The following is a 69,971-nucleotide window of genomic DNA, read 5'->3' as shown; positions in this document are numbered from 1 at the left end:
GAAGGTGTCACCTCAAGACACCTTTTGAGGTGAGGAGGAAGGTGAGGGACAGAGACTGGCTCGGTCATGGGTGAGTCAGACACAACTGTAGGTCTGGCGTGTTGCAGGCTCACGGGTGCATGCAGACTCGAGTCTGGAAACGTTTGCTTGCAGCTTCCCAGTGCAGCTCCCAAGCGCAGGGAGGAATACTCTGTGGACTTAAGTGGCGGCTCTGCCCCTAGCCAGACTTCCTTCTCAAGACGCACTGGATGCCATCTTCATCTCTTTTGCTCTCTAAGGCACCTATTGAATCAGCTCATTCCCACCCTCAACAACTTCCCCTTAGGATATACATGTAGCTCAGTTGATACAGTGTTTTGCTTCTCCTGCACGAGGCCCTGGGTCCCATCCCCACCACTGCCTGAACTTGGATGTGGGAAAAAAAAAAAAAACCAGCATAGTGGTGCATGCCTGAAACCTCAGCCCTTGTAGGCAAGAGGATTGCATCACAAATGGTGAGTTTTTGGGACAGCCTGGGCTACCTAGGATCGTATCTCAGGAGACAGACCTGTTCTTTCTGTAAATGAGAACCAACCCAATAAGGTCACAGGTCCCCTTTGGGTAGTTTGTTCTTCGTTGCTATTGAGTATAGGTGGGACTTGGACCCGATGGCACTTCCATACCCACAGAGGAGAAAACACACTCTCCCTAGACGTGCACGGAACCATGAGTATCAGACAATGTATGATTCTAGTCTAGAAACGGTGATCCCAGTTCTGATAATAATGTTAGCTGGGCACGGTGGTGCACACCTTTAACCCTAACGCAAGGAAGGCAGAGACCGGTGGATTTCTGTGCCTGTGAGGCCTGTCTGGGCTTATATAGTGAGTTCCAGGATAGCCAGAGCGACACAGTGAAACCCTGTCTCGAAAACAAACAAACAAACCTCAAACATTTTTGCCAGCTGCTGCAGGTCTTTTCAAAACTTTGGATCTAATGTCTGGGTGACTCCACCAAATGGAAAACACACTCTTGTTCTCCACGGCTGCTTGACTCAGTTTACTTTTTTGTTGTTGTGATAAAGTACTGACCAGAAGCAACTCAGAGAGGAAACAGTTTATTTGGCTTACATACTCCGATTGATCACAGTCTGTCCTTGAGGGAAGTCAGGGCAGGAACCTAGGGACAGGAACTGAAGCAAAGAACATGGAGAAGTGCTACTTACTCTCCTCGTGGCTTGATACTTTGTTTCCTTACACCACCCAAGACTTCCTGCCCAAGGGTGGCACCATCCACAATGAGCTGAGCCTTCCCACATCAACCATCAATCAAGAGAATGCCCCACAGACGTGCTCATAGACCTGTTCCATGAAGGCAAATCCTCAACTGAGGTTGTCTTCTCCAGGAAATCTCCTAACACTAGTCTGTGTCAAGTTGACTACCTATGTACAGACCGATAATTCTCACTTTGAGATTTGAAAACTCATCTCAGTGAGCTTGGGTTTCTCACCTAATCCCCAGGTGACCCTTGGTATCATATTTAAAATTCTCCTTCTAGGCCTCTACCCTGCAGAGTCTGATTCAGTGGGTTTCTGGAAGGACCGACAAACCTGCCTCATGCCAGTTCAGTCCTAAGGACAGGAGTATCTTTGCCTTTCAGGATCTTTCAACAGAGCTGGTGACCTAGCAAACACTCAATACATGAGCCTGCGGGGACATTAGATATTTAAACCATAATCCCAAAACTAATACCATCTCATCTCACAACACAAACTACATTCAGTCTGTCTCCAAGAGTCCCTGAAGTCTTAGTAATCCCGGCATTATCTGAAGTTCAAATGCAAACTCAGGAACTTAAGGCAGACTCTTAGCTATGAGCCCCAAGAGAACCAAAAAGAACGTTACATGCTTCCAATATATAGTAACACAGAGCAGGCATTTCTCATGTGTCAGCTAGATGCCTGGTAAGTGCTCTCTTCTTAAGGAAATCTTTTTTAATTAATAAAAAATAAAATAATAAAATAAGTCTTTTTATTGAATGTATATGAATGCACTGTAGCTGTCTTCAGACACACTAGAAGAGGGCATCGGATCTCATTACAGATGGTTGTGAGCCACCATGTGGTTGCTGGAATTTGAACTCAGGACCTCTGTAAGAGCAGTCGGTGCTCTTAACCACTGAGACATCTCTCCAACACAAAAGACGTCTTTTAATACATATACTCTTTTACAGTCCTAGTCTGGGATAAGAGGAGTCTGGGCACAGCTGAGATGCCCTCAAGCCTTCTTTCCCAGTGTCCCAGTATCCCAGTACAAAGCATCTAGCTCTTTTTTTTTTATTTCTTTGCTTATTTGTTTTTCTAAGATAAGGTGTCCCCTATGTAGTTCTGACTGTCCCTGGAATTCACTCTGTAGACCAGGCTGGCGTCAAACTCAGAGATCCTCCTGCCTCTGCCTCCTGAGTGCTGGGATTAAAGACGTGCACCACCACCATCTGGCATGTCTAGCTCTTTTTAATGATGTCTATCTCTTCAGAAGCAACTACCTTAGCCCCAACTTTACACTGTTTTTTTCTGTCTAAACTACAAGTTTTAAAAGTCTTTCTGCCCTATTTGTCACCATAAACTTGACTAAAAGCAGCTAGCCATAACTGCGCCATGGTCTGAATGCTGAGCTCTGTCAGATACGTGAGTTAACCCAGCATCTTTACACTCAGCCTCATTCAAAGTCTCGGGGCTTGTGTGGGTCAAATATAGAAAAGTTATTTTTCAGTTGTTATATGAATTGCCTGTTGCAGGATCACAAAGTGACTGTGTTATTTACTGGAAATAAAACAAAACCTGTTTCCTGTGGTGGTGCGGCTCAGCCCTTTAGCACACACCTTTAATCCCAAACAATGAAGGTCAAGTTAGTTTGCAGAAGGAAGCACCCATGCGTGAAAGTGATGTCTAATTGAGTGGCAGACAAAAGGACAAATCAGAGAGAGACTTGATAGAATAGGATATGCCCAATGAGAGAGAGAGAGAGAGAGAGAGAGAGAGAGAGAGAGAGAGAGGAGTTTGAGCTAGAACAGCTAAGTTGAACCAGCCACAAGATTTCAGAAAGAGCTAGAAAGGGTAAAATTGTTCAGCATTAAGTCTCAAAACATTCTAGGCCTAGATAAAATTGTACAGAGACTAGAGGCTTCCAAGAAGACCTAGGTTAGCAAACGGAGGCAGTAAGTCTCAGAAAGGATCATTACCACAAGAAAATAAAATTAGTTCTAAAATGGCCTTTACTCTAGTTCACAACAGAGACCTCATTCCTGTCTGAAACCTTATGAGCCTGGCCCTGCCTTGTTCCCGTCTGGGTTTCTGAGCTTCACCAGGACTGTTCACTAAGCTCTGCTGATAGCAGCCTAGGCTTTCTTTAGCCTACATCTCTGACCTCTCCTGAATTCTTCCTGCAAATCAGTTCCACAGGTTTAAGAACCACACTTAATCTAAAGCACAAATCCACTCTCCTTTGGGATTAATTTTCTGTTATTTTTTCTCATACTGACATGAATAACTTAAGGGAGGAAGGATTTCATTTTGAAGGTGATTTCAGAGATTTTCGTTTGGGTTTGATTTTGGTTTTTTTGGTTTTTTGTTTTTTTCTCTTTCTTTTTTTCGGAGCTGGGGACCGAACCCAGGGCCTTGCGTTTGCTAGGCAAGCGCTCTACCACTGAGCTAAATCCCCAACCCCTGTTTTTTTTTTTTTTTAAGACAGAGTTTCTCTGTGTAGCCCTGGCTGTCTCTAGAATTCACTCTGTAGACCAGGCTGGCCTTGAACTCAGAGATCTGCCTGCCTCTGCCTCCCAAGTACTGGGGTTAAAGGCATGCACCTTTACGCCCAGCCAATTTCAGAAATTTTAGTTCATTTTCCTTTGACTCTGTTAGTTCTGGGCCTGGGATAAAGCAGAATATCATGGAGGAAAAAGCAAGTGGAGAAGGCAGTTTACCTCAGAGCAGACTGGAAGCAGGGAGCCACAGGACAGATGGAAAGATGGACCAGGTTTGACCTTGAAAGTCACACCCAAAAGAAATCTACTTACTTAACTAGGCTCCACCTCCTCAGATTTTCAGAACCTTCTAAAATAGTGCCAATGGATACCAAACCCTCAACAAAAGAGCCCATACTCTCAAAAGAGAGTACCTTATATATTCAAGCTGGGTTTATTAAATGTAACCTGCTGTCTGTCTGTTTTGAGGCAGGGCCTCACCGTGCAGAGCTGGCTGGCCTGGAACTCACAGAGATCTGCCTGCCCTCACCTCCTGAGTGCTGAGATTAAAGGTGTGCACTGCCACACTTGGATATTTTTGTTATTAATTATGTGTGTACATGTATGTCTGTGTGGTATGTGCAGTTGAGTGCAGGTGCCCAGGGAGGCTGAGGGATAGTGTTGTTGGATCCCTAGGAGCTAGAATTACAGTGGTTACGAGACAATATGTGAGTGGACGCTGGAAATTAAATATGATCTCTTGTAAGAGCATCAAGTGCTCTTAACTTGAGAGCATTTCTCCAGGCCCTCATCTGTCTTGTTCTATTATGTCCTATCCTGTCCAGTGAGGAGAAGAGACCTTGGTGTCCATGGGGAATTAGTTATCTGCTCAGATATTAAAATCCAGGGAAGCCCAGTCTTTGCTTATAAGGCACTACACACATCCTCCTGGATACCAAACCACTCTGGATGACTGATTATACCTAGTCAATGTTATGTAAAAGGTTGTCGCACAGTACTGTGGTGGGGGTGATGCTGCACAAGTGTGTACGTACAGTTTTTATTTGAAACTACAGCTGCGGGGTTGGGGATTTAGCTCAGTGGTAGAGCACTTGCCTAGCGAGCGCAAGGCCCTGGGTTCGGTCCCCAGCTCTGAAAAAAAAAAAAAAAAAAAAAAAGAAACTACAGCTGCAGAACCCGTGGATACTAACTAGGCTGATTAGGAACCCCAGCTGTGCCTCTCATTAGTAAGTATCTTAGACCCTCCCTCTAGAAGCCTCAGAAGGGTTCTAACTAGAGTTCTTAGGAGGCATTTGAGACACAAGACTTGTCACTTTAGAATAAGAATCCTTGGGTTGAAGAGGATGGCTCAGGAGTTAAGAGCACCACCTGCTCTTCCAGAGGTCCTGAGTTCAATTCCCAGCAACCACGTCGTGGCTCACAACCATCTGTAATGAGATCTGATGCCCTCTTCTGGCATGCAGGCGTACATGCAGATAGAGCACGCACATACATATACACAAAATAAATAAAGCCTAAAGGAGACAGAGGATCCTCAGAGTAGTGAAAGTGAGGCAGGGTTTGTTTGTTTGTTTGCTTGCTTGCTTGTTTTTAACTTACAAAGTCTGGGACCAGCCTGAAGAAGTGGGTGGGAAGAAGCTGGCTAATATGACAATGTGGGGCAAAACAGTGGCTTGTATATTCCTGGTTGCACTTCTCTGCCCCCTGAATTCCTCACTGGCTGAGTCTTCGAGGACGTGCAATCTTTCCTGTTTCTAGCATTGCCCCTCTCTAAATCGCCTATCCTACTGGTTCAGGACACAAAACTTTATCTCACGTATGCCCTAGGTTTCCAGAGTCCCTCCTTCCAGATATGTGGCCAGGGTCTTGTAGCAGAGGACCCTGCTTGTAACTTTTCAAACCCAGGATGAGCTGAGAGTATCTAGCCAGTTAGGGAAGACAGGGGCCCAGGGCTATTAGTGATTTGTGATTCGTTAATGAGCTTTCAATGCACCTCCCACGAGGAATGGACCACAATGAATTATTTTTTTACAGAGGCACATAAAATAATTAATTTAAAAGAACCTAAAGCTGGACATGGTGGCACTTGCCTGTAATCCCAGCTCTTGGGAGGTGGAGTAAGAAGATCAGGAGCCAAGGCCACCCTTGGCTCATAGTGAGTTGGAGGTCAGCCTGGACTACGTGAGGCTCCATTGAGTCGGGGAAGAAGCCACTAGTGATAGTGTCTCCTGATCCTCTGGCCATCTTGCTTTTTCTTCCTCTATATTTTCAGACTTCCTTAGGAGTCTGGCGGAATGGTCCTGTGTGGGTATTTAGCCTGATTCCTACATACTATAGAGGGGAAAACTGAGGACCCAAGAGAAGAAGGGACTTGCCTGGGGCCATGTGTTAAAGCCAGGACTCAAACTCAGCTCTTCAGGTCCTCAGCCCAAGCACCTCTTCTTCCTTGGTGATCACTGCACAGACTGAAAGGGATAGGGAAATTCAGGCTGGAAAGAGGGAAGAGGTGTGGGTAGAGACCCGAATGTCAGCGTAGAGGAATTATACTTATCTCCCACAAAGTGCAAGCCAATCGTGCATGCTGGTCCAGCTCCTTGAACTTCCCAGTCCTTTCCAGGACCACTGACACTTGATCGGCAGACTCCGGTGCAAGCCAGATTCCATGAATTAACAGAGGTTCCCCATTATGTGCCCATGTCTTACAAGAACAGGGGGCCAAGTGACACATGTCTTTACTTCTTATTGATGAAAAGTTCTAAACTCAGGGAAATCGACTGTTCCCGCTCTGGTCTGACAGAACTTCTTGGGATGCTAAAAATATCTGGACAGCCTACGATGGTAGCGGATTCTACGTGAGCCTTCTTGTTACTGTTTCAAGGGGGTTTTTTTGGTGTTGTTGCTCTTTGTTTGATTTTTTTAAGATTTTTTACTTTATTTTTAAATGTGTCTACATGTGTGCATGCATGTTTGCATTCATACATGTTCACACAGGTCTTTGGAGGCCAGAGCTGTAGAACCCATCTACAGCTGGAGTTACGTGCAGTTGTAAACTTCCCCCAACATGGGTGATGGGAACTGAACTCTGGTTTTCTACAAAGAGCAATGGATGCTCTAACCATGGAGCCTTCTCTCCATCCCTTTGTTTATGCTTTGAGACAGGATCTCACAATGTAGCAAGCCTGGCCTCAGACTTCTGCCTCAGCCTCCTCCATGATGGTTTACAGATTTACACCACCCAGTCCTGTTCATGACGGGGCCCAGTGCCATGAGGAAGAGAGTATGATGTGGGATTGAGCACTGGACTAAGAGTCCGGAAGGCCCCAAGTTACTCAGGGAGAAGTCACTTCCTCTGTCTGGCCTTCACTTCCTGCTGCAAAGCGGTGCAATGGTCAGAGGCTCTTCCAACCTTCCCTGGGCAATCCTGACCTCAAGCGCACAGAAGCGCAGAATTCCGCAAACTCTGTCCCATCTCACCCTCCCCGTGCCCAGCCTTCCACGTGGGCTGTCTACAACCTCTGTGCCCATCTCTTCAGTGCTCCCTTCTTCAAACTCCGTATCACACTTGGGGTGAGCGGTTGCAGGAATTTGCGCAGACACTGTTCTGTACGTATTCTATTCCCTTTGTGGTGAGCACCCCCTTGCTTGTGCTCTTGCTGGATTTCTCTCAGGTCTTAGGTGAGAACTCACTTCTTGCAGGAAGACTGCCCCGTCTCCCAAATCCCAACGAGACATCTGTCTAATAATACTCTTTGTCCTGGTACCTACGGCTCCCTGCAATTTTTTTTCCTAACAAAACACATCTTTTCCAATGTTCACTGTAACTATACGGTTGTATGCCAAAACCTCCAGAGCAGTGCTACCCAACAGCACCCTCTGCAATGGTGCAGGGGATGGACAGACTTCCAGTTACTATCCAACAGCACCCTCTGCAATGGTGCAGGGGATGGACAGACTTCCAGGTACTATCCAACAGCACCCTCTGCAATGGTGCAGGGGATGGACAGACTTCCAGGTACTACCCAACAGCACCCTCTGCAATGGTGCAGGGGATGGACAGATTTGCAGGCTTATGTGGTATTCAGAAACTGAAGACCAGACAGGAGAAATGACTTCTCAGTGAATTAAGCTAGGGGTTTCCTGACTCCTAGTCTAATAATACTCTTTTCTACGCCATACCAGGCCCTCTTCCTCATGGCACTGGTCACTCTTCAAGAACTCAAAGCCACATGCACACTGGTACACACCTGTAACCTCAAGTCACACGTAGGGGCAGCTATCATCCTGGCTATACCTCACAATGAAATGAGCCTAATGCTATGAGGGAACTGTGTGTGTGTGTGTGTGTGTGTGTGTGTGTGTGCACGTGTGTGTGTGCATGTGTGTGTATGTGTGTGTGTGTGCATGTGTGTGTATGTGTGTGTGCATGTGTGTGTATGTGTGTGTGCGTGTGTGTGTGCGTATGTGTGTGCATGTGTGTGTGTGCGTGTGTGTATGTGTGTATAGGACATGTGTAAACATGTGTGTACATGTATGTAGAGACCAGCAGTGAACCTCACGTGTTACTCCTTAGGTGACAAGCGTTCTGGTTTTTGAGGCTGGTTCTCTCACTGGCCTCAGGCTCAGCTAGACTGGCTGACCCACAAATCCCAGAAATCCTGTCTCTGCCTCCCCAGCAATGTGTGTGTACCACACCAGACTTCTTAATTTGGGTGCTGGGGCTCAAAATCAGGTCATTATGCTATGCAGTTATGCAGTGAGCACTTTGCCCACTGAGCTATCTCCTTGGCTCCTCGACTATTGCTTTTATTTAAGTTTAATCAGTTTACATTTGCTCCACCATGTGTGGATGATGGTCACTCAATCCTGAACTCAGAATAATCAAGAAAGTCTCTCTCACCCAGGTGACCTCATCCTATCCTCCCAGGCATTTATGGGGCAGTTATGGTAGTGAATAGCGGTGGGCGACCTTATGTATACAGTCAGTGGTTTACAAAGGATGTCTGCAAAGCATCTTTTGGCTTCCGGTACAGTTGTGGGACTCCGTTTCCCACTTTGTAGTGTGTGTGAGGGTGAATGAAATGGAGAGGGGTAACACGTGCATGCGTTAGTATTCATTGTTGGGACAAAAGACTGACAAGCAGCATCTGGAGGAAGGGTTTATGTTGAGGGAACACAGTCCACTCTGGGTAGGAAGGCCCCGCAGTGTGTGAGTGGCTCTGGGCTGTGGCGGCAGGTGCGTTGGCTGCTTGCTCACAACTACTGGATCAGGAAGCAGAGACAGTGGGAAATTGTGCTTGAACAACCTTCTCCTGATCCCCCTTTTCATTTGGTTTGGAACCCCAGCCCCTGAACAGTACTGTCCACATTCAAGATGGCTCCTCCCTCTTTTGGAAAACCTCTCTGGAAAAGGCCACCCAGGCACACCCACAGGCGTATCTCCTCAGGACTTCTAGACCCAGTGAAGTCAATCGTGGAGAATAACCATCACACAAGGCTCAGGAGGAAGTGGAGGGTTCAGACTGCAGCTGGCAGGTTCAGAGTGGGCCAGGGTCTCCCCGTGACTCGACATCCAAATGAGACTTAGCATTTGGGAAGGAGCGAGAAACTTTTCTTTCTCTGGAAAGGATACTTGGGAACAGATGAGGCGTGAACAAGGCAAGAGGACGTGAGCAGGATGCCTGGAGATCTCCTCAAGGCCATGCACACTGGAATCCCCCACTTTGGACAAAAGAGGAAATGTGTTTCTCCAGGACACCCCAGCGGGGCAGCCCAGGTGGTCTCTGCCCTTGTACCTGCCTTTGCTTTATTCCCAGCCCAGCTCAGGAACCAGCAGGCACTCAGTTCTTCTCCAGAGCCCCCTCCCCTTCCTGGAATCTACCACAAGTGACAGGCAGCCTGGGGAGCAACAGGTGGAGGCTGGCAAAGGGCCCTCTGCTCTGCCAGAGGGCGAGATGGGGCCTCAGCTCGGCCTTGTGGGGCTGCCTGGTGGCTGGCTTCTCCATCATGGGGGAATTCCCCTCCTGCCTCAGAGTCAGCTCCGCCCAGCCCTTCTTCCTGCAGAAGCTCAGAAAGCCCAGCAGCCTTCACAGGGACACAGGGACGCATGGCCACACTCACTGGGCACATCTTCAGATCGCCTCGTGCTTCCTCCGGTGAGTGACCTGGGCTGAAGGTAGGTGTGACAGCCCAGGAGCATCACATGGTGATGCCAGGGCTACCAGACCTCCCCAGCTGTGTGTCAATAACTGCTTGGCCTCCTCTTCTCTGCTAGCTGGGGTCTTTTGCTCTCCAGCCTAGCTTGGTGGGTCCACCTAGGGCCTCGAATTCTGTGCCTCTGCTCTCCGCTGAGCCTCCTTTGCCCTCTGACCTCTCTCTCTCTCTTCCTTGTACTTGTTCTGACCAATCTTCTCTCCAAATGTCTGCAACTTTTCCCAAGAAAAGAGAGACTTCCTTCTGTACCATTCCTCTTTCTGAGGGGCAAGGGAGACTCTCTCTCTCTCTCTCTCTCTCTCTCTCTCTCTCTCTCACATGTTTTCTACGTGTGAGAGGGCATGTTTGCATCTGTGTCAGGCTCACAGGGGTGGGTACATATCCGTCCATGGGAATGTTTATGTTTGTGGAGGGTCTGAGTATCTGTCTCTGTGTGAATGTGAATTTTGAGGGGGACGGTGTGGGATGAGCTGGGGAATTTGGAAGTCTAAACCCAGACAAGAAAGGATAGGTGGAAACCCATCTCCCTCCCTGGGGAGGGGGGGCACAATAGCTGTTGAGCCCTCCTCAGCACTGGAATGGAGGAGCCCCTCTCCTGTCTCCAGACTCCTTTGCTCTGAGGCCCACTGCCTCCTTTTGACGGTGAACCTTTCACCGAGAACTTGAGGCCCTGGGAGTGGGCCAAGGACTGGCAGACGGTGGTGACTTCTTTTCTGATCACGAGCAGTCCAGTTTTTCCAAAACTGGTCAGAGGGCCAGCCTAGGGAAGTCCCTGGCTAAGGGAGGTAGGGGCCGGAGGCTGGGTCTGACATTTGACAGTGACCTCTGGGCTGGATAATGAGGGAGGAATGTGTCGAGATCTTAGAAGACATGAGAAGGTATGGGGTGGATCAAGAGAACTGCTCTTGGGGCCTGGTAGGGCTTCCCAGGATTGGGAAATGTTCTGGTCCTGTGGTCTGCCTCCCTTAGGAGCTAATCTCATCCCACTTCCAGAGAAGATGACGAGGAGCAAGCTAGGATCTCAGTCTAAAGCCAACTTGATACCCTGACCTGGAGTCAGGCGGGCCAGGGAGAGAGAAGCTGGGAGAAGGAGAGACCCAGGACTCCTTGAGATGGTGGGAGGGGCCTGGCTGGGCCAGTATGTGACGAGCTGGGAATTTCCCTGGTGTCATTGTCCTTTATTCTCTTCCAGTACTGTCCTAGAAACCAGAGAATAACAGGCAGGTTAGGGACACAGGAGAAAGAGGAGAACGAGGCTGAAGAAGAAGCCAGCCAGAGGCCGGCTCCTCAGACAGCTCTCAGACAGATCCAGGCAAAGTGAGGCCCAGCTGTAGGCCCGAGATCCCCTTCAGGAAAGGAAGAGCCACACTCCTAGTTGCCCCAGACCATAATTACCATGCTTCTTATCGCTAGGGTCATTTCTCTCTGTGTGTGCTACAAACCATCACTGCTATTGTCTTCATAGCCTTGCATAGAAAGCTAGATTACAGACCAGGAATGAGTGGCAGGGCCAGAATCAAAGCCCAGACTTCTGGACCCACAGGGGAGGAGGTTTCCTGGGAAGAGGGCGAGTTGTGAATGCAAATGATTTCATTCTCCTTGAGAGGATGACTGAGGGGATACAGAGATGGCTCAGTAGGTAAAGAGGCTTGTTGCTAAGTCTGACAACCTGAGTTTAATCCCTGGGACTCATGTAGTAGGAGAGAAAGGACTCCTACAAACTGTCCTCTGAGTGCTCCATACGTGTGCTGTGGCATGTGCTGGGGAGACACATACACAATATATACTTGTAATAAATACCTACATATATACATACATAAATACATGTAAAAGATACTGAATGAACACACACAAAAAATTGTGTCCTTCATAGCCTATGAAGATATATAGAATTAAATATGCCTTTTTAGGCTAAGGGGAGCTGGGACTACAGACTCAGTTCAGTTAGTGACTTTTTTGTTGTTGTTGTTGTTTGTTTGTGCCTGATTTGATGGGGAGGGGTTGCTTTGATACAGAGTCTCATGTAGTCCATGCTGGCCCTGGATTCTTGGTCCTCCTACCTCTGCCTCCATAGAACTGGAGATTGGAGCAGTCATCACTATTTCCAGCTGACGTGCCGTCTTTTCCGTTCTTTTCTTTTTCCTTCTGGCTGGGTCTCTGAGGTACGAGGGATCGAATCCAGACTCTCCAGCAGGGTAGGCCGGGACCCTCTGTAATCACCGCCAGCACTCTCTCAAGTCCTATTTCAGTCAGGGTCACATGTTTGCCATTCCTTATCTCAGTTAACTATCACCCAAATCTCTCTTTTTGATAAGCACACACCCAAGAGCAGAAAGTACCTAGAATCCACGAAGGGTTTTATATTCTGAGGCTGCCCCAGGCTATGGATCCAGGAAGAGATCCAGGATTGCTAAGTACTCCCACCCCAGCCTCTCAGGCCCACTCTCCCCCAACCAAGGCTCCTCGGCTTCCGTTCTAAGACAATAAGACTCGTATTTCTTTGGTTCAAAGTTCTGTTTCTAGCCTGGGAATGAACCTTAGCTCAGTAGACAGAGCGCTCGCCTATCACACATGAATATGCTGGGCCCTCAGGAGAGTAGAAAAGAGATGTGGGGCTGCCTCCCAGAACCCAGGACCAGGAGTCATGAAAACCAGAAACTGAATGTCTTCCTTGCTATACAATGATTTTGGGGCCAACCTGGGCTACATGAAACCATGGTTCAAAAAGGTAAAGAAGGGGTAACAGGACAGCTCGGTCAGGAAGGTGGAGGACTTGAGCTTGGCCCCCAGAGCCCAGGTAAGAAGAAGCTGAGTGCAGTGAGGCACACTTGTAGTCTCTGCACGGGGGATGAGCAGATCCCCAGGGCTTCCTGGCACCAGCCTAGTCTAACTGGTGAGTCACGGGTCCTAGTAAGAGACCTTGTCTTTAAAGTGAAGGGCTCCAGAGCAATGACAGCCAGGTTGACCTCTGGTCCCACACACCTGTGTGCTCCCCATACACATGCACACACACACCACACACACACACACACACACACACACACACACACACACACACACAGGCAAACAGCTGTGTTTCCCATCAGTTGGGGTGTGTATCAAAAAAGAAATGCGTGGGAGCCCAGGCACTGGCATCAGTATTAATCTAAAATTCAGGGTCATACCTGCCAGGAAATACGAGGCTTGCACTGGCCCTAAATGTTGTTCCATCCACAAACGACTGCCGTCTGTCTTTCTTCCCTCTTGTTCATATTTCAGTAGCAAGTTTCATTATTTATTTTGAATAGGGATAGGAGTTTGATAATTTTTAAAGACCATTTTGAGGCTGGCATCCTGAGTTCTGTGTCCTGTTAGCTGGTGAGATGCTGTGGTATCATGCATGAGAACCTGGCCTGGCTCTCTGTATGAACTTCTGAAAGCATTCGTCTACCTGATCTCCACAGATTGGATGGGAGATGAATTGTGTAAAAATGCAGGCCTAGCACACAGTCCATGTTCTCTCTCTCTCTCTCTCTCTCTCTCTCTCTCTCTCTCTGTGTGTGTGTGTGTGCGCGCGCGCGCGTGCGCGCGTGTGCGCTAGTGTGTCTTGTTCTGATTATGTGCTCATATGTGTGGGAGGGTACACACATGCCTAGAGTCCAAAAGAGGACATCATGTACCCTGATTTATCACGATCTGCCTTCTTCCTTTGAAACAGGGTCTCTTACTGAACTTGAAGCTAGGCCAGTTAAGCCACAGCAATCCTCCTGCCTCTACCCTCCCCCACCCCAACACCACACACACACACACACACACACACACACACACACAGAGCCCCACCTGGCTTTTTATGTGAGTGCTGCCTATTCACACCAGATTCTCACGCTTGTGCAGCAGGGTTCTCGAGCTCTCCACTCATTTCCCGGCCCCCTTCATGTTATCTTTTAATGCTTTAATAGCACAGCGCATGCCCCCCCCCACTTCCTCCTTCTGCTATGTGATTATGCACAGTCTTTTCAAGGTATGTTTTTAGAAGTGTGCACTTGGCTCCTTTTTGGAGCCTCCCTGGTTGAGGCGGCAGAGGAGGGAGTGGCAGAAAGAATGAGGAGCTGTCTGCTTCAACACAAAGCAAAACAAAGCACAGGCAGTGTGGCTCTCCTCCCAGGTGGGGCTTTTCTGAGGATGCTTGTTGACACTCTAGAGGATTAAGTGGTTACCACCTACCTGAGTCACTCAGCTCCAAACTTGGAAACTCCCTTCCAGGCTACTGGCTGATAGAGGATGGTAGGCTAGGGCCACCTGCCTCTCACCACATCCAAGTCCCAAGTCGAGGGGAGGGAATCAGAGAAGACAAGGTTGTTGGGTTTAGCAGTGAAATCTATCAATTCATGGAACCCACATCTGGCATCACTGTTGTTTTTCAGACGCCTACTGTGTGCTGAGGCTCTGTCTTTATCATATTCGTCTTCACAAACACTTGAGAGGGAGGTACAATTATCCTCATTTTTCTTTTCTTCAGAGCTTCAGAGCTAACTAAGAAAGGTGTGGCGGTAAAGCTGGAGAGAGTTCACCTCGCGCCCCGGAGGCCTTGGGTTCAATCTCCTGTACTACAGAAACAGGGCAGTGGTGGTGCATGTCTGTAATTCCAGCCCGTGGGAGGTAGGGGCAGGGGAATCAGGAGTTCAAAGTCAACCTACATAGCAAATTTGAGGCCAGGGAAGGAGAAAAAGAGAGACCCATCTTGACATTGTAGAGACGATACAGCACTACGGACAGAAGGCAGACAGGACCGTGAAGCAAGGCCCTGGGTTCTGGTTTTGGTTGTGTCAGTCAGTGTGTGTGGCCTTGAGCAGTGCTGACGTTCTTGGCATCTCAGATGGCACAGCGTTCTGGAGTGAAACAAGGCTTACAGGAACAAGAAGGGCAATGACCTTGAATGGATGACTGGAACTGATAAGAAAGTTCTGTGTGTGATTGTGAGAACTTATCATCTCCTCACTTGAGGCTCATGCAGGAGGATGGAAGTCTAGAGCAGTTTGGGCTACACGGTGAGACCCCACCTGCCGACCCACCCACCTCAAGAGAACCATCCACTTGCAGGTATCGGTGTTCTCCTCCCTTCTTGTGGGTCCTAGGGATTGAACTCAGGTCCTCAGGCTGGTCAGCAAGCATCTTTACCTAACTCTGCCTCATCTCACTGGGCCCTGGGTAATGCTTTATTGGCGGGGATGGTTGGTGGTGATGGTGGTTTTTTTTGAGACATGGTCTTACTGTGTAGCTGTGGCTGGCTTTGAACTTACCATGTAGACCAGGCTAGCCTCAAATTCACAGTGGTCCTTTTGCCGCTGCCTCCAGAGTGCCAGGATTAAATCATGGGCATTTAGGAGAAGGAAATGCCCAACTTTCTGAGGTCAAATATCTTACAAAACCAGTGGGAAAGGTATGTAATCAGAATGGAAATTATTGGAGACTTCTTTTTTTAAAAGAAAATCTCAGTGCTGGGTAGTAGATTAGAGAGAAGGGCTGGGAAGATTAGGAAGTGAACATTCAAGGAAGAGGTGAATTGGGAGGCATGGGGGAAGAGACAGAGAGACATAGACCTTTGGGGAGTTGATACGAAAGACCAGGAATCCACTTTCCCCTGCAGCCTGCCCCGAGGGTGATTGTGCAGCCTCTCTTCCTCCAGTTGGTCTTCCTCCAATCAGGGTTAAGGTCTGTGCACACGTCTTTCCATAATGTGACCTAGAATGTTGTTTTGAAAATCTGCCCACTCCTTTGAGGTCACTGGGACACAGGTGGCACTGAACGGAGGGTCCCTGGGAAGACATATACTTAAGTAGGTGCCTGCTCACCTCCAAGTTGATAGTCTCTCTATGTAAAATGAGGGCATGTATGAAATAGTCCCCTAGATCCTCATTGCCAGTACTGAAGGTGAAGACCTGTCAGTGTTTTCAACAATTCCACTGACAGGAAATGTTTCAGTTTTCCTGCCCCCCTCCCCCTCCCCGTTTAAAGAGATGTCCTTTATTCCAAGGCTTTCCAACTTTTAAAATCATATGTGTTCACATCTGTGGAGTCCAGAGGTCAATGTCAGGTGGATTTCTTAAATGCTTCCCACTATACTTCACTAGCCAGGGTCAATCGTTTACACACACACACACACACACACACACACGCGCGCGCGCGTGTGTGTGTGTGTGTGTGTGTGTGTGTGTGTGTGTGTGATTCTTTCTGGTGGTGGTGGGGTGGACGGGGGTGAGGTCTCTGAAGTACCGTGACAGCAGATCCTGCAGCTGGATACTAGAACAGACCCTCACCCTTGCTTCGCTAGCGATAGTTTAGTGCCTTCCCGCTGAGAAGTCCTCACCTTGCCCTGAAGCCCCCTAGGTTTAATCCCTCAGCTGCTCCACCCAGAGGAGCCGCTGCGGCTGTTTACATCGCAGACCCCGCCCGGGCACCCAGCGCGCAGCGCCATTGGACAGATGGCCCGTCGGTCTCCGGGGACTTTCCCAGGGGCGTGGCGTGGCCCTGGCATTTCCTGGTACTGGCCGGAGCTTAGGTTTGGCGAGTCTGGCGTCGGGCCCTGAAGCGCTCTCGTCCTAGGGTGAGCGGGGCCGCTGGGGGGATGGGCGGACGGGAGGAGACCGGGGCTTGCGCGGGGCGCGTGGCCTAGTGGCGGGAGTCCCGGCACAGTGAGTTGTCGCCGTCGCAAGGCTTAGGGGGACTCCCGGCCGGAGGAGCCAGCCAGGTGCGCATGCGCACCTCTTACGGCGAGCGCTTGAGACCTGCTTGCGGACTCCAGCGAGCAAAGTTATGGGTAGCGGTGTGCAGACGTCGTAATGACGAAAATCATCACCATGCTTATTGGTCGACTTCCAGATAGCCTTTCTTGTTTGTTTTGAGAAAAGGTCTTACTGTGTAACACTGGTCTGGAAACTCGCTGTATAAATCAGGTTGGTCTCGAACTCACAGAAACCCTACTGCTGTAGCCTCCCGAAAGCGATGATAAAAAGCGTGCAGCCAAGTGTTGGTCTCTAGGCTTCTAGTATGAAACTCATCCAACTGTGACATTCCTTCAAAGCATGATTGTTACTTTTTTTTTTTAAAAAAAATATGTTTGTTTATCGTTTGCACGTGAGGTTTAGGAAAGTTTGCCTGATTTCTTCCACCTGTGGGTAATCAGATTTGAACTCAGGTCCTGAGGCTCCTGGCCAGCCTTTCTCCATGAATTTTACTTTATATCTTCACCATCCAAGTGAGGAAAACCAGGTGTTGGGGGTTGGTCTGGTGCTGTGTATACTAATGCTAAAATCTGAACCCGAAGATCTGATTACTTCCCAGACAAGGGAATTCTCACTGCCCTTCGTTGTGTTAACCTTGCCCCCCCCCCCCCAATTTAAAGCTATTGGATAAATAAAAGAGGCTACAGATAATTACTGAGGAGAAGAGGAAGAAGGAAAGGAGAAAGAAGAGTGAGATGCCCCCTAAGATCAGACTGATGGGACAAATAACAATAAGTACTTGGGGAGCAGAGCTGGGTATTAACCTCTCTAGTGTTAGAAAAATAGATTAGGGGTAATTCAACCAGTAATTGTGCAGAACCTGATTGAATAAATCTAGTAGGCCTCAGCCTTAATTATTGGAGGCTGGCTGGGTCAAATTAAGAGCTAATAGGGTATTTGATAACATTTAAAGCAACACCAGGGCTACTTGGAATTCACAACCAGTGAATTGCAAAGTCAGGATTCCAACCAGGCATTTGCCTGCAAAGCCCCCCAGGCTTCATCCCTATTGAGTTTTGCATACCCTGGAGGGGCCTTTGTGCACACAGGTGCTGGGTTGTAGATACCTTGAGTTTCCCGGGAATAAATTTCCGGGGAATAATCTAGGAGTGTTTTTTTTTTTTTCCTACTTTGGGCTGTGTTTAACAGTCGGGCACTGTAGGAAGTTTCTGTGCCTCTGAGTGAGGTCATGTGGAAGTGGGTTGTGCCGTCCATGTATTCATCTTGTACCCGGCAGTGGGTGGGAATTTGGTGCTGTCGGTGAGGAACTGTTTTGGTAAAGGGGAGGGAGGGACTTTCGTGGATGAAGCAAAAGCCTCAGCAGCAGCCATCCCCACCCCCTTGCTGAATGGCAGTGTGGGAAATGGTGTAGATTCCTGATGCATCAGTTTGACTTCACAGTCAGTCAAAGTGGGATTTGATCAGCTCTTACTCATGCTGCCAACAATGAGGGGTGTGGTGGAGGGGAATTCACACTCATGAGTGGACAGTCGGGGACTCTTCAGAATTTTTTTTTCTTTTTTTTTCTTTTGGTCCTTGAGAAAGGACATTGTGTCATTATGTTAGGAGTGTGGAACAGTCACACTAGCTTAGCAGACTCAGTGTCTCTTTGTAGCTAGTAAATGGCCTGTGACATTAACCGGTAATGATAATTCTAGTAACTACACTGAGAAGTTTTTTAAACGTGTGGTTTTTACATTCAGAAATCATTTACTCTTTTTTTTTTTTTGGGGGGGGGGGTGTCAGTGTCTCTTAGTCCAGGCTGACCTTAACCCTGCAGCTGAAGATGACTTTGGATTCCTGGTCCTCCTGTCTGTACCTGCTGGCACTGAGGGGTGTTCTCTCTGACCTGTTAGTAGTCTCAGATTTTAGCTGGGCCCCCTGTCAGTTTTCAGTTTTACATTTATTCATTTGAACTGGGAGGGGGTGTGAGTGTATGCCAGGGTGTTCATGCCCCCATGGAAGTCAGAGAACAATTTTCAGGAGTTGGCCCTTTCCTTCTGTCATACGGGTTTCTGGGCTTGAACTCAGGTTGTGGGGCTTCGTGACAAACAGCTGTACTCTCTGAGCTGTCTTGCCAGTTCTAAACTCTGTAATTTTGTTTTATTGTATAATAGGGTCTTCATAGCCCAGGCTGGCCTTGAATTCATTTTGTAGCAGGACTTCTGATCCTCCTGCATCCGTTTGAGTGCTGGAAGTAGAGGCATGCACTGCTATGACTGGTTTTATGTGGTACTGGGGTTTGAACCCATAGCTTCATTCATGCGTGGTAAGCACCATACCAGCTAAGGTATACCCCTAGTCCCAACGGCTCTGTTCTTTTTCTATTGGCTTAGACTGTCATCATGAGTATGTCCAGGGAAAATATTTAGGTATTAGTCCTCTGCGGACACATTTAATCTTGACTCTGAGAGCAACAGATTGGAGTGTTCAGTATATTTATATATCTGGTCATGTTGTCCCCTCCACATGGGTGTCCTGTGAGTGTGGGTGTAGCTGGGTATAGGAGCCTGTTCCTGGATGCCCATAGCAGTTCCCTTGGGGCCCCAGGAAGCCATGGGTCTGACTCATTCCTTCACCTCCAGTACTGTGTGTCTCTGGCCCGGATGTCCCGGCTGGGTCAGACCAACCTGGTTTGGGTATGATGGTGCTCTGAAAGGTTGTTTGTCTGCCTCCCTCCACTGAGTAATGGCTCTCTTCTGTGCCTATTGTGATTTGGCAGGCCCTGCTTACCTGCTTTTTCCCAGCTGTATGTGAGCTCAGCTTGTTCTCATGCTGAACCCTCCCTCACACCCACCATCCTAATGCCCAGACCAGTTTCTAGCCTTTCCCATGGCTGCTTTTTCCTTATCTGTCAAGTCTCAGCTCAAATGTCACCTCCTCAGAGGGGGCCTTCCCCGCTCTTCCTATGCAAAACACACACCCCTCTCACTTTCTGTCATGTTACTACTTTGTTCATTCATTTATCATTATCATGATAAATGAATAAAGTAAATTTGTGAGCCACGTGTGGTGGTGCAGGCATTTACTCCCTGCACTCAGGTGACAGAGAAAGGCAGATATCTCTGAGTTCAAGGCCAGCCTGATCTATTAGTGAGTTCTAGGATGGATCACAGGAAGGCGTGTTTCCTAATGTTCCTCTGAGCATTCAGCTGGGTGGTATTTAGGCCTCGTTTGTGTGTGAGAGCCTGGTTTTGCCTTCAAGGGCTCCTCCTGGCTGGGAGCTCTGCCTGACAGCATCAGGAGCCTGGGGACAGTGAATTAAGGCTAGCCACCGTGAATGTGGCTAGGGTGTGAAGACATTCAGGGGCACTTGACTGATTAAGAGGGGCTTCCAGAAGTAAGTGAGGTTAATGGTGGGCCCTGAAAAGACAGAAGGTACAGTGTAGGGCCTGGACCTTTTTAGGGACTGAATGGGCACAGCAGATAGGGTGTGAGGTTGTGCTTAGTTGGGGAGCTGTCAACTGGGCTGGGTAAGCCCCCCAAAGATCCCAGGCATGGGAGTATCTGTTGGGACACTCCGATGACTGGGCTGCAGCAGCCGAGCTGGTGGGTCTCCGTGCTAACTGTGAGACTAGTACAGTTTCCACCCCTGTGACTGACAGCTCCTAGTGCAGACCAGGTGGGTGCTGCACCCCTTGCTTCCTAACAGCTCCAAGGGATGGCAGTGTCACCCTGCAGCCAGCGCCAGTGTAATAGGATATCTGTCTGCACACTGGCTGAGGTCTTTGCTGAAGATGTTAGCATCTCAGCCACAGGTGACAAGTGACCCCACTTCTCAGACTTCTGGATAACTCACCTCCAACCCTCTCCTGGCCTGCGTGCTGTGCCAAGTCTTCTCTGATTGATTTGTCCTTTGCTCTGTCCCAGTTGTACCCAGGATATGGCTCAGTTAGTGGAGTGCTTACCTACCATGAGTGAACTTAGGGTCTAGTCCCAGTCGTGCTAGTGAACACCTGTAATCCCAGCACTAAGAAAGGAGTGACAAGAGAGCCAGAAGTTCAAGGTCATTCTTTGCTAATGCTTTGAGTTCAGGACCAGCCCCTGTCTAAAAATCTAAAAGAAATGAGTTCTTCAAATGGTAAAATCCTAGCCATTGGACTGCCCTTGTCCATTCTTTGGGTGGTCCTTATTGGCTCCAGCTGGGCTAGTCCTTTCTATGCCTCCCTGCTGACATCTCTGGCTTGTCCTTCTGCTCCCTGTCTACCTTCATCCCAGGAGGGGTGTCCTATTCCCAGGCACAGACAGACCTAAGGTGGCTACCCAGCTGTTGGAGGAAGTTAGTTCCTTGTGTTCTTCCCGTGACCTTCACAGGACAATCGATCACTCCAGAGACTGGGAACGCTAACTGCTAAGGACTGGCTGCCTCTTTTCTTTTCTTTTTTTTTTTCTTTTTTTCTTTTTTTAGGAGCTGGGGACTGAACCCAGGGCCTCTCGCTTGCTAGGCAAGCGCTCTACCACTGAGCTAAATCCCCAACCCCCGGCTGCCTCTTTTCTGATGGCTGTCCCTGAAGGGCTACCTTCCCTCACTCACCTTGTCCCTAGACTGTTCCCTGAGCCCTGGAGCACTTTGTCTGCTAAGCACAAGGGTGGACACACCGAGACCTCAGCCTTGGCAGGCGAGTGGGGATGAGAGGAGGGAGTGCTGGCTCTGGGGTCCACACTGAGATTATTCTTGTAGGAGAGAGGAGCCCCTGATTCTGGGGCCTCTAGGTTCCTCAGCCCTGACCTTTACCTGGCTAGCCTCGGCTCACTGCCAGTCATGTTTTTGAGACAGGCTCATTCCTCCTGGCCTAGGACTCACCAATTCGGCTACACTGGCTGGTCAGTCAGTTCTGGGGAATTACTTGCATCTCCCTCCTCAGCTCTTGGACTACAGACAGTAGCCCCAGACTAGCCTTGTATTCATGCTGGAGTTGCAGGTGTGAGCCACTATGCTTGGCTTCTGGCTTTTTAGATTTATTATTTCATTTATTGTGTATCTGTGTGAAGGTCAGGGGACAACTTACAAAGGAATGGATTCTCTTCCATCATATGGTTCCTGATATCGAACTCTGGTTGTCAGTTTAGGGAGCAAAGTACCTTCACCTCCTCGGCCACTTTACTACCACCACTCCCTACCCCCGCCATCTTTAAATATGTGTTCTGGGGCTCATACATAGGTTTTTGTGCTCATGTGGTAAGCACTTTACTGACTGAGCCATCTCCCCAGTGCTCTCTTGTGTTTCTTCCAACTTTAATATGAATGTGTGTGTCCCTGGCCAGTGTATAACTTTGTTTTGGATGCTGTCAGCATGTTCCGGGCAGTCTCGCTGTCTAATTCTAACACAACTTGCATGTGAAAGGGTCATCCACATCTGTATCTGCTGCAGCGTTCATTTTCACTACTGTGTTATATTCCCTGAGACACCTCCGCAGTGTATGGAGTCATTCCCCCCTTTGGGGATTATTTGCTGCCCTTCCAGATGAGCATCTGAGAATCTTCCTGATTAGCCTTTCTCTTCGTAGCCCTTTCATAGCCACTGTGACTCCAGATTGTGTTTCACAGTAAGATTTACAGACAGCTCTGTGGCTCCTGTTTGGTTCACAGATTCAAAATTCTTTTCCTGCCATATTTGGTATAAGGCATCTTCCTATGAGAGGGGAGTTACAGGGTTGCATAAGATAGCTATGGCATTTGGGCACAGAGAGACAGGCTGTGCTGGGTACCCTCCCTCTTGTCCTGCTGTTGGCCTCTCAGCTGATAGTGGAGGCTACCGTGGCTCAGCGATGCCTCTCGTCAGTTCTGGGCTGTAGTCGAGGGGAGGAATGTGGGTATGAAGGGCAATGGGTGTGGTAGATAGGCTGCCAAGCAAACTTTGAGACCTGCTGGTGACAGGAGCACTGGGACTGTGAAGTGATATAGTGATTTACGCCCCACTTGGCTCCTGGATGACTAGTCTTGGGTTAGGCCCTGTCCTCTGAACTTAGCTCTCTGGGAGCAGAGCAGGGATCGTGTTGGGTGTGGGTTCCCAAGGCGTGTGCTTGTTCTTGGCCTGGGGTACATTCTGGATGTTCTCTTCCCTCTTTCTGACCTCTGTGGGTACCTGCACTTTGTGGTGGAGGCTGAAGGGTCAGGGGTTTAAGGCCATTCTTGGCTACATAGCAAGTAAGAGGCCAGACTGGGCTACACAAGACTGTGTCTCAAAGATTAAAAAGGAAAGATGGGTGAGCCCTGCGTAAGGTGAACGCTGTGCCATCTGCTTCCCATCTATTGTATAGGGGCCTCGATCTCCCCTACAGCGTTCAGGAAAGATTTCAGAAGACGGCAGCCCTCAGCTGGGCCTTAGCTAGCTCGGGTTGTTAACCGTTGGAGTTTGGCGTGTAATCTTCCACGATGTTTTTTGTGTATATTTAGGGTAGGCATCCTGTCACACATAATGCACACTTGGCTTTTTATTTTATGTGCATTTTCTGTGTCTTCACAAAGCAGTGAATGTCATGGATTTGAATGCTATATAGCGTTCCACAGATTGACGACAGCAATCTTAGTTTATTTACCAATATCCTTTTGATGGCCTCTCAGGATACTTTTGCTAGTATGAAGCATCTAACAGTCCACTTTCCATCTAGCCCCTGTGTGGGCTGGTGCAGAAATCTCTAGAAGCTTTCATACAGGTTCACTGGGTAGGTTAATACACCAGACAAGGGAAATAGCCTCCAGCTTGCTTCTGAACTCGAGGGCTTGATTCCTGATTCTCAGCCTGGCCTACGACACACAGGCTGGTGACAGTATTGATAAAGGGCACTGTCTTCCCGAGATCACTTGAAGGAGCACAGACCTGCTTTGCTGCACAGTCTTGGAGGTCTTGGAACTGCTCCATGGTCACTTGTGATTGCCCTGGTCCTGTGGTAAGACAGCATAGCACAGCAGGAGCCCATGCGGAGAGGAGGAGAGCAGAGTCACCCACCTACTCAGCCATGAAGCAGAAAGGGAAGAATGAGGCACCCTGGGACCGAGCTTTGTAACATGAGGCTGTGGGAGACATCCACTATCCAACTATAGCAGTTACCTTTTTCTATAGGAGACCCAACCATCAGAAACATATGTGAATACCAGGGCTCTGTCAACAAATATGCATGCATGTATGCATGCACACATGCTTGGTTGCATGCATGCATGCATGCATGCATACATACATACATACATACATACATACATACATACATACATACATTTGCCTGAAAGTGTGGAAACAAAAGTCCCTGGGTTCACAAGGCAACACCTGAGTGTTGTGTCCAGTCCCAGGGCCTGCTGCAGCTAGGGTAGTAGATTGGCAGGTGGTGGGGCAATGCCAGGAACAAGACCTGGTCAGCCATAAGGGAAGCCTTGAGGTTCTAGACCTTACTGGCTAGTGTGAGAAGAGTGACATTTTGCTCCTTACCCTTGGGACCTGGGATATAAGGGCCATTGGAAATAGAGTCGGGAGCAGTGCAGGCACCATTGTGCCAAGTGCCAGATTCACTCTTGGAGAACCCCTGTCTCCTCAGCTGCCTTTCAACCCGAGATGACTGCAGGTCAGGGCAGACAGAGATGGAAGCCAGGGCCAGGACCTTCCTTATGGGATTCCACCTCCTACTTCTCTGGGCACTGAAGCTGGATTATTTGTTGCACCACAACAAGCTGTGTGTGTCCTTGGGCGGATGACTTAACTCCCCTGAGTCTGCTCCTGCAGCTGTTTAGGCAGGTGGATTGGCCTCCTTGCTGGAAAGCAGGGATAAGCACAGTCAGCTCTGGGCGAGGTAATGAGTGTCAAGGTTCAGCCAGGACCTGGTACATGGTGGTATCAAACTAGGCATTTCGTGTCTTTATCCTCTTGAGCACTCCTCGTGCATGTCATTTTTACCCCCCCTGAGTCCCAGCTTGGGTGTCAGGCAAGCGCTGTGGAGAATGTGTCATGGGGATAGCAGAGACTCCTCTGTAGTGTGGCGCAGGAGAGGGAAGAGGCCTAGAGGCGGATGTGCTGTGCTAGAGGGTCACAGTCCCCAGCTTCATGGAGCCCCGCATGTAAACAGGCCTCAGCTCAAGGCCCTTGCTTTCCTGAACAAACTCGTGGGCAGTGATGAGTCAGGAATCCCTCAGGCTGTATAGGATAGGGCTGGGGTTGGTGACAGCCCTGTTAAAGTCAGAAAGGTGGGCTTCGGCAGCAGTAATCCTGAACTGTCAGAGCTAGAAAGGACCTTTAAAAATGTCCAGTCCAGTCAAGCATGCCGAACACGCCTGGTTCCAGCACCAGAGAAATGGTGGCAGGCGCATCAAGTCCAGCGTTGTCCTTGGCTGGCCATGGCTACATCCCAGGACTCAGAAGACATGGGGAGGTCTGAGTTTGAGGCTGACTACACAGTAAGATCCTGTCTCGAAAAACTAAGAACGGCTGGGGCTGTAACTGAGCACAGATGCTTACCTAGCGTGCGGGTTCCATCCGCAGCACCACAGCCCGTAACTAAATAGCAGGGGCCTGGGGGAAAAGCAGAATGAAGTGCTTGGCCCATAAACGTGAAAGGGACTGAGTTTGATTCCTAGAACCCACACAGGAAAACAGGCGAGTGTGTGGCTCCTACCTGCACTCGCCCTGCTGTGGAGGGGACAGCAGAGTCCTGGGGACTTTGTGACCACCCAGCCTAACTAAATCATTGAATCTGCGGGTCCCAGTGAGAGACCCTGACTCAAAAAGATGGTAGGTAGCTCCAGAGGAATGACATAGAGGGTTAACTTTGGTGTGGGCACACACACCAGCAACTACACTCACACACACATATGTCCCCGTGTGTACACAGGCAAAATAAAAAATAAAAAGTTAGGGCCAGTCTAGGATAGAGTGCCGGGGCTGGGGGTCAGGGGGGCGCAGGTCTTAGGTAAGCTGTGAGTGGGGGGCCCCCTTGCCCTTTACTGAATATACCTGCACTATGCCACATACTGTGCTGCGTCCCACCCGCTCGCAGTATCGCTGTATCACTGTATTGGATGTTTCGTTGTGACGTGTTTTTTGTTGAGTAAATCATGTTTGGGAAATAAAGTCTGACATGAGAACTCACCACAGGGCACAGAGATCACCATTTAATGTCTTCACCGTAGCCTGGGAAGGTTTTCATACTCCTCTTTTGCAGATGAGCAGCTGAGGCTCAAAGTGGATGAGTGACTGGCCCAGCATCCCCTAGCTGCAGGGTGAACAGAGCTGGGCCTGGTACAAGGTGAGGCTCCAGGGTGCATTGTAATATACAAGATGGTTCCAGTGTGTGGCCTGTCCGTTTCACCTTTCCTCGTCCTGGGTGGAACCTTCTTCCTGATTCTACGGCTACACATCTCTGCTCCTTGGCCTGCTCTTAAGTCTTGAGGGTTTGGTCATTAGGACAACACCCACATTTATCTAGTTGGCCAGCTTCTACAAGTCTCATTCAGACTTTCTCCCCTTGAGTAAGAGGGCAGGAGTCCAAGGTCATATAACAGAGGAGGGAACAGGCAGCTTCTGTTCTGATATTTCTTTCTCCCTCTGACCACACCCACAGGCATATCTCATAACTCTGCCTCTGCTGGGAACATAGACCTTTGCTACCATAATGTGACGTGCTGGGCCATTCCCTTGTGCCAGGAGACCTTTGCTGTCTCCAGGTTTGTATGACATAGCTGTCCCTTGAACACCCAGAAACCAGAAGCATTAGCAAAGCTTAAGCCCCCAAACTGGGCAGTCTTGTCTCTTCCCCAGGCCTTCTTCCCAGGGCTTTTGGGACAGTCAGGTGAAAAAACAATGCCTGAAACTTAGTACTTTATAAATGCTAGTGGCTATGCAAATTAGCATGACTTTGGGGCCTTCCCTGTGGTTCAGTAACCTATTCTTCTTGGTGCCTGTTTCCACCTTCTCAGCCATTAAAACAGGGCCGTGGCAAGGCAGACTCAGACCATTAGGGTCTGAATGTGGATTGATTGTAGTTCTAACCCTCCCAGCTCTCTCTTCCAGAAGTCAGGGATGGGGGTCCACTCTCCTGCCCCAACCACCCTTCTGCCCCAAGCGCACCCCTAGCTGCTCCCCAGCCATAGTGTGTCCAGCATCACAGCATCCCTTTGTCGCCATGTTTGGTGCTGTTGGTTGACCAGTGAATGTCCTCACACCAGGCCTCTCCAGTTCCATCATGTAGCCCCAGATCTACTCCAGGGAAAGTCATGAAGAGCTCCTCACTCTCAGCAGCCCCAGGCTGCCTCCTTTATCAGTGTCTGTCTCTGGTTTGAGAAAGGTGTTAGTATCTCCCAGTAGGAAGGTCCCTTGCTGAATGGTGGTTTCTGTATAGGAGGCTGCCCCGTACTGTGCTCTGGTGAATGGAGAGTTTTGGGGTTTGGTCTGATAGTGTGTATACAAATGCCAAATTCTGATCCTGAAGATCTGGTTGTCCCCAGATGAGGGAATTCTCACGTACACCAGCCTTTGTTGTGGAAATCTTGCTCCCCAATTTAAAACCATTGGTTAAATAAACCTGGCTACAGCCAATTAATAGGGAGAATAGAAGTAAGCAGAACTTCTGTTACTGGCCTTGAGGTGGCAGGTAGGGAGAGGGAGGGTCGGACGGACAAATGGACAGGATGGGAGAACTGGTGGACAGAATGGAGAGCAGAAAAGGAGGAGGTTACTGTGAGAGGAGATGGAAACTCAAGAGTCCAAGTTTGGCCACTTTCTGGGTGACTTTGTCAGTAGGTGGAAGCCTCAGGGACTCAGAGACCAAGCCCACCTTTGTGTCAGGGCTTCTTCAGAAAGCAGCAAGTGCTGAGGTCCACTGTACATCTATTTCAAGGCCCAGAGTCTGAAGGGAACATGGCCCCTGCCCCACCTCTTGTCTTCCCCCAAGGCCATGGTGGAATCATTGCCCTGTTTACTCTGGTCATGTTTCTCTTGAACTCCTTGCTTGTCAGCCCCTGCATACCAGTGTACCACCTAGCCTTGTCTGGGTGTCTCTGGGATTTTAGAAGTGTGGGGTTAGCACCCTTCCCCCACTCACAGCAGTGATGGCTGATCTGGCTGGGTGCTTTAAACATGGCTCTGGGCCTTAAAATGGATATGTATAGGACCTCAGCACTTGGTGCTTTCTGAAGAAGCCCGACACAAAGGCAGGCTCAGTCTCTGCTTCCCTGAGGTTTCCACCTACTGACAAAGTCACACAGAAAGTGACCAAACTGTCTTATAGCTCTGAGTCTACCGTGGACCCCAAGGTGTGGGGCTGGGAACCAGGCCACCTGCAGCTACTTGCCACTCAGGGTGTCTCCAGCCTTGATTTCTCCACCCGTGAACTCTGTTCCTCCCTTTGGGATGACCCCCTCCCCCCATCCTGTGCTGTGACTGGGTAAAAGAGATGTGTAAAACCTATTTCTGCCCTGGACAGATGCTGGCTCTGGCCAGGTGCAGTCACGGGCTGCCAGTAGGTGAGTAGAGGTCGTGCTGGCTAGAGGTCTGAGGGCCCAGCTGTCTGCTGGTCCTGCCTGGTGCTTCACCCACACCGTCTCCTTTTGCTAAGGGCACATCAGTGTTTGCCACTCTGCAGTGCAAGCTGACCTTTTGAGTTTAAAAAAAAAAAGTCTGTAGCCAACCATGTGTGGGTGTATGGGCAGCTGTCCTTTGCCTCACAGGGCCCAGCAGGGTGTGGGTACCACTTGCAGTGGGTGTTCAGCCCCTGTTTGTCAGCCTTGGGTGGGGGTGGGGCACTTGTTACAGCTTTGTTTCTCCTTCTGGCCAAGTGTGTCCCACCAACCATCTTGGTAAAAGGGGTCTTCGGGCCTTGGGGCTGCAGGTGTTGCTGTGTTGGTAGTGGTGTACAAGGCTTCGGTTCCATCCCCGGTTCCAGAAGGTTCTTAGCACTGAAGGAAACAGCTAGGGCAGCAGCTCTTAACATACTGGTTTCAAACCCTTTGTGGGCGAGGTGTCAGATGGCCTTTCACAGGGTCACAGGTCAGATACCCTATATATAAGATATTTACATTATGATTCATAACAGTAGAAGGATTTCAGTTCAGAAGTAGCCACAAAAATAATTTATGGTTGGGGGGGTCACCACAACGTGAGGACCAGTATTAAAGGGTCACACCATTAGGAAGGTTGAGAACCACTGAGCAAGAGGCTAATTTGGTGGCCTTGGCCTACCCTAATGAGTTTGAACTCTGCGACTCTGGCCTGTATTGTGGGAGCTATGGGTTCCCACCATGTGTATCTAACAAGGGTAGGAGCTGTGACCCTTCCAGGCAGAGCTCTGCATCTGATTTGGCTGGGATACTTAAGCTCAGTGGCCTTTGTTGCTTTATAAAATGAGCATTGCTGGGTACCCAATAGAACGCATCAGAGACAAACACACAGTGGTGACATCACTGTTACTAACCCTGCTGCATGCCTGTCTTTAATGGACCATGTGGAGGTCAAAATGGCCATCGAGGCTCCTGACTGAAGCAGTTTTTATAAAGGCCTGATGATGGTGTTGGGCTCTCAGTAACCCCAAATCTATGGTTTCTCCATGGAAGCCTTTGGAGTTAATGCTCAGCACCCCATACCCAGACTGCTTCTTAGCACCCAGGTTAGACCTAGCCTAATCTAACCCCAGAAGTCATTGTCAGAATGAATGAACGAAGGCTGCTTTACCAGGGCACAGGACCAGGAGACTACAGTACTTGCAGAATGGTTTCAAATGAAATGAGGCAGATAAATAACAGCTCATGGCAGAAAATGTGCTTCACAGTGGTTTGGTGGGAAATTCTGCTTACAACCAGACGGGACAGAGCAGTCATGACCCGAGACCTGAGGAGGAGTTTGGCGGTCTGTTAAACCCTAGCTGGGGTTTCCTCCTTACCTTAGAGATCATCGTTTGAGTTTAAGGCTTTCATTCCCCTCCAGGAGAGGAAGAGGGGCTCCCCTAGCCCCAGAGCCAGTTTGTGACCAAGCCATTTACTCAAATGTTGTATGTGTTGGGCATTTGCTTCATTTTGGGTACTGTGATCGCAATATGAAGGGCCAAGCAGGCAGGAACTCCGCCTCTTGCGACTCTGAGATTCTCACTCACATCCAACACTTCATTTCACTGCCATTGCAAATGATCCACAGTGCAGGACACCTGCTGGCAGAAGTGGATGCTGCTCCGGCCATCCTAATAGAAGCAGAACGTCCGTCGGAGGTGTCTGCAGCACTGCGGTCAGACCAGCCTGAAGTGAGGCATTCTGCTCTGGGTCATAGGGACTACATTTTAGAGCCATGGCAGACTAGAGCATCATCCCCAGAAACTATGACCTAAGGGCCTGGCCAGCCCTCTGATGTCTGCCATTGTCCCTACAGCTAGGTGGCCATCACGGCAGGGGTTGAGCCACCCTCATGGAAGGGAGAGGACCCTACCGGATCTACGACCCAGGGGGCAGCACGCCTCTGGGAGAGGAGGTGTCCGCAGCTTTTGACCGTCTAGTGGAGGAGAATACTCGGCTGAAGGGAAAAATACAAGGGATAAAGATGTTAGGTAAAGCAGACCATGACCCTCCCTATGTTGGCCCTCCTCCTGCAGCCTGCAATGCCAGCCCCCTCACAAAGGTGGGCAGGTACCTCTGCCCATCACGCTGCTGTCCCTCTGACCCAGCGTTGGGTCCTGGCATTTGTGTGCAGTTCTGTAGCCTGGTGATGGCATCCCCAGCCCTGACTTCTCCTACCCCAAAGGGTATCCTTGAGGGACCAAGAGGGAAACATGAATGGGAAAAGGAGTGGAAGGCCCAATTTGTAACCTGGAACCAGAACGGTCTCCTGTTGGAGAAATGCAGTGTGCAAGATAAGGAGAGCCAATGTGCAGGGCCGCCCCAGAACCCAGGGCTTGGATGCCAGGCCAGGAGCAGAGCTGGCCCAGAGCTCAGTGCAACCGGGCCCTGGGCCTCGTTCCTCCAGCTTCCGCTCAAGCTGTCCCCATTACCCAGCCCACCCCTCCCCGCTCCTCTCCCACCCTTGACTGCTGCACTGCATGCTTCTCCTTGGTGTAGGGCCTTCACTGACTTCCTCACTCTCCTCACACTGTCTGGAGGTCACTTTCTTTGTGTTCAGCCTTGGTGTGGAGGGCCCAGCATCCTGGCTTTCCAAGCATTTTTCCCTGCTTGGCAGAACCCACTCATGTTGGTGGTAGGTGGGGGTTGAGAGTTTCCCTTTCTCTAGCTGCTGAAGGGAAACTGAGGCTTAGAATGCAGTCCCTTGAGAGCCCCTTGCTTTCTGCAGGGGCGATGGGGAGGGAGAAGGTCAGAGGTGGGCGGTTTCCTTGGGCCCCACTGCCAGACTCTTCTTATGCTGCCTTGTATGACACAGGCTTGGGCTCCACAGAGTCAGCGTGGGAATGAAGTCAGTCCATGCCAGGGTTAGGGTGGGGTGGGGAGAACCGTGCACTGGGCTGGGTAAATCCTGTGCTTCTCCAACTCTTCTCTAGGAGAGCTTCTGGAGGAATCTCAAATGGAAGCGTCCAGACTCCGGCAGAAGGCGGAGGCGCTGGTCAGGGACAGCGAGCTGCCTCCACCACCACCTGCTCCCTCCTTGGTCTCCTTTGATCCCCTGGCTGAGCTCACAGGTACCAGAACAATCCAGAACCCCCGCCTACCCTGGACACACCCTGCCCAGGCCCAGGCCCCGAACACCGCAGGACCTACCCATTCTCACCCGGACCTTTTTCCTGCGTACATCTTTTGGCTACAGCACCCATAGGTGGTCAGATCTTTAAGGGACCTCAGAAGACTGCAGTGACAGCACTCCTGATGCCACAGCAGCCCTTAGTGAGCCATCACAGTGGTCTGTGGCACCTAAGACAAACCTTAGGGCTTTAGCAGAGTGGTTCTTGAATCCACAACCGCTGTGTGGCAGGTCCAGCCCCGCCAGGCATGGGAATTGAAAGTCCTCTGTCCTCTTCCTCCCTGTTTTATAATCAGGAAGACTGAGGCCAGAGAAGAATCTGTTCTTGCCTATTAGCCTTAATCAGTGCCTATGAGGTCAGCTAAAGGAGAGGGTGACAGTGGCTAAGGGTTGGTCTCCAATCCAGGCCAAATTCTGGGACCAAGAGAAGCTCTCCCACACCAGACTTGAGCACTTCCTGCTGCTACACCTCAGGACTCATCCCAGGCCCCTGTGAGAGCTTCCTTTCTAAGAGTGATGGGACTTGCTGGGCAGATGAGAAAGGGGGAGGTGTCAGAGCCTGTGGCACTGTTGTCAGTGTGGCTGGCATCCTTGTCCTTACTGGCCCAGTGCCGTGCGTAGATATTCTCTGAGTTTCTGTAGCAGTGGTTTCCAGTGGTAAGGAAATGAGCTGCATTTGAGTCCAGGTTTTACACTTGCTAGCAGAGTGACTAGCCAAGTCGATGACCTTGCTAGCCCCTGGTTTCCTTTCTTTAAAACGGGAGTGCTGTGAGCAGCACGGGGATGGGGCTGTAGCTCAGTGGGTAGAATTCATCTAGTGTGAATGTGTTCAGCTGCTCGGAATAAACTGCATTGTAGCACATACCTGTAACCCTGGAGTTGGGAGTTGGTGGCGAGAAGTCCAGTGTCATCCTCAGCTAAGTTTGATGTCAACATAGGCTACACGAGCTTCTCTCAAAACCCAAAAGAAGGGGTTGGGGATTTAGCTCAGTGGTAGAGCGCTTGCCTAGGAAGCGCAAGGCCCTGGGTTCGGTCCCCAGCTCCGAAAAAAAAAAAAAAGAACCCCCCCCAAAAACCCAAAAGAAAGCACTTGGTTAACTGAAAATCTTTCTAGATCCCTGAGGCAGGGAAACCTTGGAGTTTTCCTAGTAAGATGTGGGAAGGAGGTCTCTGCCCGGGCTCTGGGCCCATTAATCAGGCCAATCATTTCACCTGACTTCTAACAGCCTCTCTTTTCTCTGAATCAAGAGAGAACTTAGAGGGCTTCCATCAAGTGTTCTTCCTGTGGGCTGGGTTCATGCATCTTCCCTTCTATAGATTTCTTTAGTCACAGTCTTTATTTTCCAGGACAGGATACAAAGGTTCAGGCACATCCTACTACTACCACCACCACCACCACCACCACCACCACCACCACCATTGGAAACTCCATGGAGAAGTCAGTGTCAGCCTCCAAGCCTCCATCCAATGTAAGTTGTATTTAGAGTTGTGACCTGAAGCTCTTCCCACCACATTTCAGTCTGGAGTGCTGGGATGGGGCAATTAGCCATTTTGAGGTGGAAGTCATGGTTCTCATGACCGGGGAGGTCCTGATCAAACAAGGAGTTAAAATCATTTACCCAGCTGTCTAATGTGACCATGCTCACTAACCGGGCACAGACAGACGCACACTGCCAAGAGGTCAGACACCGTGTCCTGCAGGTTCAATGGAGAAGTGTAGCTTGGTGTCATAGGACCAACCTCTCAAGGGATCCTTCAGTTGGAGAGAAATTGGGCTTTTTCCAAGGTCACATATGGAACTCTGAGAGTGTAGGTTTGGACAGAGCTTCTCTAGTAGGGCTGAGACCACAGATGGGGTCATGGTGGCTCAGACTAGTGGCCAGCTGGGCTGGTTTCTCCCATCTGTCCTACCCCATCCCAGGACAGGGAAAGTGGGTCAAGAGGATGGTTTTGTTTTTTGGGCTTTTTTGGTGGGGGGGTGGGGGAAAGAGGTATATACATGGAGCCTGTGCTTATGAGGACAGAGGAATATGTCAGGTGTCCTGTTTTACTGCTTTTTGCTTTATCCCATACTGAATCCTTTATCTCTTCACTAAACCCAGAGCTTTCTGTTTTCAGATAAGCCAGCAAGCCCCAGCCATCTTCCTGTCTCTGTCCATTCCAGTGCTGGGGTTGTGAGTTATGGATGCCCAACCCTGCTTTTTCATGGGTCCTGGGAAATCCAACTTAGGTCTTCCTGCTGGTGTAGCAAATGCTCCACTTACTGAGCCATCTCCCCAGCCCTGGTCAGGTTTAAGGGAATCTTAGAGCCAGGTTCAGGTGTACTGTGGGCCCCTCAGCTGATTGCACAACCAGCGAAGTTTGCTTGGAAAATATAAAACCGTCTGGCCATCACCTTGGTTTGGGATACATTGTCGACCATCCTTGGTGTTCTCAGGTCAGTCCTCTCCTGGGACCTCTGGGCCTGAGTTGGTGAGGCTGGTGTAGGACTTTCCTTGGTGTGGCTGTTCTAGCCATTGCCACCCAGGATGAGCTGGACACACCTGAGCCCAGGCGATGGCTTGGTTGCTTTGGCAGGATCTGCCAGCTTGTGCTGAGTCTTGGCTTGTGTGTTGACTTTGTGAACTTGGTTTCCTCATCTGTCCAACCACACACACACACACACACACACACACACACACACACACACACACACACACACAAACACACACCACACACACACACACACACACACACACACACACACACACACACACACACGACGAACAAATAAATAATACTGGTTCAAGGTCGGCTCACCCCCCACACCCCGTTATTTCACGGATAAATAATGGCCATGGAGGGGTATGACCTCAGATCACAAGGAGGGTGATGGCAGTCAGTCGTGTGGTTCTTGGGTGATCTCATGTGAATGGTTTGTGACTGTTGACCCTGGGAACTCTGCACTGTTTGTCCTTCTGTCTTCTTGAGGGCAGGGTGCATTTCTCTAGGGCAGCTACTAACTCCCTTCTACCTAGGGCGCCTCCTCTGACTTTGAAGTGGTCCCTCCTGAGGAGCAGAGTTCACCTGAAACTGGCCACCACTCTAGGAACGTGATGGTGAGCAGACAGGCACCCCCATCCCACAACACCCCACCCCACCCCCAGCACATCCTTTTCTTCTCTGTCACCTGACAGGCACCAGGACCACTCAGATCCCTTGGGTCCCCTGCACTTACGTGGGGGACACAGAGGGGCTATAGCATGGGGTGCTTCTCACTCTCATATGCAAATCCCCTGCTGGTGACTTCCCCAGCTTGGGGCACACAGGCACCACACTGTTGTGAAAGCCTGGGCCCCTTGCCAGCCCCACTGGCCTCTGGACCAATCACCTTTCTGTCAGTTACAGTGACTCAGCCTCTTGGGTCTGTAGGCTCGAAGCCTGGGGGTGTGGAAAGGGTCGGTCTGGTGCTGATGGGAGCCAAGGGAGTAATTTTCTCTTTTGTGCAGGTCCTTGGCTCCTGCCAGGAGCTGTTGGACTGGAGAATGCACGCCCTTCTCTAGCTTCAGAGAGGCTGCTCTAATCCACATTCCTACCTTGCAGTGTTTAACCTTGATCTCAACTGTGCAGTCCTTCTGTTCTTTCTTAAAATGCCAGACTTGGAGAGCTATTGTGAAAAACCTTCAAGATTTGTCAGAGACCTTAAAGTCCTGTCTTTTCCTCATCCCTTCCTTCCTCCCATTTAATATTTGCTTTATTCTGTTGTATTGTGTTTTGTTTTGTTTTGTTTTCGTGTGAGACAAGCCTCTTGCCTCTTCTCCTAAGTCCATGCAATGAGGCGTGCCCCACTGTAGACCATTAAATTGTTGCTATGGCAGCACTACTTGGCCTCAACCTCACTGATGCTACAGTCTCTACAACCCTGAGTCAGGAAAGTTTGGATGGCTGGTGCTCTTTTGTTCACCCGCAACACCAACCCACCTCACACCAGCATTTAGCCTTTAGTGATGGGAGGACCGTCCTGTTGGGATGCTGAGTATGAGGCAGGCCCTCTGTTTTGTCTTCTGGTACCCTATGTTCCTGCGATCATGCTGTTCTAATCCCTGAGGACTGAGACATGACTGAGAGCAGGCGAGGTTCCCTTGCTCAGAAAGGTTTCAGCATGCAACCGTGGGCTGATGACTTACCTTTTCAGTTAAAAGTCCCTGTGTAGTCAGTCTGACTTGTCCTGCCAACTCAGGAGTACACCAACTCCTGCTGGGAGCTTGTAGGCTAGTTGGGGAAACTTGAGGGATTTGAAGCACTTTGTGGGTCTCCAGAGAACAGCCCTGGCCACTCCCAGTCCTTTATGGTGAGGAAGAGTTGCAGGATTGGAGACTGATTCTGCCTTTTTTTTTTTTTCCAACTAGAGTATGGTGCTGATAGGAAACAGGCTGAGCATTCAGTTGCCACAGAGCTTAGTAGCAGGTCACAGAGCCCTGGAGTACAGTGAGAAAACCCCAGTTGTATGGCTGGCTCTGCCACTCTACCATGTGCTGCTGTGAGCAAGTTCTCTGTCTGTATACCTCACTGTCCCAGCCTGAACCATAGCTCCCTGTGGTTCTGTTCTCTGCTTCTCTGAAGGATTGGCATTTGGGAGGAATCAGCTGGGTGATTCCTTGTCTGAACTGTTGAGGGTTGAGGTGGGGTGGGATGGGGGTGGGTGGGTGAGGGGAATCTGCTGGGTGATTCTCTGAAGGATTTCAGAGGAGGGAGCTGGAGGAGCTAAAGTATGCGATCATTTGAGGTAGATCAGGATACACAGATAGAAATGAGGTCCACAGAACCCTGGGGCCTAGCTCAGGGGCCTTGGGCAGGAGTAGGTTGGGAGGCTTAACTAACTAACGCCTATCTATGAGCCAGGATTGAAAGTTCCCACTGAAATCCTTAGGACTGATGTGGGTGTGACCAGAGCAGTGGCTTCAGTAGCAAGGTTTGAGAGAGAATGGAGAGAGCAGCACTGAATTAGTCTGCCCAGGCTGCTCTCTTTTAAATTACTAGGTTAGGGTTCTCTGCAGTATTAAGAGTTGCGATTCTGGGCTGGAGAGATGGCTCAGCGGTTAAGAGCACCCGACTGCTCTTCCAGAGGTTATGAGTTCAATTCCCAGCAACCACATGGTGGCTCACATCCATCTGTAAAGAGATCCGATGCCCTCTTCTGGTGTATCTGAAGACAGCTACAGTGTGTACTTATATATAATAAATAAATAAATCTTTTAAAAAAAAAAAAAAGAGTTGCGATTCTTAGAGACATGGTGTTTGGTCTACTCCTAGGCACAGTGCCCTGTGGAGCCTCCCTGAGCTCAGGAAGCAGTGTGTTACAGCCAGAGACACCCTCTCTACCTTTCCTCATGTCAATTTTGCTGTGCAGTGAAGGAGAGAACACACACACACACACACACACACACACACACACACACACACACACACACAGAGCTGCAAGGATGCCCAGCCTGGGGGAGGGTGAACTGACTACCCTTGGGCACTCAGTAAGACTCAAAGCATAGGAGGAAGATGACCTTGGTAGTGTTAGGCCAGCCAGTAGCTTGGAAGTCCTAGGTCCTGCCCTGTGAGTCAGCTCCAGATAGGGAACCTGTGTTACTGGAAATTTTCCCTGGGCTGAACAGAGGCCACAGGGGAAACTGAGTCATGAAGAATGGGGAAGCAATAGAAGAATTGGCTGGCATTGCCTGCTTAGGCTTGGTGAAGATCATCTTGGTGCTCCCACAGGAGCTGGGGTCCCCACCCCCAGAGGACGGCAATCTGATGCTCCACCTGCAGCGCCTGGAGACCACCCTGAGTGTGTGTGCAGAGGAACCAGATCACAGCCAGCTCTTCACCCACCTGGGCCGCATGGCCCTCGAGTTCAACAGGTTGGCCTCCAAAGTGCATAAAAATGAGCAACGTACCTCCATCCTGCAGGTAAGGCCAGCAAGTATCTCCTCGCAACCCCCGCACAGCCATAGGGTATAGGGGTTAACTATGGGGACTTCTAGCCATAGGGTATAGGGCTTAACTATGGGGACTTCTAGCCATAGGGTATAGGGCTTAACTATGGGGACTTCTAGCCATAGGGTATAGGGCTTAACTATGGGGACTTCTAGCCATAGGGTATAGGGCTTAACTATGGGGACTTCTAGCCATAGGGTATAGGGCTTAACTATGGGGACTTCTAGCCATAGGGTATAGGGCTTAACTATGGGGACTTCTAGCCATAGGGTATAGGGCTTAACTATGGGGACTTCTAGCCATAGGGTATAGGGCTTAACTATGGGGACTTCTATCTAGCCATAGGGTATAGGGCTTAACTATGGGGACTTCTATCTAGCCATAGGGTATAGGGCTTAACTACGGGGACTTCTAGCCATAGGGTATAGGGCTTAACTACGGGGACTTCTAGCCATAGGGTATAGGGCTTAACTACGGGGACTTCTGAGGACTAGATTTTAGGCCTGTTTGGAGCTTTCTGTTCACAGTGGTGACTGCAGTAAGGAACTTGTGGTCGGTGTGTAGAGAAAGAAGGAAATGAGGAAATGGGAGGTGGGCCATGCAGATTCATAGTGAGTGTCCTGGAAGTGTGGCCCAGCTGGCTGAGTATGGCCTGCTTTGTTCTTGTTTTCTTTTCCTTTTTCTTTTTCCCGTTAAGTCAGGGTCTCACAATGTTGCCCAGCTATCCTGGAATTTACTATGTAGACTCGACTGGCCTTGAACCAGAGAAATCTCCCTGCCTCTGCCTCCAAAGGACACCTTGTTGCCTACTTTGCTGTCACCATGGCTCTTTTATGCCCTGTCCCCTGAAGGAAGGTGTTTTGAAGTAGTCTCACTCTTAGCCCAAGCTGGCCTCAGACTCATAGCATCCTCCTGCCTCAGCCTCCGAAGTGCCAGGATTCTAGACATGAGCCACCTCACCCAGCTTTAATTTGTTACATTTAAAATCCCATACCGTTAGCCACCTTTCCTCCCTGCCTCCTTTCTCAAATCCCTCTTAGAAGGCTCCCTGTGCTGGGAAAAAATGGCTAATCCTCATTATTGTATGGTCTTAAGCAAGTCACCAATTGTCCTGTAAGGATTTGAGCTAGCAGGGACGCAGCATCAAAGGCCTTTGTGCAATCTAGAGCCCAGTGCTGGGAGATGGGTCACTGTTGGCTTTGTTTGATGGGGTCATCTACTCTGGGCAGGCCGTCTTAACTTGAGGACTTTGCAGTTCAGTGTGGCCCACTTACAATTAATTGGTAACCATTTTGAAGATGATGGGCATGAGGCTGCTTGAGGCCCTGCTCAGGATTTGAGCACCCCGTCCTTTTGGCTAGAGCTCTCACACTTTAAGGCTCCCTGCTTCTGGGTAGACCCTTCTCCTTCTGTGCCAGTCAGTCTGTGGCCTCAGCTATGCCAGTAGACCTTGATGAAAGGAGGGAATCACCCTGTGTAACCTTGAGCAGGTGTGGTCTACTTTGGCTGTCTGACAAGGAGCACACAGGACATCCTCTCACTGAAGACTGGAGAAGCACTATGTGGTGGAGGGCCTGGCCCAGGGAGTGCAACTCTTTAAGAGGCCACCAAGGCTTTGGAGTTTCCTGACATGGTGCCAGGACTGAGGTCACCCTGCACACCAACCTTTGGGCACTCGAATGCAGATATATCTTGGTTCCCTGGTGCCCACCAGTCTCTTCCGTCAGTCTCCTCTTTATTCCTTTCTTGGCTCTAACAGTTCTCAACAATTCTGCTTTGGTGGGTAGTTTATTTGCTTAGTTTGTCTCCCTACTAAGTGCTGTCTTCACAGAGAGACACCCGTGCCTGGCACTTCATACACAGTTGGTAAAAGAATGAGTGATCAAGTCAGGAGTGGAGGCTCTACCTCTGCCTGCTCTGGGGGTAGGCAGGAGGACCTCAAGTTCAAGGCCATCCTGGACTGTGTAGCCAGACTCCATCTCAAACAGCAAGACAAAGCCAGGTGGTGGACTCATGCCTGCAATCCCAGCATTTAGGCAATAGAGGCAGGTGGATAGAGTCCAGCCTGGGCTACAGAGTGAGCTCCAGGACAACCAGAGACACACAGAGAAACCCTGTCTTGAAAACAAAGCAAAACAATAACAACAAAAAAGGCAAAGTTGGAGAGATGATGGCTGCTTTTGCAGAGAGAGGATGGGGGTTTGGTACCTAGCGCCCACACAGCCCCCATCTCACAATCTTCTGTAACTCCAGCTCCAGGGATTCTGATGCCCTCTTCTGGCCTCTGTGGATACTGCACACATGGTGCAGGACAAACATTATACATAAAATAAAAACAAGCCAGTCTTTCAAGGGATTTCATAGGTGTGCTCTTCACTTTCTGAGAGGGCAGTGACCTTTGGCTGCTGCTGATCCTGTCCAGCATCTGGTTTGTACCCAGGGTGTTTACCTAGAGGCCCCAAGGATAGGCTAACAAGTGAACTGCCATTGTAGCCTTCGCCTCAGGGCAGGAGCAGGACAGTCTGTTCCCTGGTGTCCCCACCCAGGGCCACAGCAGCTCGCTGTTTCTCAGCCTCTGGGTAGAGGAAACTGGATCCAGTTCCTCCTCATTCTATCTCTGTTATGTTTCTTGGGTCACTCAACAAACAATGCCAACTCATCCCTGAAGTCCCAGCACTGAGGCAGACGCAAGAAGGTTGCTGGGCGTTCAGTGCTGAGGGATACAGTAAGTTTCAGGCCCAACCAAGTTATAGGGTAAGACCTCACCTAAAAAGAGAAAAAAATTAAATATTTTTTTATGTCAAATTTGGCACAGGGCCCTCTGCTGGGCATTGAAAGAAATGATAACAAGTTTTCTGTTTCTTCAACCCAGAGTTCAAGAGCTCCAGTGCAAGGCTGTCCTTCCCACTCACCCAAGCTCATCAGAAGGGAAGCCAGCAGTTCTGGAGTCTCCCTGGGTGACACAACACAGTTTCCCTTATATTCTGTGTAGCAGTGAATGTAGGACGCCCACCCTAGTTAGGGAACAAGACCAGAGATGTAGACCATGGAGGAAGAGCCTAGGCAGGGCTGGCTGTTAAGGGAAGAGGAGGAAGTTCTCTTGAGAGGTCTCTGTCAGGCATCCTTCCTACTGACTCCATGGAAGAGAAGCCTGGATAGTTGGCCCTACTGGCTAAAGCCCGAGCCCCCTTGTGTCAGCATGCCTTGGGATGTGCCCCTTCTAACCCGAGCCCCTGTCTGCCCCTCTACCCCACAGACCTTATGTGAGCAGCTGCGCCAGGAGAATGAAGCCCTGAAGGCCAAGCTGGACAAGAGCCTGGAACAGCGGGATCAGGCTGCTGAGAGGCTGCGGTAAGTCCAGGCCACCCTGAGACCGGAAGAGAGATAGGGCAGGGGAATAATATATCACACCGGTTCCTGGGACGAGGCCACATCTGAGAGCTCTGTTCTGACAGCAGATCTCGTGGCCCTTCTGCTTGGCTTCTGCTGTTTTCTCCCTTGCTCTGTTTATCTTGAGGGTGGGAAATGTAGACATCATTGAAAGCTGCCCTTCCTTCCCTGGGGAGAACTGCTGACATTTGTGTGAGAACTGGCTCGGGATTCTCCTGCCCCCTGGTGGTCACCGTCTTTCCCTGCTCACTTCTCCTGGGGTCTTGGGCAGTCCCTCTCTGGACTCAGACCTGTGGGAAGGTATACAGATTTACCCCAGCCTCTCTGTCCTTGGCAAGACTGGGCTTGGTTGTCTTAGGTGAGCCGTCGGCTCTACTTATCACTAAGGACCTCTGACCACCAAGGATCAGTGCCTCTTGATTCTAGGGAAACAGGAATTTGTGATTGCTGGATCTCAAAGGGCCTTTGCCATCAGATCATGCAGACTAACTCCATGTGTGAGGGGAGATGATCCCAGACAGAGGCAGGGACTTCCCGAGAGTCTCACTACACAGATGTAGGCATTCACTAGAGAAGTGACAGTCCCTGCTCACCATAGGGTAGCAGGGTGCTGGGTTAGCCTGTTAGACGAGAGATTCTGCATTAGAGCCAGGCCTTGTCACTGTATATTCCACTGTATATTGGTCACTGTAGCCACAGGGCCATTTTGCATCACTGTCTCTTGATTTACTTTGGATAGCCTAGTGGTTAGGGCCTTAAAGCCATACTCCATTATTCATGGAAGACATGGATAAGGTCAAGAACATGAATGCCCAGGCTGAAGGAAAGGCTTATGGGTGAGAAGGCAGGAATTTAAGTCCTTGCTGAGTGGCCTGGGAAAAGTCATTTGACTCTGTGGTGTTTCTGTATTTAAATGGAAGCTGAGGGAATGTGTCCATGTTGCAAACATCCTGAGTGCCTGACCTGGCCCAGCCTGCCTCATGAACTTAGGATTTCACTCTCAGTTACTATATTTCTGCTTGTTTTGTTTGGTGAACAGACTCATTCTATAGCCCTGTGTAGTTCAGGCTGCCCCAGACTCCATACTCCAGCTTCTGCCTCCCAAATGAACACTGGGATTATAGGTGTGAGTGCCCACACTCAACGTTGCTTGGTAACCACTCCCACTGTAAATTATAAAGGAGGTCTCACCTAGAGCACCACCGTATTCAACACTAGATAACCTTGAAAGCAGGTACAGTGGGATTGAGTCCATGACAGGTGTAGGGAGGATCCGTCAACTCCGGCTCCAAGCCAGGAGCCTGCTCTTTCTGTGTTAAAGAGAGGGAGTGTCAGGTGCCATAGGGGCAGAACTTTCTTACAAGAACAAGATCCTAAGACCTAAAGGTGTCACATGTGTAGACAACCTCCAGATGTGGAAACTGTGGTGCAGGACTCTCAGGAAGCCTGCATACCTTCTGGGTGGCTTACAGATGTCCTATTAGTCTGGCCGCACTCTCCAAAACACTGCTGCAGTCCATGTGACAGTAGGTCCTTGGCTTTGCCAGCTTCTCAACCCAGGGCTGACAGTGTGATGTCTCCAACTTACTTGTCTCTTATCCAGGGAGGAAAACACGGAGCTCAAGAGACTGTTGATGAACAGCAACTGCAAAGAGGGACTCTGTGGGCAGCCCAGCTCCCCAAAGACAGAGGGTGCTGGCAAGAAGGGCGTGGCTGGACAGCAGCAGGTGTGTAGCAGGAAGTTCTTGAATATCCCAGGCTTCTCAAACCCAGTGTCTGCTCAGCTGCTCACTGAGAGCGAGCATACCTCCTCCTACACACAGTTTCAGTTACAGAAGGTTCTACTTGGTAGTCTCTGTTTCCTGGTGCAGCGTCTGCCCCTGCAGTGTGGCCACTCCTTGGCTTTTTGTTTTGCCTTCACCCCACGTGAGACACATGCTCAGAGGTATTGGCAGTCACATGGCTCTGTGGCCCCCACTGGCTGCTTGCTTCTCCTGCTTGCTGACTTGGATTGTCCAGTGGCTGCTCAAGGGAGTTGGGGTTCAGTGTTTTGCTCATTCTGGGTACTAACACCCTAATGCATTTTGTCTTGTCAAAGTCTCCTTCTCGAAGGTGACTCCCAAAAGTCAGTTTAGTATCTGAACATTCCATGGCAGAACCAAAGTGTCAGGGGCCCTGTGGAGATTGTATTAAGCTTGTGAGATTACAACTTGGAGCCTGTGCATGGAGAGGAAGATTATGGTCTGGGGATGCCCCAGCACTGGCCCACACCTCCCCACCTCCAGGCCCAGCCTTGCCACAGTGAAGTCAAAGTGTGCCTTGTTCCACTTTCACCATCCCTCAGACTCCTCTAGCCCCGTTGTTAATCGAGCTTACTTTCACCTCCAAGTGAGTTGCAGTCAGTTGCAACATAAGCTCTAATGCCAGCTTTCTATGTAATGTAGTAATTACCTTGGTCACTCACTCCCCGCCCATGGGCAGTGATGTATTTTACCCAGGACTTGCAAAGTCATGAGCTCATTTGGGTTCTTTTGCCTGGAGGGCTGTCTCTTCCAGGGCCAGCAGGAGTCTCGGAGATGTCATGTACTGTCATACAATTAAGATTCTTCTGTAACCTCTCAAGCAGATGTGGGGTGGCCAGCTAAACAGCAAGGCTCACCCTGCCTCTTACTAGCACTGTGGCCCCTTTTTATTTTTTTAACCATAGCTTCACTGTGTAGCCATGGTTGGTCTGAAATGCACTTTGTAGATTAGACTGGCCTCCAGCTCACAGAGATCCCCCTGCCGTTGTTGGGATTAAAACTAAGTGTCACTTAGCCTTTAGCTGTTAACAGTGGGCTTCCTGGGCCAGGCATTTGTCCTTTCTCAGAGGCCACCTCATCAGGCACCTTTTCCTCTCCTAGCGCCATGGTATGTTTACAGGACCTAGCCTGTAGGGGGCACCAGAGGCTCACAAGCTCTGCTTCCAGGTCTGCCCAGCCTGTGGTAGGGACTAGAGAGTAGTGAGAGTAGGGACCCATGGGGTAGACTCCAGTCGATGGGGCCAGTGCAGAACAACTTCTGGTCTGAGCAGACCTGAGGGCCCTGGCAACAGTCAGTGCATGTGTGCACTTCTAGGTCAATTTAAAAACATTTTGTTTTGAGGTAACTTTAAACCTAGGCAGAAATAGTGTGGAGCTGTGTTCCATACTCCCTCCATCTTCCCGGGCTGGCTTACGTAACCACAGACCTACCTCACCAAGCGTCTTACATAACTGGTTCAGTTACCAGAGTCAGCATTGGCGTTGGCACTGCGCGCTCTTCAGATGTACCCGTCTTGCACTCCGGTCCTTTCTGTGCTCCAGAATTGAATCAGGCTCCCACGTGGGATTCGGTATCCCAGCTCCTTAGTCTCCTCATGTCTGCGACATGGCTCAGCTGTCCTTTTTTCCACAACCTCGGCCCTTTTGAGTTATGCTGGCCAGTTGTTTTGCAGAGTGGACGTGGGTTTAGATTAGATTGCAGAATTCAGAAAGAATCTCAGAAGGGTCGTGCTGTGTGCATGCATCTGCACAGTGCCGCGCTCTTAGCACATGCTTCTGGGCTCGTGATGTTTGCCAACCTCCATAACACTTCTGTGTTGTTTATTTTCTGTTGGGGGTTGCATGTGTGTATGGAGGTCAGAAGACAGTTCTCTCCTCCACCGTACGTTCTGGATATTGAACTCAGCTCATCAGGCTTAGAGACAATGCTTACTCTCTGAGCCATCTCACTGACTCCTAATACCTTCTAAAAATATATAAGCCGTGCCTTTTAGGTTAGGGCATCCGGAGTTGTTATGGGGTTGACAAAGAGCTGGGGGCAGGATGGTGAAGCTAGCAGCCATGGGTGGGTGTGTGTGTGTGTGTGTGTGTGTGTGTGTGTGTGACAGATATATATTCATGGGCTTTCAGAAGGAGGAGGTCATGGCTGTGACACTTCTTCTGGTGGCTGCTGGGTGGGAGGAGCAAGGAGGCGAGCAGTAGGCTGGGGACAAAGTTTTATCTGACACTTTGGTGAAGACTCTGTCTCTCCCTAGGCCAGTATGACGGCAAGTAAGGTCCCTGAAGCAGGGGCCTTCGGTACAGCTGAGAAGAAGGTGAAGTTGCTGGAACAGCAGCGCATGGAGGTAAGTGGCCAAACAGGGAGGTCAGGGAATACCCCTCTCCCTGCCCGGGACCAGAGGGAGAAGGCCCCACCTGGCTGTCTGGTTTCCATTGGTCTTAGATCCTGGAGAGTTATTGTGGAAACCATTGGGCCATCTGCCCATGGGATAAGTGTCTGTCCTCTTTGGATCAACCACAGGGATCACTGACAATACTGTATTTGTGACACAGACTGAAATTGTTTGGGGAACTTGGGGAGATGGAGCGATGGCTCAGTGGTAGTAGTGCTGGCTGCTCTCGCAGAGAACCCAGGTTCAGTTCCCAGGACGCATGTACCAGCTCACACCTGCCTGTAACTCTAGCTCCAGAGAGTCTGAGTCCCTTTTCTGGCCTCCACGGGCACCCACACTCCCCACCCACATGTAGATGCAGACACCTATGTATATAACTTAAAGGGTGAGCTTAGGAGGCTAAGGTAAGCTGGGCAGTGGGGAGAGGTTGTGGTCAGTCAAGCCAGTCGGCATTGGAGACACATGTGGTAATGTGGTGAGTGGCTAACAGTGAAGGAAGTGCCCATGCCCTTGGCCACAGCATTCTGTGTCTCCCAAGCCCCTCCCCACCTCCAGCCCAGGCCACTAGCCTATCCTTGTCCCTCCTCTAGCCCTCTTCACACAGCTGGGGCCTTCCCCAACCTCTTCTTTCCCACCCCTCTTCCTTCACACGCATCTGATGAAGTCTTGCTTACATGCATATTCTAGATTTACTCATCTCTCAGAAGAACTAAAAGAATGTCCGTTATATAATGAACCAAGAGTCTCCCTCGAGATAGCTGCAGCTGACATCAGCTCACTTGGGGTTGTTTTGTTTTCATTTTCTGTTGTACGAGGAACTGAGTCTGGGGCCTCACTGAGCTGCCTCTTCAACCCTTGAACTCAGCCGCCTCAGTAGCTGAGGTTACAGACGTGCAGACTGTACTCAGGGTTTTTTAAATGCAGAAAAATAAAATGACACACACTGCCTTTCAGATAAGTTTTTCTTTTAAAATTGTCTCAGGGGATCTGTTTAGATCTACAACATAAACCTATTCCTTCCATTTCTTAAGTACTTTTGTCATTGGTAGTAATCTGAAGTCAGACTATCTCCCCCCATCGCCTATCATTTTATTTTCTTAGTGATGTGGAGTTGTTTTTCTTGCCTCAGTAACTGCTCTGTCAAGAGTATGACTTACAGTTAGCATTGTCCTAAAGCTCAAAGGATGCTTGAAGTATTTTCTGTCTATGGTGTCTTACACTACGCTGACCTTTGGACACACATAGAGGAACTGTTTCATTTTATTTTTGGTTTTGTTTTGAAGCAGGGTCTCTCTGTGTAGGCTTGACTGTTCAGGAACTCACTGTGTAGATTAGGCCTCAGACTCTCAGAGATCCTTTTGCCTCTGCTTCTTGAAAAGTGCTGGGATTAAAGGTGCGGCCACCATGTCTGGCCTATTAGCCTTTAAGTATGTTTGCACACTTGGCTAAAGTGTTTTTCTTTTCTTTTTTATTTCTATACGACGAGTTTTGGGGTTTTTTGGTCTGTTTTTGTTTGTTTGTTCCTATACCAGAGACTGAACCCAGGACCTTGTCCATGCTTGGCAAACATTCCTACAGAGACACTCTCCTACCTCAGCCCTTGGTTCAGGATTTCCATTGGTTAGTTTTTCAGGGTGGTATAATCTGTGTTAAAGACAGTGAAACCTAGGATTGTCACAGCCTTTCAAAGTACCTCTGAAGAATCATGTTTGTGCCTCACAGTGACTGTCTCCAGGGCTCAGTGTTCCCTGTGGCTTTCCTAGCGAGGGGACGTGCAGCTGGAGAGAAGGGTGGAGCAGCAGGGAACACCTGGCCTGTGGGGATTGGGGAAGCCTGGATTGCAGCTTTATCCTGCGTCCGATTTGGGCATGTGGGCAGCTGGGCACTCGGTGGGTATCTGGCCGTCCTCCCTCGTCTTTCTAACCCCAGTACCTGCTTGCCCACAGCTGCTGGAAGTGAACAAGCAGTGGGACCAGCATTTCCGGACCATGAAGCAACAGTATGAGCAGAAGGTGATGGAGTTGCTGGGGACTGAGCTGAGGCTGGCTCGGGGAGGCGGGATGAGGAGCTTGTGACCAGGCTGAGACGGGGAAGGTGGAGGCAGCTGGTGCATGCAACTCTCCTGCCCTCACACTCCCTCTCTGCCCCTCCTCCAGATCACAGAGCTTCGCCAGAAGCTGGTGGACCTGCAGAAACAGGTGACTGAGCTGGAGGCTGAGCGCGAGCAGAAGCAGCGTGACTTTGACCGGAAACTCCTCCTGGCTAAATCTAAGATTGAGATGGAAGAGGCAAGTGTGGTCAGCCATGTAGTCTTTGAGGGTCTAGGCTCCTCCCGGGACGCCGGGATCAGTGAGCCAGGGCCAGGGTCCAGCGCTCCTTAACTTTTGGAACTAAAGTTACAGGTGGTTGTGATCCCACCACGTGAGTTCAAGGAATATCCAACCCAAGTTCTCTGAAAAAGCAGCCAATGCCCTTAGCCACTGAGCTCGCTCTCCCGCCCTGTACATTAAAATCTTAAATCCTGAGAACTATACAAAGAAGTGCATGACATACAGACATACGAAAGGGGCATAGTAGGCTCACACCTGTAATCCCAGCACTCAGAAGACTGAGGCAGGAGAATAGGGAGTTACAGACCAGCCTGAGCTGTATATATAGCAAGACCTTGCTGGAGCTGGCACTCAGTTGGTAAAGTGCTTGTCTAGTAGGCTTGAGGCCCTGGATTCAATCCCTTGGGCTTCATAAACCAGGCACCGGAGTATGTAGAGCGAAGTGAAGAAGTACAGGGCTATCCTTGGCTGCATAGTGAGTTTGAAGCCAGCCTGGGCTACATAGGAGACTGTCAAAGTAAAGTAAAAAGCCGCTGTGTCCTAAAACAGAAAGGTAAAAGCAGGCCTCAATGGGGTGAGGTACTGACTCAGAGTTCAGTTGTAAAGGGCCTAAAACAGAGGGAATTAGTTTATCCAGTCACCTCTGCCTGCCCCAAGCACTGTACTAGATAGCACCAGTCAGCCTGCCCTGGTTGGAGAAGAGATGCTGAGTAACCAGGCAGAGGTTCATAAGTAAAAGTGTGTTCTACAACCAAGAAGGGTCAGAGATCAGAGACTAAGCAGAAGGGACCTCATTTTGGTTGTGCTCTGGAGCAATGCTCTTAAGGAAAAAAAAAAGTGGCCTCTGCTTTGTCATGTGTGACCAGTACCAGCCACGGCCCTCCCGACTCCTGAAGCAGCTGACAGAAAGACCACCTCACTCCCGACCCTTGGGGTTCTAGTGACATTATTACTTCTTTCTTGTCATGGGAGCAGCTGCTTTGCCTAGCTTTAAAGATCTTTTCAACACAGATTGCATCTCAGAGACCCTTACGTCAGCATGTGATACCCAGCCTTGTCCAAGCACAGCCTCTGTCTGTGTCTCCCCCATTCCCTGGAGGATGGGCAGCAGAGACACTGCACTTCTCAGTATTCCAGCACTCCAGCATGGCGCTCACAGCCAGAGTCCTGATCTGTGGTCTCTCTTCCTCGAGCCTGTCTATAAGGGAGATAAATCCTAGACCCTGACAGTTCTGTCCTCTCCACTGGCTAAAGCTGTCCTTGCAGATGGGAACTCTGTGGTCAAGAACATTCTTTGTTCTCCAGTCTTAAGCAGAAGCTAGGACGTCACCCATTTGTCCTGGCCCAGGCTGCCCTGAGCCACCTCTGAATAGAAACCACTCCCCCACTAGTGTGTAGAATATTGACTAAAGGTCACAAGGAAGGCATGAGCACTGACCCGCCACGGTCAGTCCCCTGATCCACGTGGCACACTGCAGATGAACTAACACTTCCCTGGAATTCTTCCCCACCCCACCCCCCAGACCTTGGTCCTCTGAAGGGTAACTTCAACTGAAACTTTTTTTAAGATTTATTTCTTTTATGTGTATGAGTATTTTGCCTTCATTCATGTATGTATGTATGTACGTATGTATGTGTGTATGTATGTATGTATACTGAGTGCCTGGTCCCATGGAGGCCAGAAGAGGGCATCCGATCCTGTGGAACTGGAGTTTTGGATGTTTGTGACCTACCATGTTAGTGCTAAGAATTGAACTTGAGCTCTCTTCAAGAGCAACAAGTGCTTTTAAAACTATTGCGCCATCTCCAACTCCCAGACCTTTTAACATGTCTTCTGACCATATGGGGTTTTTTTGGGGTGTTTGTTTGTTTGTTTGTTTTTTAGATGTGCATGCTCCTAATGCTACACTGCCATCCACTGTTTTAATTTTTATTTATTTTTGAGGCAGGTGCCTAGGCTGGCCTGGAACTCACTATGTAGATCAGGCTGTGCTCTTAACTCAGAAGTCCACCTGACCCCACCTCCAGACTGTGAGGATTAGAGGTGTTGGCCACCACTCTCAGCCCAACCACTGTTTTAACCTCCACCTAGCACAGATTCATGGCTTAAGCCTACAGCCCTGGTTCCTTGGAAGGCTGAGGCAGGAGGGTCAGCAAGGCTCAGGGCCTCCCTGGGCTACAGGATGAGTTAAAGCTAGCTTGGGTAATTTAGTAAGAGTGGGGACTGAGGGGTTGGAGCCATAGCTCAGTGATAGGACAGTTACCTAGCATGTGTGTGACACGCAGTCTTTGGAAAAGTACATAAGCCACTCTGTGGCCTGGTGAATGGCATTTGATGCTTTTAGCACTGCTGCCCAGTTTGATTTCCAGTCAGCGACATGGCTCAGAGGATAAAAGTACTTGCTGCCAAGCCTGATGCTTGATCCTGGGACCCACATGGTAGAAGGAGAGAACCGACTCTTACAAGTTGTCACCTGACACACAGAGACAATAAATAAATAAATAAAAGAACGTAAAAAGCAAAGAAACTCTTCTTTGCAGTGAATGGAATGGAAATGGAAGCCTTAACTTCTGCTCCCTGTGTGGTCTCCAGGAAGTCACCACACACAGTGGATTCTCACTGAGCCAGGGGGCTCACTTGGTGCTGCTTCACCATTCCAGCTGCAGCCGTGTGGTGCAGAAGCCTGGAAGTGTCCACCCCTCAGCTGTGTGACCTTTTACTCTGTGTGCTTCTCTGGAGAGCCTTCTGTCCCGCTTACCCTTTGAGCATGGTCTTTTCTATGCTCAGATATCTGAGGTCCTTAAGAGACTATGGTATTCCCCACTCTTCTGAGAGGATTTCACACAGACAACATTTACTCAGTTTTGGACTCGGCTCTCATGAGGTCCCTTTGTGACTTTTGTTAAGATGTAATTATCCCCAATATTGAGGAAGTTTACTTAAGAGGGCCTGTGTGGAGCCCAGGGTCTCTGGCATTCAGTGAGGGAGCTAGCATCAGAGTTGAGGGCCTTGTGCACTACCAGTAGTGGAAGAGATGGATATACAGACTCGGAAAGACAGCAGCGTCCTCCCAGGTCATTTGCAGACGAGTGCTATGAGAGAGATGGCTGCCGAGAAGGAGGGAAAGCCAGGGCATGGCTCAGGCAGTCCAGGCCTCCAGGAGTGTCCCTGTTTACCAACCCTGCACTTTCTGCAGACTGACAAGGAACAGCTGACAACAGAGGCCAAGGAACTTCGCCAGAAGGTCAAGTACCTGCAGGATCAGCTGAGCCCACTTATGAGGCAACGAGAATACCAGGAAAAGGAGATCCAGCGGCTCAACAAGGTGGGCACTAGGACCCCTCCCCCAGATGGGAAAAGGCTACTATGAACTCAGCTGCAGGGCCCACCCAGCTGCTGTCACCTCCAGCTCAAGAAATGTGACACCTGCTGAGGGGGCTAGAGTCACCATTCCTGTCTTCCCTGCCTCCAAACACTCTGAGTGACCCAGCCCCAGGAGGAGTTGGACTCACTCCTGCTTCCCCTGTGGCCTTTGTACAGGTGCCCCCCTCTGAGGCCCCACTGTCCCCTGGCAGTACCTAGTCTACCCAGGCTTGAATGTCACTTGCTTAGCAAAGCCACCCCTGAATCTCTTTTTGATGGCCCCATTCTGTGGTCCTAGGGTAGCAATAGTTTTTTTCTCTCTCTTGCTAATAGGCTGTGTTCGTTCGTGTTCTCTCTCTCTCTCTCTCTCTCTCTCTCTCTCTGTCTGTCTCCCCCTCCCTCCCTCCCTCTCTCCCCCCACCCCCCCACCCCCACCCCCCTTGAAGACAGTGCAAGAGACCTATCACTAAGAGTCCCTAGTGTCTAGGGGCTAAAGTCCAGGTGGTGATGAATGACCATCTCTGAGATGGTCAGAGTCAGAGCTGTAAAGTATCATGTGACCAGGGTTGGTGGAAACCACTGAAGGGAATCTCAGAAGGTGGGAGCATTTTGTAGACAAAGAAAGTAACAAGAGGACACTTTGTCTTTCTTTTTTGTTTTGTTTGCTTAGCTGGGTCTCTTTTTGTTTTTTTAGGTTTTGGTTTGGTTTTGTTTGTTTGTTTTTGAGAGGGCTTTTCTGTGTAGCCCTGGCTGGCCTGGAACTCCTTGTAGACCAGGCTGCTTCTGCATCCTTAGTGTTGGGATTAAAGGTGGGCACCACTACTACCCAGTTCCTCCCCACCCCACTCCCAGCGCTGTCTGGCTGATAGGCAGGGTTGGTTGATAAAGTAAACTAAGTGGGAATTGCAGTTCGGGTTCATGTGACGAGAGACAAGATGGGGACTGAGGGGCACAGCAGAAGCTGTCAGAGAATGCAGCTTCTCTCAGAAAGCTGGGCTTCTTTCTAGGTCTCAGGTATGAGGAACTGAGCCGGGCCTGTCAAGAGGTCTTTGTACATGAAGATCTCAGGCTAGTCTGCAGGTTAAGAACACAGTTGGAATCCTTGTGTTCACTCATTAGCTGAGTGATCTCCCCATCTCCATGGCATTTTTGTTGCTGTGGTAAATTACCGTGACCAAAAGCAACTTGGGGAGGAGAGGGTTTATTTCAGTTTATGACTTCAGGTCCCAGCCCATCACTGAGGGCAGTCAGGGCAGGAACCTGCCAAGGAGCCATGGAGTAATACTGCTTAGAGACTTGCTCTCACAGCTGTCTCAGCCTGCTTTCTTACACACTCCAGGACTACCAGCAGGGGGTGGGGGGCATCTAGTGAGACAAGCCTTCCCACACCAGTCACTAAGCAAGAAAATGCCCCAAAGGCTTGCCTATTGGCCAGTTTGGTTGGGGCATTTTCTCAACTGATGAGGTTCCTCTTCTCAAATGATTCTGGCTTGTGTCCAGTTGACAAAACAAAAACAAATAAACAAGCCAGGACACTGAGTCACAGTGGGTCTCTGGTCCTCAATTTTCAAGTGGGTAAAATGGGCATGAGGTTTTAGCCTCTATCCTGTGGGAGGATGAAGAGACTTCAATGCAGTGGCCCATTCAGTGCGGTAATGAGTAAGGCTGGTTAAGGACCACTGCTGCTGGGGTTACACTGTCGTCAGAAAGGCTCTCTCGGAGGGCTCTTCAGATGGGTCTGACTTCCAGGGATTCCTGCTGATGATCCTGTCTCTTCTTTCCTGACTCCAGGCCCTGGAGGAGGCCCTCAGCATCCAGGCCTCTCCCTCATCCCCACCTGCAGCTTTTGGGAGCCCAGAAGGGGTCGGGGGCCATCTGAGGAAGCAGGAACTGGTGACGCAGAATGAGCTATTGAAACAGCAGGTGAGGCCCCAAGAACTGGTGTGTCCCCGGGAGCCACTGGCCTTCCGTGTGTTAGCGCTGCTCTCTGTTCTCTATGGACTTTTAAAACATTATTATTATGTAAACGGCATTCTGCCTGCATGTATGCCTGCCAGCCAGAAGAGAGCATCAGGTCCCATTACAGATGGTTGTGAGCCATCAAGTGGTTGCTGGGAATTGAACGCAGAACCTCTGGAAGGGCAGGCAGTGTTCTTGACTTCTAAGCAATCTCTCCAGCCCATGTTTTTACTTTTTCATTGTAAGCCAATAATTCCTTTGTTCACATGAAATCTTTTCTCGAAGTCTAGAGTATGAGATAAAAGAAAACGGAATTATTCTGGTAAAGTTGGATTTCCCCCACAGCCCAGTGCAAAACATGGATTCAGGGCCTAAGCGTGAAGTCTAGCAGACTACCACATCCCTCATCTCCCCATCTCCTCCAGGTAAAGATCTTTGAAGAGGACTTCCAGAGGGAACGGAGTGACCGTGAGCGCATGAACGAAGAGAAGGAGGAGCTGAAGAAGCAGGTGGAGAAGCTGCAGGCCCAGGTCACCCTGACCACTGCCCAGGTAGAGCCCTGTCCTGGCCTTGTGGGCTAGAGGGTCCTGGGAATTTGCTGGACCACGTCCAGCTCTACTGCCCCAGCTCTCTTTTGACCTCTGCCAGTGCCTTGTCCTATGAACTCTGTATAAGGTTGAGGTCTAGCTAAGGTGTTCCGGCTCTGACTCACCATCAGTGTTGATGCGAAGTTGAGTGTCGCTGTATTCTATAGTAGATAAGCTTGGGGAGTAAAATTAATAAGAGTAGAATGCAAAGGTATTAGCGAGAAGGCACGTATCAGCCCTCCTGACCTGTGTTCAGGCCATCCAGGAAGAGCAGGGGCCCCCAGAGATAACAGCACAGCTTCTGCTGTGCCCCTCAGTCCCCTTCCTGCGACTTCCCAAGCTTGAGTGGTGCCCTGGGCCTCAGCCATCTGTCAGAGTTTGCTTTGGTTTTTCATCAATGGTGAGGCCTCTCCTTCCTCTTCTAGCTCAGAACACTCAAAGAGGAGGAGAAGGCCAAGGAAGCCCTCAAACAACAGAAGAGGAAGGCAAAGGTAAGCAGCTGGAGGGGTGGGCGGCATGCACCCCGACCACCTTCAGGGGCGCGCGTGTGTGTGTGTGTGTGTGTGTGTGTGTGCGCGCGCGCGCTGGCATGAGTGCCAACAGAGGAGTCATCTATGACCAGGGTCCCCAGGCCTCTGCCTGTGTCCCAGCCCACCTTGCCTTCTGAGAGCTAAGGTTCCGGCTACAGGGCAACGAGGTGGGTACCACTGGGGGTTGGCAGACCAGAGGCAGATATGAGTTTTTCTTGCAGGCCTCAGGAGAGCGCTACCATGTGGAACCCCACCCTGAGCACCTTTGTGGCGCCTATCCCTATGCCTACCCACCCATGCCAGCCATGGTACCTCACCATGCATACAAGGACTGGTCCCAGATCCGATACCCTCCACCCCCTGTGCCCATGGAGCACCCGCCCCCACACCCCAACTCTCGTCTCTTCCATCTGGTGAGTCCTGTGTCCTCCTTTCTTCAGATTCTGACTAGAGAGTGGGTAACAAACTGCTGTCTGGTGGTTTCTGAGACAGGGTGGTTGTGGGCAGGGATATAGGCCTGGCCCTGGGTTGCTCTCCTTGGGGTCAAGACTTTGCAGTCCCTAGCTGCTCAGTACCACAGGTGTCAAAGGGAGACCTGGTAGGAGTGCAGAGTAGGAAGGACGGTGTCCAGCTGGGTACCGTGGTCTGCTGTGTCAGCTCTGACCTTCACCATGCTTCCCCCCCCCTTCCTCTGCCTTCTTTCTCTCCTCTCTCTCTGTTCTTCCTGCTTTCTCTCCTCTCTCTCTGTTCTTCCTGCTTTCTCTCGTTTCTTTCTCTTCTTATTTGGCTCCTCTCCTTTCCCTATATTTTTCCCTCACTCCCGAGAGCTATTGTCCCCTGCCCTTCTGCAGTCTCTCTAACAGCCCCACTTCAGATGTGCCCAGCTCTTCCCTCAGTGGGTATGGGCGCCTCCTGTCTCTTAGACCTTCTCCCCTACACACACGTTCAAACATGGGTGTGGATGCCGTGTGTAGATTAGGATACGGTGGCTTATGCCTGTAGTCTCAGCCCAGCTGAGAGAAGATGATTGCCTACAAGTTTGAGCTGTAGATGGAGACTCCACCTCAGAAAACAAAAGAGGGAGGTAGGCATAGACTGGGAGGCTACACTTGGCCACTTTGCTTAACTGAATGAGATACAGCCCTTAGGGTTTGGCACTTTGCTTCTGTGCATTTAGTTCTATTCTGGCTGTGGCTTTGGAACGTGGCTGTGGATTCTTTCTTTTTCCTTTAGTTTGTTTGTTTGTTTTCTGAGACAGTTTTTCTATACAGCTCTGACTGACCTGGAACTCACTTAGTAGATCGGGCTGACCAAATCGGAAATCTGCCTGCCTCTGCTTCCAGAGTTCTGGGACCAAAGGCGTGTGACACCATGCCTGGCTCAGTTGTGGATTCTTAAAACACCCATCTTATTGCAGCCAGAGTACACCTGGCGTCCACCCTGTGCAGGAATTCGGAATCAGAACTCTCAAGTGATGGACCCGCCCCCAGACAGGCCTGCAGAGCCAGGTGAGCGTGGGTTCCCCTGGGAGAGAGGACTTTTACCTGACAGCATTGACTCAGAACTTCCAAGGTTTTAGCCCATGATCACTTGGCCCTTTGGTGGTACTGCCTCTCATAGTAGGGTATGTAGTAGAGTAGGTCTGTTCTCCAGGAAACAAGGAAGCATCCCCTTCAAGGGTACTGTACTTGCCAGTGACTTTGGTTTACCCTTAGGACCTGACCACTTAACTGTTTTAGTGTGGGAGCCCTGTGAGCTAGCTGGTCACTACGCTCTTAAATGTCTCCCTTGGAAAACATTCAAAGCCCTGTAGTTGGTGGTGGTGCATGCTTTTAATCCCAGTGCTCAGGAGGCAGAGACAGGCAGATCTCTAAGTTTGAACCCAGCCTGGTCTACAGAGTGAGTTCCAGGACAGTCAGGGCTACACAGAGAAACCCTGCTCAGAACAAAACATTTAAGATGCAAGTAGTGTAGATTCCTTAGATGTTTGAAAACACAATAGCAAGGCCAGATTGGAACTTCAGGAAACTCCCTCCGTCTGGCCACAGAGTCTGGAGCTACAAGCTTGTCAGAGGCTTGAGTCCTTACTCCCTGCAGGAAGCCTGCAGGACTCTGGAAATACCATCTTGAGAAGTGGATGAGTAGGTACAACAGAGGACGTTTCCCCAGAGGGTCTCTGAAGACCTTTGGGGCTGTCTTAGTGAGTGGCAGAGGATGGCTTGCTAGACAGGCCTGACCCCTTTCCCAGTACTTAATTTTGGGATTTGGAGACTGACAGACTGAGTTCAGATCTCAGCTCCAGAACATTATAAATCTGGAACTGGGGATGGGTTTTTGTACCTCTTTGTCCTAGCTTCCTCCTCTGTCACAGTGGGTAACAAATGACCTCCTCCTCAGGGCTGGTCCAGGTTGCATGATGAGTGTCCTAGACACACAGTCTGGTACTCAGTAGCATACAATGACTAGCTGTGGATACACTGGTGGGGAGGCCTGAATTAGCATCCCTGGGAGACTGAGACTGACCAGACCACATGATCGTGAAGCTTCAAAACTTTTGTTTATCTAGAGTCTGCAGACAATGACTGTGACGGGCCCCAGTGAGACTGCAGCGGGTCACTTGGTTCTGCCTTCATCTTTCAGAGCCAGCTGACCTCAGATTGCCAAAAGTGTAAAGGCCATGTGCATGTTCAGTGTGACCCAAGCCTTGGCAGAACAGAGGCTGGGAGGGGCAGATGGCCACATCCCCAGCCAAGCTCTAGCTGTTTACAAGACTAGGAAGAATCTACCCGTGAGGCCTCCACCAGGTTCTTCTGGATGCAGCCAGGAGAAACTCAACACCCTGCCTCTTGCCAAGACCAGGAGGCCTCACCTGGCTTTGACCTGCCATCTGTTGCCGAGGCCACTGGCTTCCATCCTAAGAGTGGGGTGCAACAAGACCCCTTCCTCTCAGAACCTCAAAGACTTGGTTCCAGGCTCTCCAGAGACCACACCCAGTTCGTGTGCATGTGCTGTTTTTGCTTCAAGCTCAGTAGCAGGACCTGCCCTGCACCCCCTGCTCCTTACCCCTCTGTGAGGAGTTAGGGAAGAGGGCTTTGTCTCTAGAGCAGAAGAGAACAACGGGATGGCCTGATGCTGTCATGCTCTCCACTGCACCTGTGTCGGCCTCCTGAGAGCCACCATGATCTGGAATGAAGGCCACACCAGCCAGGTCTGCTAAAGGGCCCCAGACTGAAGATGACCTCAGCCCCCACAGTTATGTCTATGGTGCCAGAGGTCTGTATTAAGGTAGCTGCTGTTACTAGGCAGCTGTTTGCACAAATCTTGGACATAAATCCAACTTGAGGATCTACATTTTGTGACGTGATTTTTTTATGCCCTTGTGGTCATGGTTCTGGTCCTACTTCAGCACCCCTTTCCCGCATAGCCCTGAGAATGCTGCTAGCGTGTTAGGGGAACCCAGTTGTGGTGGGAAGATCCTAGGCAAAGGACTGGGGGTAGAAACGACACCCTCTCAGCCCTCAATGCCCTGGGGAAGGTGGGTGAGGACACGCTGATGGGAACTGGGTCACAGACTCAGTAGCTGGGCAAAGGCTGCAGTGTGGGCCCCAAAGCACGCCCTGTGTCTGTCTCTTCCTTTACCCTCCCTTGTCTCCATCTCCAATCTCCACCTCCCACCATTGAGAAAATTTCAAGTAGGCAGAACTGCTGCAGAAAGACGTTTATTGGGCAGATGGGGTGCGAGAGATGCCAGTGGACAGAGTGAGAAGAAGGCATGTCCTCCAGAGAGGGGGATGGTGTCCCTGCCTGGGAGCCTAAGCCTGAATGCACTAAGGGCTGGCACCACAGACGGGCTCAGGGGAGGCCCGCCCACAAGGGCTTCGGGCCCCTCCTTCATGGAGACACCACCCCTGACTTGGAGCACATGGCCATCGTGCTCACCATTGTCTCGGCTCTTCTCAGGAGCACTGTGGGATGGGGTTGGAGACTTAGGAGGGTCCTTCAGGAGGGATGAAGGAGGCTGGTGGCATAGTGAGCCCGGATGTGTCATGTGGGCATATGGGAGATGCTGGCCCCAAGAATGATGTTCAGGTTTGAGCAGGACCATTGGACTTAGAACTTGTGTTTGCTTTGGGCTCATTTGGAACGGGAAGCTGGAGAAAGTGTGAAGGTGTTGTACCAAACCGTGAGCACAGATGGTCTGTCCCTGGGTTCCAGGCAGGCAGTGCATGGCACACAGTGGGACAGTTGCCACGTGTGCACAGTGGTACAGGCACACAGTTGTGCCAAGCTTGTCTTTTATGTAATAAGGAAGGGAATCTGGGATGTATGTGTAGAATGATTCCGTTTTTTGCTTCCTTCCTGAAGAGCCCCTCCCCAGCCCTTGCATGATGGGCAGGGGATGGGGTGGGGTGGGGTAGGGCATCAGTTACTTCCCTCTGGCCCCCAGGGCTGCCTGCCGCCTCATATAGGACAGGATGTCCATCTTGACGTTGCTGACTGTGGTCCGGTGGTACCAGCGCATAATTGGTATGCCATCTGGCCCCACCAGGAACTTCTCAAAGTTCCAGCGGATGTCATGGATCTTCATGGGTTCCCAAAAGAGGCGGCCAGGTGAGCCCAGGAGTTCCGCAGTGGGAGGGCAGGAGTTCTGGAGCAGGGGTGAGGGGGCATCAGTCTTAACTTGAGGCTCCTCTAACCTCCCCTCCCTTCCCTTCCAAGGAGAAAACTGTCTGGCACTGAGGGAAGGGCCCCAGTTTGGGAACAAGAACACTGGACTGTTCACCTGTATGGTAACTGGAAGTTGTAGGCCCCTGAGATGCCCTGTGGGCCCTGTCTTCTCTCTCCAGTAGGTTGCTGGGACCATGGGTCTGCCAAGCCCTCTCACGGGACCACTAGACCAATGCCAGGGCTCTGGGCCGAGCAGATAGGGGGAGCTTCCTCCAGATTACCCACTCTCACCTTCAGGAAAGTGTAGAACTTCTGCTCTTTCTCCCCGTTCACGTCTCCTTTCTCAAAGAGCTGGAAATTAGGCACAAAGCCCCCACCCGGTCGAACGTACCTGGGAGGAATGTACTTGAGTGAGTCTAGAGGAACCACACTAGCTCAGAACTAAGATGGCGGGACTGAGGGGGAGGAGTCTAGGAGTCTCTTATCAAGCTCATGACTTGCGTGGACATACATAGGCCCAGTGTGTATTTGCCATCTGAGCCCCTTCTCTGTACCCACCCCACATGCCTCTCTACCCTACATGTGCCACCCAGTTACCCTTAGCCTCCTGTTTCCTATCCCCTCCCCTCATTCCATTAAACCCCAAACTGGGGTGGGGATTGGGGAGCAGAGTGAGTGGCTGACATGGAGACAGTCAACCAATATCTACAGGCCCTGAGCCTCTGCCCCAAAGAGACCACCATCTCCAGCCTGGAGAACTCACTTGAGACTAGGCAGGATCTCCGAGTTCTCGCCTGGCTCCTGTTTGCCAAATTGGTTGCAAGGGAAGCCCAGAATGACCAGGCCGAATGGGCCAAGTTCTTCTTGTAGTGCATTCAGTTCTTGCCCAGGGAGAGAGAAGAGAACAGATGATGAGCTTGCCTCAACACCCTGTTCCCCAAATGCCCTCCAGACCTCTGGAAACTGAGGCCCGAGGAGGGAGGATTTTCCCAGGTGACCCCGAGAGCCGGTGGCAAGGCTGACTTAGGTCCTTTCCTGACTCCAGTCTGGGAGCAGTGGAGGTTTGGGAGACAAGTCAGGAATATGCTTCCCCACATCAGTCACACGCCCACTGCCTGTGTCAGTGAGCTGAGGTCTCGTATTGGCCCCTGGGCAGAAAGCTGAGGACTCTCTTAGGGTGGTTGGAGGGCAATATTCACATCCCTCTCAACTGGGAATTCAGGACCCAGGAGAGGCCTCAGCTAGCTCACCAGTTCCCTTGGCACCCCTGCAATTAAGAGCAGTACCATCACCCAGCCTGTCTCTTCAGAGATGCACTGTACTGTCCAAGGACTAGACAAAAGCACTGGGCACTGAGCTGTGGAACCACTCCCCCCATCTGCAGATCCAGAAACTCCTGTAGGTGACAGCCAGGTGGTGGAGGTCTACTTGGCCCCAAAGTGTTTTGCCCCTGGAGCCATCAAGCTTTGGCCTGATTTGATTGTTCCTTAGGCTTCTGACTGTCCTCACTGAGAGGAAAAGGAGACATGGGCTCCAGTCAGATGCTGGGTTCAGCCATTGCCAGCCTTGTGGTCCTAATTGTTTATACTTGCTGAGCCCAGGTGGCCTTTCCAGAATGAATACAAAGTTAGGCTGAGCTAGTCTGTCTTTAAGTTTGCGTTAGGATGAACTATTGAGCTGGGCAGTGGTGGCACACGCCTTTCTTTGATCTCAGCATTTAGGAGGCAAGTGGACCTCTGAGTTTGAGGTTGGCTTGGTCTACAGAGCAAGTTTGAGTACAGCCAGGGTTACGCAAAAATTCTGTCATGAAAAAATAACAAAAAAGAATGAACTGTTGGATACTACAGCTCCAGGACCCCTTCCCTCTTCCCCATCAGCTTCCTCCAGAGCTTCAAACTAGCGGGACTCAGTCTCCAGAGTGGAGCCAAGAGATGGGCTCAGATGGATAGGGTTTGGGGGAGAGGAGGCCTTCTCAGCCAGAACAAGCTACAGCTACCTCTGTCCTCTGACTCCAGTCAGGGGGAGCAAGTAGGCACACAGCCGAGGTGACTGAGGTAAGCCCTAGGGTGAAGAGAGATAGCAGCGACTTCCTCGAATCCATCCAAAGACCATCAGACCTCAGGCTTAAATAATTATCTCCAGAAAATATGAGATACGGTAGAGCCGGGATGCAAACCTTGTTCTGTCCGTCACCACCACCCTTTCCCCCTTGCACCTCATGGGATTAAAGTGTGCCCAAAAGACAGAAATGGCTCCAAATTCAGCAGCAAGACATGTGGGAGCTCTTACCAAGGTATTGGTCTGTCAGACCTCAGTAGCTGGCTACGTTGACAAAGAGGATGTATTTGCCAGCATACTGCTTAAAAGGAATGTATTCCTCCCCATCGATGGTAAGGGCTCCATACTCGTAGATGGTACCGCTCATACCGCCATGGCAGTCTGTCTGGAAGAGAAGAAGGTGGACACCAGGGAACTATTAGAGTAGACACCTTTAGGACACTTCTCCACCTTCTGGACATGGATGGCTCCTAACAGGGAGAGAGTGCCTTACCCAGGACAACAAAACTGGAACTGGACTAAAACTGAGGTCTCCTAATTCCTCATCTCCCGAACCTGAGACGCTTGAGGACCTAGTAAGCATTTGCAGTAATCACTTAGGGAGTGCTGTGGAACTCTGAAGTTAGCAACAATCACTTTCGTACTTCATAGGCAGTTGGGCTGGGTTGGTCTGAGAAGCCCAGTTGGATGGCTGCTACAGAAGTCCAGACAAATATGAGGCAGCCTGGGCTCAGTGACTGGGAAGGAGGCCCTGGACAGAAAGGATGTGTCAAGATGTTGAGAATGAGTCAGAGCCTCCCAGTCTGGAAGACTGGAAAGACAAGGCATGAGGAAGCAGGGATGTGGGAACAGGATCCTAGAGTATGGAATGATTTGTCACGAGTCCTCACTGTGACACCCAGAGTGAAGACGCAGTGGGTATTAACCCATACACCCTCCTGTGTCCAGCTGCCACACTACAGGCTACCTCCAGGAGAATAGGGAGCAAGCATAGGACACAGTGGGGTATGCCAGAGTATCCAGGTTTGCACCCCAGCCCTGCCACCAGCTCAGTGCTATCTTAACCATTTCTCCTCCCGAGCCGCCCATCACACTGGACCAGCTATTTTTAACTGAAAGAGGCCCACCCCTCACCCCCCACCTCACCCCCAACAGGGACAACGAAACTCCAGGGCTACTTTTGAAGTGAGAGAACCTCATGGGAAGGGAAAATCACTCCCTCTTCCCTCTGGTTCTAGAAAACTTGCTGCCAAAGCAAGGTCATCCGCCTAACTGGGTGAAGGAGCCATCCAGGCAGTGGGGCACAGTGGAATGCCTCTGTCACTGCAGGCCTGACTAACCTGATGAGTCTGGCTGCCTTTGCTGGGTCATCCCTGACAGATAACACCCCTCCTGACTGTGGTGCAAAGTCCCTGCTTTCCAGGAGTCTAAATACTGCAAGTGTTGGACGGAATGCTCAGCTGGACAGCCCTGCCTGAGGCATCTGAAGCCCCAGCTGGGGTCACTTCAACCCTAAAAGGCAAACAGCATCAGGCTTGGGGGCATACATCAGTAATGCCAGCATCAGAGGCTGAAGCAGGAGATGGAGCATTTAGGGCTAGCCTGGGCTACATAGGGATACCCTGCCTCAACAAGAACACCACATACAAACAGCAGGATACAACCCCTGCTACCTCCCTGCGTGTTGCCTCACCTTCATACCAAGCTGAGTCTCAGATGTGGGGAGGAGATCCCAGGGATTGACTGACTGAATAATGGGAACTTTGGAACGCTGGTAGGTCCAGCTTCTTCAGATAGTTTTGAGGGAAGGAGATATGAGGAGCCCCTTGAGTTAGATTCTGTTATCTTTACGGGCTACGTGGCCCTGAGGGAACCATTCTAATCCTTTGGGCTTTGGTCTGAGAGGTTAATTCCATTTGCCTCTCCAAGTGTGTTTTTGTTGTTTTGTTTGGCTGTGTGCCCATGCAGTTAACGTGTGGGAGGCAAAGAAGAGAACCGTGAAAATTTCCCTATTATGTCATTACATTGATTTACTTACTTGGGAGAGAATGTCACAGCATGTAGAGATCAAAGGACAACTTGGAAGAGTCAGTGCATTCCTACATGTGGGTTCCAGGAGTCAAACTCAGGTCCTCAAGCTTGGTTATGAGCATCCTCGCCCCCTGAGCCATGTTGCTGGCCCTCTCAGCTTGTGCTCAGTATCTGACTAGGCAGGCAGTGAGCTCCTGGATCTCTCTGCCCCACCACTGTCGGCACATGTGGCCATACCTGGCTTTTACATGGATGCTGGGGATTTGAACTCAGGTCCTCTTGCTTCCATAACAATGATTTTGCTCACCGAGTTTGAGAAACTGCTGACAGATTAAAACAGGCTTGGGCCAGCAGAACATAGAGATTACCTGCATGCAGCCAAGGGCCAAAGGCCTGTGAGGGTCATAGTAAGGAGAGGCCTTAATTGTTTGCTAGCTGTCCTATGAAATGCATAGTGACAACTGCCATGCTTTCTAGGGAGGGGAGAATGGGACTCATGCTGGGAGCCCAGGCTAGCATGGGTTAGAGGGTGGTCTGTGATGAATGAGCCATAGATTATACTCACCAACTCAGCCCCCACAAAACCTCTGCTTCCTTCCTCTGGGTCCATAGAATCCAAAGCCCTGTTCCTCCACCAAGGAGGCCAGAGAAGAGGACTGAGAGGGAATGAAGTATAAGGGGGGGAGGGGGATACCCTGAGCCAGGCTTCCTGGTCCATGTCCCTACTCCATCTTCCTACACCCACTGGTGGGATGTCGGGAACATGACAGACAGGTCTGAGAGGTAGGAGACTGCAGCTGGACCCAGCTGGCCTCTGGCAGTGTCTGACCACCCCTCCCCCGCTCAGGATTCCAGCCTGTCAACTCTGAGATGTAGTGGGATTCAGGGCCACTTAAGGCCTTTCAGCCTTGATATCAGCCTGTGGTCCCATGATGCTCTCTGCCTTGTGCAGTCACCTAGAAACCGGCGGTTACTAGGATGCCACGTCAGCAGCTGGTAGTCCACAGCTCTGCAAAGCCTTTTGCAGCTGTAAACTGGACCAGACAGAGGCTTTCCCTGTCACTGCCCCTCCCTTTGAGTCGAGAGGACATCTTTTAGCGGCTGCATCGCACTGGGTCTGCACATGTCCCCTCCCTGTTCCCTTGTCCTGAAGTTGGATCGAGATAAGCAGTTGCATCCCAGAAGCCATAACTATAGCATGTTAACGCCAAGGACCTGGGAGACCAGACAGGCATGCCTGGGCTGTGCGGAGCCAGGAGCCAGCCTCGGCTGGTTATGAGATAAGCTCCCACCTCACCCTAAGATTTTTCTAGACTGCTCACTCTTCCCTGTGAACTCGCCCATCTCTCCCTCATTGCGTGCACATCACAGGGCTATGAGTTTCCTGCAGCCTCCTTAGGACAGGGTTCAACCCCCACCCCAAGCAGTTCCCACTCTAAAATCATGGGCCTAGTGCCCCAGTCCATGTGGACCCCAACCCAACTCCACACCCAAATCTTGAACCCTGTCCTGTCTCTGTCCTAGAAAATGTCTACTGAGCTGGTGATTAGGAACAGGCTGGAGAGAAAACCAAGGCGTTGCAGGTACCCTAGCTGTTTAAACTAAACTTCTGAAGAGAGAAAGGGGCTTAAAAACGAACCACCGGCTGGAGAGATGACTCAGCAGTTAAGAGCACTGACTGCTCTTCCAAGGTCCTGAGTTCAAATTCCCAGCAACCACATGGTGGCTCACAGCCATCTGTAATGGGCGTCTTCTGGTGTGTCTGAAGACAGCAACAGTGTACGCACATACATGAAATGAGTAAATAAATCTTTAAAAAATAGCAACAAACAGGAACCACCCTTGGGGCTCTCTAAGAGGTGGACAGAATCTGGAAACAGCATTGTGGACGTAAAGATCTTAGAAGGAAGACCCAGAGGATTTTAGAAACTCAAACCAAGAGCCTACTCAGTTTTGTGCATGTGCATGCAAACGTGCATGCAGGGGTGCATGGTGAGTGTGAAGTTGGGAGACCATTATCTCTTTTCTTTGGTTCCGTCCGTCTCTACTGCTTTCTGCATCCTCACCCTAGGGAAGAGGAGAGTCCAGCAGTGGCCTGACCAAGGAGAGAAGCATGCCACAGCATCCGCCCTCAGCCTCCTGGTTTCTATTCCAGCTCAGGGTGCCACAGCTGGACTAGAATAGACGAAGAATGCTTCCTGGCCTGGGTTGGCTTCTCTGGCTACAGTGTCTGCTCCATGCGAGGCAGGCCAGTAAGCTGTGAATAGAGAGGGCAAGTGGAGGGTCCCATAGCCTTCCAGCCATCCTCTCCAGCTAAGCCCTGCTGATGGAGAAACTGAGGCCCCCAAAAGGGATGCGCCTCCAAGTCAAATTCTTCCTGTCACAAATCTGCCCGTATGAGTGAAGAGGCTTTCAGCCCGCCCTCCCGCCCCGCAGTGATTTTTTTAGGAGTGTGGCCACCAGCTGCACTCTCCTGATTGTAGTGGGGGGAAAGCCCACACCTTCTCCCCAAAACCACTGAGTGGGACAGTCAATCCCAGATATCTGGATGTGGCAACGCGACCCCGAGATGACGTGGAAGAGAATGTATGAACTCGAGGAAGACTGTCCTCCTGAGTTCGTACTGCCCTCTGATGCACACGGGTCTGCGTTGGAAGGGCGCAGAGACCGAGGGTCACAAGTGGGGTCCCCGGTGCCTCTGGGAAAGCAGTGGCTCTCCCAGTCGCGCAGTGGACACCTGTGTGCAATGGACTACTCCTGAGCCCTGGAGGTTCACTCACCTTGGACTTCTCTTGTCCCCGGCCCGGCGGAACAAACCCGGCCAGGAGCAGGGACAGGAGGCAGGATGCCCGAAGGATCCGGGCCATGGCGGGCTGGGGCGCGTCTTGGGGTGGCCACCGTCCGTCTGAGGTGTCCGAAGCGCCCAGCCACATTTCAAGCCCTCCACTGTGGCCAATCCGCAGCCAGGCCGGAGGCTTCCTAGCCAATAGCAACGCGGTTAGGATTTAAAGGGCAAGACATTCCCGCCCCTTTTTTCCCCCCTCTACCCAGACCCGAGGCGACAGTGACACAAGCTTAGGAGGGAGAGAAGGGAGTCAGCTGCCGGGGAAGAGCAGGAGATGGGCGCGGCCAGGGTTCTAGACAATACCCAGGACGCAGCTTTTTTTCCTCTAGCTCTGAAAAACCTAGGGCCCCGAGGACTTAAAAGAACATAGAACCCATTAGTGCAAAAGAAGCAGTGTGTGAGCCAGGTGTAGAGACTCACGCCTGTAATCCCAGAATCCAAAAAGCTGAAGCAGGAAGATTGCATAGGATCAGTGCAATCTGTAGCCTTAGCTACAGACTGAGACCCTGCACCAACTGGGGAATGTAGCTTAGTGGTACAACACTTGACCAGCACGCATGAGATCATAGGTTTAGTTCAATCCCAGCATTGGCAAAACAGGGGAATCTGTAAATATGGTGGCTTTTAAATTCAACCTCCTCCTTGGTTAAGTTATGAATAACAGTTCAGGTGAGTAGAGACTAGAAAATACACACACACACACACACACACTTTTTTTAAATTAGCACATAAAAACTATGTGTCTATCTCTGTGGTCTTAAGCTCATTACTTTCCCTCTCTGAACCTCAGTTTCCCCAGCTGTAACATTGGGATTGGTTAATGAGCTCCACGGCCTTCCAGGCTCTGGCTGAATGATGTTCTTCTAAATGGTAGACCTAGTCTAGGAGTCTCTTGAGGGTAAACAACAGGTGTTTAATATTTGTTGAATCAGTCATTAAATCATTAAATTAGTTTGTGCTTTCATGGAAGGTCAGGGCAAGCATCTCTAGATTGAGGGCTTTCAGGCTTCATCCAGTCTGCAATAAGGAACTGGTGCTTCCCGTCTTGCTACTACAGTGGGCTGGGAAGATGTTAGGACAGTCCTGGGCTGCACAGCAGAACCACTGTGTTGCACTCTCTAAGGCCTCTCCCTTCACACATATTGCTGTTGCAGAAGGCATTCTAAGGTACCTGACCCCAGTCTTGGTCATGTGAGCCCTAGGATTAGGTGCCTTCTAGAAAGTTCCTGACTCAGAAATGTTTTGAGGTACCACGCTTTCCCGATGATTCAGGAAGTTAATGTGACCCGTGGAATTTGGAATTTTCTGCATTCTTAAGGCCTTGCCCCACCCTGGGGCTGGTGAAACAGCTCAGCAGGTAAGAGCTCTCACAAGGCTGTGCAGTAAAACAGTTCCCAAACTGATAACTTGAGTTTACTCTCCGGAACCAAGGGTGGAAGGAAGGAACCAGTTTCTGAAAGTTGACCTCCAGCCTCCAGCGCGACAATAATAAATAAACAAACTCACTGTGTTGAAGTAGAAAGCACCAGGAAAGCCCTTATAGCATGGAGACAACGTGACGGGCTGACACAGTAAGTTCTCAATTGATGTCACTATTCTAAAACCTTAAGTCCCTGAGGCCGAGCATCATTTGAGCCCTTTATGAGAATTCCTGCAGCAAATCTGTGACAGATAACATCCAGAATCCAGTCTCTGGTCCGTGTTGTTCTGTTACCCTTTGCTCTCTGTCCTCTGGCAGTGACACACAATATTCATGCTTTGGGTTTCAAATAACTGTGCTTATTAACGGTGCTGGTTGGATTGGGTTGGTTTTTGTTTCATTCAACTTGACACAAGCTGGAGTCATCTAGGAAGATGGGAGCCACAGTTGAGGATTGCCTCCATCAGACTGGCCTGGGGGCAAGCCCGTGGGGCATTTTCTTGATTGATAATTGATGTAGAAGGACCCAGGCCACTATGGGTGGTCTTCACATGTATAAGAAAGCAAACTGTTGCCTGGATGTAGTGACCCAGGCCTTTAATCCCAGCCCTTGGGAGGCAAAGAAAAAAGTAAATGGATCTCTGTGAGTTCAAGGCCAGCCTGGTCTACAAAGCAAATTCTGAGACAACAGAGGAAAGAAAGAAAGAAAGAAACAAAGAAAGAAAGAAAAAGAATGAAAGAGAAAGAATGAGAGAGAGAGAGAGAGAGAGAGAGAGAGAGAGAGAGAGAGAGAGGGAGAGAGAGAGAGAGAGAGAGGAAAGAAGGAAAGAAAGAAGAAAGAAAGCTGTTGTACTCTACACGGAGGAGGCATGAATCCCCATGACTCTGAGGTGACTATGGAGGCTGAGGTTGTGAATGGCAGGTTCAAAACCAGTCTGAGTATCCAGCTCCAGGTCAGGCTGTATTGTACATAGCAAGACCCTGTTTCAGAAAAAAGAGGAGGAGGAAGAAGCTCCCCCTCAAATAACCAATAGCCTGAACTACAAAATAAAACAAAAACTCCTTTCCTAAAACCAACCAGGCATCTCTTAGATGATCCTGAAGGCTGGTAACATAACCTGTGACCCCATTACGTGGGGTACCGTGGGGAGGATCACAAGTTCAAGATCAGCCTGGATAACTTAGTAAATGTCTGTCTTAACTTTTTTTTTTTCTTTTCTTTTCTTTTTTGGAGCTGGGGACCGAACCCAGGGCCTTGCACTTGCTAGGCAAGCGCTCTACCACTGAGCTAAGTCCCCAACCCCTGTCTTAACTTTTAAGAAAAAATACAGTGGGGAATGTAGCTCAGTTTGTAGAGCGCTTTCCCTGCACCACTGAATCCTGTGTCCCAGCTCCAGCACCACAGGCAGGAGGATCACAGGCTGGAGATCAACCTGAGCCATGAAAGACCCTGTCTGAAGAGGAGGAGGAAGAGGGGGAGAAGGAAGAGGAGGAGGGGGAGGGGGAGAGGGAGAGGAGGAGGGGGAAGGGGGAGGCATAAGCAGCTAGATTAGATGTGATGGTTCACACCTATAATCTCAGCATTCGGGACTTTGAAGCAGAAGGATTACTGGCACAAGGCCAACCTGGTCTCCAGAGAGTTCCAGGACAGCCCTGTACCCAGTGAGAGCCTGTCTGTCTAGAGGACAGAGACAGGGGTGGAGACACAGAGAGACCAACCTTTGAAGCCGATCTGGTAGGTTTGATGATGTTCTCCACCAAGCAGCTTCCATTTGCCCTCAGGTTAAAGTTCAAATTCTTTCAGTGACTCAGATCCTGCCTACTTCATCTTCTGGCCTCTCTTCCAATTTTGTCTTGCTCAGCTGGACAGAACGGTTTCTGTCTTCAGCCTACAACTCAGCCTCTCCTGCCGCCTTTCTCCGTGTGCTGCCCTCCACCCTACCACCAGGCCTCCCCTCTTTACCTAACCCTAATTTTCTCCTACCAGGTCAGGACTCTGCTTATGTCTCTTCCAGAGTGCTACTTAGATCCACTGGGTTTGTTTTGGTTTGGGGTTTGGGGGATCCTTCGGATTGTTTGTTTTTGAGACAGGGTCTCACTACATAGCCCTGGCTGTCCTGGAACTCACTATGTAGACCAAGCTGGCCTCCAACTCACAGAGATCTTCCTTTTTCTGCCTCCTGAGTGCTGAGATTAAAGTTTGCGCCCCCACACCTGACCCTGTTTTTACTAGTTCCTAGAATATTCAACGCCCTCTACCTCAGCTCTAGTACGCTTCTTGTGTACCCTTGAGTGTAGGCGAGTAGATTTATGAAGGAAAAGTTAAAAAGAACTCCTAAGAGAGATTTTCTTCCTTCCTTCCTTCCTTCCTTCCTTCCTTCCTTCCTTCCTTCCTTCCTTCATTTCATTTTCTTTTTCAAATTTGTTACGTAGCCTTTTGTTTTAAATGCTCAGCTTTCATTTCTTTGGAGACCTGGCACCTGTGCCACCACACATAGCAGTGTGTCCCCAGCTAACGTAATTTCTTGATTTTGTTTTGATGTCTATTTATCTTGAAACAGCTCCCACCCCATCATCATAGCCTGCTTATTTTTTTCACACTGAATTATAAGGTGTACGAAATCTTCATTTGCAGCAGTTCAAATGAGGCTTGACACGTATTAACTTGGCAAATATCTATGGTAGCAGATGAAACGTACCGTGGCACCCGGAACGAGCAGAGTGGCTGGTGGCCTTCCATAACCATCCGGGCCCATAAGACAAGACTGGTGCTATGTGAGACTGGAGGCCTGGAGGTCTGGAGGCTGTTCTGAGGAAGCCTGTTTGGGAGAGGTGGCTTGCAGTAGGCTGTGGGAATGGGGTGGCAGATGTAGATATCCTAGAGCTTCCTAGAAAGCATTAGTAGGTTTTGTCTCCTGCCTGAGAACATGAGCTCCTTTGTCTCATCTCAGAGAGCTGAGCACCCAGGACCTCTTGTCCTCTCCATTAAAAACACATTTTAATGGGGGCTGTAGAGCTGTCTCAGAGGTTAAGAGCACTGGTGTTCTTCCAGGATTGGGGTTAATTCTCAGCACCCACATGTCAGCTCATTACTGCCTAGGACTCCAGTTCCAGGGGATCCGATGCCCTCTTCTGGTTTCTGCAGGTACCAGGCATGCAAGTTGCTCACAGAGATGCAAGCCAAACGCCCATGCGCATAAAATAAATATGGGAAACTAAAACGGATCTTAAATTCTTTTCTTGCCAAGAATTGTGGTGCACCC

At 50.2% G+C, this 69,971-nt stretch overlaps 2 protein-coding genes across 15 annotated transcripts; one reads left to right on the top strand and one right to left on the bottom strand.

The window, feature by feature from the left end:
• Positions 1-9,757: 9,757 nt before the first annotated feature.
• Tnip1 (TNFAIP3 interacting protein 1) lies at positions 9,758-57,037 on the top strand. 14 transcript variants are annotated; one of them, NM_001108826.1, is made up of 19 exons: positions 9,835-9,914; positions 19,756-19,806; positions 30,051-30,225; positions 31,168-31,305; positions 32,712-32,833; positions 34,382-34,462; positions 37,113-37,304; positions 40,588-40,682; positions 42,325-42,448; positions 44,779-44,868; positions 46,863-46,928; positions 47,073-47,204; positions 50,444-50,572; positions 52,402-52,533; positions 52,995-53,120; positions 53,582-53,647; positions 53,908-54,099; positions 55,104-55,194; positions 56,253-57,037. In NM_001108826.1, the coding sequence occupies exons 3-19, from the start codon at positions 30,087-30,089 to the stop codon at positions 56,285-56,287; spliced, it is 1,950 nt and encodes a 649-aa protein (NP_001102296.1). In that variant the 5' UTR covers positions 9,835-9,914; positions 19,756-19,806; positions 30,051-30,086; the 3' UTR covers positions 56,288-57,037. The 14 variants fall into 14 exon arrangements, with proteins under 14 accessions (XP_063125567.1, XP_063125575.1, XP_063125574.1 ...); XM_063269497.1 differs by lacking the exon at positions 19,756-19,806 and having other exon boundaries at positions 9,758-9,894; positions 56,253-57,033; XM_063269498.1 differs by lacking the exon at positions 19,756-19,806 and having other exon boundaries at positions 9,820-9,914; positions 56,253-57,033.
• A 352-nt stretch (positions 57,038-57,389) lies between these two features.
• On the bottom strand, positions 57,390-65,461 carry Gpx3 (glutathione peroxidase 3). Its single transcript, NM_022525.4, has 5 exons — positions 65,224-65,461; positions 60,644-60,797; positions 59,118-59,235; positions 58,646-58,745; positions 57,390-58,334 (listed from the first exon to the last, which is right to left on the bottom strand). Exons 1-5 carry the CDS (start codon positions 65,308-65,310, stop codon positions 58,113-58,115), a joined length of 681 nt encoding a protein of 226 aa, NP_071970.2. The 5' UTR covers positions 65,311-65,461; the 3' UTR covers positions 57,390-58,112.
• Between the last annotated feature and the right edge of the window lie 4,510 nt (positions 65,462-69,971).

Source organism: Rattus norvegicus, chromosome 10, assembly GCF_036323735.1.
Source record: "Rattus norvegicus strain BN/NHsdMcwi chromosome 10, GRCr8, whole genome shotgun sequence".
Classification (NCBI taxonomy): domain Eukaryota; kingdom Metazoa; phylum Chordata; class Mammalia; order Rodentia; family Muridae; genus Rattus; species Rattus norvegicus.
This window is presented reverse-complemented; position numbering and strand designations above follow the sequence as displayed.

Bases quoted from the DNA above. Each gene is read 5' to 3' on its own strand.
- Tnip1 (NM_001108826.1), top strand. From the start codon at position 30,087: ATGGAAGGGAGAGGACCCTACCGGATCTACGACCCAGGGGGCAGCACG. The intron at 40,683-42,324 runs GTAAGTCCAGGC...TCTCTTATCCAG, and splicing joins CAGGCTGCTGAGAGGCTGCG to GGAGGAAAACACGGAGCTCA. The intron at 42,449-44,778 runs GTGTGTAGCAGG...GTCTCTCCCTAG, and splicing joins GCGTGGCTGGACAGCAGCAG to GCCAGTATGACGGCAAGTAA.